The sequence below is a fragment of the Hoplias malabaricus genome, chromosome 4 (assembly GCF_029633855.1).
Source record: "Hoplias malabaricus isolate fHopMal1 chromosome 4, fHopMal1.hap1, whole genome shotgun sequence".
Lineage (NCBI taxonomy): Eukaryota > Metazoa > Chordata > Actinopteri > Characiformes > Erythrinidae > Hoplias > Hoplias malabaricus.
In genome coordinates, this window is record NC_089803.1 from 35,485,359 (window position 1) to 35,547,567 (window position 62,209).

A 62,209-nucleotide genomic window follows, 5' to 3' on the forward strand; every position below is an offset into this window, starting at 1 on the left:
TTACTCAAAAATTAACGTCAGGATGACGTCAAACTCCAACGTTGTGTAAATGTTGATTTTTAGTTGGAAATGAAAAGCGGGTTGACGTCTACACCCAACATTGATGTGACGTCAAGACTCAACGTTGGTTAGACGTTGAAATATGGTTAGTAATCAAAGTCAGATATTACTCAAAAATTAACGTCAGGATGACGTCAAACTCCAACGTTGTGTAGATGTTGATTTCTAGTTGGAAATGAAAATCGGGTTGACGTCTAAACCCAACATTGATGTGACGTCAAGACTCAACGTTGGTTAGACCTTGAAATATGGTTAGTAATCAAAGTCAGATATTACTCAAAAATTAACGTCAGGATGACGTCAAACTCCAACGTTGTGTAGATGTTGATTTTTAGTTGGAAATGAAAATCGGGTTGACGTCTAAACCCAACATTGATGTGACGTCAAGACTCAACGTTGGTTAGACGTTGAAATATGGTTAGTAATCAAAGTCAGATATTACTCAAAAATTAACGTCAGGATGACGTCAAACTCCAACGTTGTGTAGATGTTGATTTTTAGTTGGAAATGAAAATCGGGTTGACGTCTAAACCCAACATTGATGTGACGTCAAGACTCAACGTTGGTTAGACCTTGAAATATGGTTAGTAATCAAAGTCAGATATTACTCAAAAATTAACGTCAGGATGACGTCAAACTCCAACGTTGTGTAGATGTTGATTTCTAGTTGGAAATGAAAATCGGGTTGACGTCTAAACCCAACATTGATGTGACGTCAAGACTCAACGTTGGTTAGACCTTGAAATATGGTTAGTAATCAAAGTCAGATATTACTCAAAAATTAACGTCAGGATGACGTCAAACTCCAACGTTGTGTAGATGTTGATTTCTAGTTGGAAATGAAAATCGGGTTGACGTCTAAACCCAACATTGATGTGACGTCAAGACTCAACGTTGGTTAGACGTTGAAATATGGTTAGTAATCAAAGTCAGATATTACTCAAAAATTAACGTCAGGATGACGTCAAACTCCAACGTTGTGTAGATGTTGATTTTTAGTTGGAAATGAAAATCGGGTTGTCGTCTAAACCCAACATTGATGTGACGTCAAGACTCAACGTTGGTTAGACGTTGAAATATGGTTAGTAATCAAAGTCAGATATTACTCAAAAATTAACGTCAGGATGACGTCAAACTCCAACGTTGTGTAGATGTTGATTTCTAGTTGGAAATGAAAATCGGGTTGACGTCTAAACCCAACATTGATGTGACGTCAAGACTCAACGTTGGTTAGACGTTGAAATATGGTTAGTAATCAAAGTCAGATATTACTCAAAAATTAACGTCAGGATGACGTCAAACTCCAACGTTGTGTAGATGTTGATTTCTAGTTGGAAATGAAAATCGGGTTGACGTCTAAACCCAACATTGATGTGACGTCAAGACTCAACGTTGGTTAGACGTTGAAATATGGTTAGTAATCAAAGTCAGATATTACTCAAAAATTAACGTCAGGATGACGTCAAACTCCAACGTTGTGTAGATGTTGATTTTTAGTTGGAAATGAAAATCGGGTTGACGTCTAAACCCAACATTGATGTGACGTCAAGACTCAACGTTGGTTAGACGTTGAAATATGGTTAGTAATCAAAGTCAGATATTACTCAAAAATTAACGTCAGGATGACGTCAAACTCCAACGTTGTGTAGATGTTGATTTTTAGTTGGAAATGAAAATCGGGTTGACGTCTAAACCCAACATTGATGTGACGTCAAGACTCAACGTTGGTTAGACGTTGAAATATGGTTAGTAATCAAAGTCAGATATTACCCAAAAATTAACATCAGGATGACGTCAAACTCCAACGTTGTGTAGATGTTGATTTTTAGTTGGAAATGAAAATCGGGTTGACGTCTAAACCCAACATTGATGTGACGTCAAGACTCAACGTTGGTTAGACGTTGAAATATGGTTAGTAATCAAAGTCAGATATTACTCAAAAATTAACGTCAGGATGACGTCAAACTCCAACGTTGTGTAGATGTTGATTTTTAGTTGGAAATGAAAATCGGGTTGACGTCTAAACCCAACATTGATGTGACGTCAAGACTCAACGTTGGTTAGACGTTGAAATATGGTTAGTAATCAAAGTCAGATATTACTCAAAAATTAACGTCAGGATGACGTCAAACTCCAACGTTGTGTAGATGTTGATTTTTAGTTGGAAATGAAAATCGGGTTGACGTCTAAACCCAACATTGATGTGACGTCAAGACTCAACGTTGGTTAGACGTTGAAATATGGTTAGTAATCAAAGTCAGATATTACTCAAAAATTAACGTCAGGATGACGTCAAACTCCAACGTTGTGTAGATGTTGATTTTTAGTTGGAAATGAAAATCGGGTTGACGTCTAAACCCAACATTGATGTGACGTCAAGACTCAACGTTGGTTAGACGTTGAAATATGGTTAGTAATCAAAGTCAGATATTACTCAAAAATTAACGTCAGGATGACGTCAAACTCCAACGTTGTGTAGATGTTGATTTTTAGTTGGAAATGAAAATCGGGTTGACGTCTAAACCCAACATTGATGTGACATCAAGACTCAACGTTGGTTAGACGTTGAAATATGGTTAGTAATCAAAGTCAGATATTACTCAAAAATTAACGTCAGGATGACGTCAAACTCCAACGTTGTGTAGATGTTAATTTTTAGTTGGAAATGAAACTCGGGTTGACATCTAAACCCAACATTGATGTGACATCAAGAACCAACATTGGTTAGACGTTGAAGTATGGTTAGTAATCAAAGTCAGATATTACTCAAAATTTAATGTCAGGATGATGTCATGCTCCAATGTTGTATAGATGTTGATTTTTAGTTGGAAATGAAAATTTGGGTTGACGTCAAATCCCAATATTGGTGTGACATCAAGACTCAATGTAGTTTAGACATTGAATTATGGTTAGTAATCAAAGTAAGATATTACTCAAAAATTAACATTTGGGTGACGTCAAGCTCCAATGTTGTTTTAGTTGTAATGAAAATCGGGTCGACGTCTAAACCCAACACTGGTGTGACATAGAGCCTCAACACTACCGTATTTCACATTTACAGCATACTACTGTAATTAAATAATACAATACTTTACTGTAAAAACTGATTTACAGTAAATAACTGTCAGCTGAGCTCCCAGACAATTACTGTATATTTACAGGAACATTAATGTATTTCAACTTTACAAAATACTACTGTAAATGAATAAAACTTAACTGTAAATATTGGGATTTACAGTAAATACCTGGCAACAGAGTTTCCAGCCAATTACTGCATTTGTACAGGAACAAGATTGTATTTAAAATTTACAGAATACTACTGTAATTGCATAATACAATGTTTTACTCTAAATATTTAAATGTACAGTAATATTTTCAGCAGAATTGCCAGCCATTTACTGCCTTTTTCAGAAACAATACCTTTTTACAGAGGAACACTAATTACAAACAGTATCTAAATTACATTCAATTCTTTATATATACCGAACAATACCAGCACGTAATATTTTTGTATTAAGATTAGTGTTACTATTAAATAAAAAAAAATCAAGTCTGCCAAGCATGAATACTTTAAAATACTATAACCATAACAAACACAAAAGAAGTCCAAATCTACATTCAGAATTAAAATCAGTAACACGCTTTATTAAAACTGAATATATGCAAAATGTGGACAAATTTCAAGTACTACATAACATGTTCAAATCATTTATGTTTTTACTTGAACTTAATATTTTTGCCCCTTATGATATTTGCTTTTTTTCCTAACCAAAAATACTTCACAATATCCAATTACATTATTGCCTTGATGAATTACAAGAAAGGTGCCCAAATCTTTATAGTAAAACATTAAATTATATCACATGACTTTTGATCTTACCAGACAACACAAATAGTGATCGTAAAACATCATGAAAAATGTAATAAAAAATATGTAATCTGGATTGCTAAAACTTTGTATTTCAAACATCATCAGTGAACCCAACATGTTACTGACTTAGAGTCAGTTTTGTGTTGAACATGACCCTTTAAATACAAACTGGATTCCAAAAAAGTTGGGACACTAAACAAATTGTGAATAAAAATTGAATGCAATGATTTGGAGGTGTCAACATCTAATATTTTATTCAGAATATAACACAAATCACAGATCAAAAGTTTAAACTGAGATAATGTATCATTTGTAAGGGAAAAATGTGTTGTTTCAAAATTTCATGGCATCAACAAATCCCAAAAAAGTTGGGACAAGGCCATTTTTTACCACTGTGTGGCATCCCCCCTTCTTCTTACAACACTTAAAAGATGTCTGGGGACAGAGGAGACCAGTTTCTCAAGTTTAGAAATAGGAATGCTCTCCCATTCATGTCTAATACAGGCCTCTTGGGCCTTCTTTGTCACACCTTCCTCTTTATGATGCGCCAAATGCTCTCTATAGGTGAAAGATCTGGACTGCAGGCTGGCCATTTCAGTATCCGGATCCTTCTCCTACATAGCCATGATGATGTGATTGCTGCAGAATGTGGTCTGGCATTATCTTGTTGAAAAATGCAGGGTCTTCCCTGAAAGAGATGATGTCTAGATGGGAGCATATGTTTTGAGCATATGTTTTGAACATATGTTTTGAACCTGAACATAGTTCTCTGCATTAATGGTGCCTTTTCAGACACGCAAGCTGCCCATGCCACAAGCACTCATGCAACCCCATACCATCAGTGATGCAGGCTTCTGAACGGAGCGTTGATAACAACTTGGGTTATCCTGTCCTCTCTGGTCCGGACGACATGGCGTCCCAGTGTTCCATAAAGAACTTCAAATCGTGACTCATCTGACCACAGAACAGTCTTCCATTTTGCCACACTCCATTTTAAAAGACCCCTGGCCCAGTGCAAATGTCTGAGCTTGTGGAGCTTGCTTAGAAATGGCTTCCTCTTTGCACTGTAGAGTTTCAGCTGGCAACGGCGGATGGCACGGTGGATTGTGTTCACTGACAATGCTCTCTGGAAGTATTTCTGAGCCCATTCTTTTATTTCCTTGACAGTGGCATTTCCTGTTCAAGGTGCAGTGATGTTTAAGGGCCCGGAGATCACAAGCATCCAGTAGAGTTTTACGGCCTTGACCCTTATGCACAGCAATTGTTCCAGATTCTCTGAATCTTTTGATGATGTTATGCACGGTTGATGATAACTTAAAAATCTTTGCTTTTTTACACTGGGTAACACCATTCTGGTATCGCTGCACAGCAAACATCTTTCTGCGCAACAATGGTGGAATTGGTGATCCTCTTACCATCTTGGCTTCAGAGAGACACTGACACCATGAGAAGCTCTTTTTATACCCAATCAGGTTGTCAATTGACCTAATTATTGTTAATTGGTCTTCCAGCTGTTCGTTATATGCTCAATTTCCTCCTTTTTGCCACTTATTGCTACTTGTCCCAACTTTGTTGGGATTTGTTGACACTGTGAAATTTTGAATGAACATATATTTTTTTTAAATGTTACATTTACTCAGATTAAACATTTGATCTGTCATCTATGTTCTATTAAAAATAAAATATTGACATTTGCCATCTCCACATCATTGCATTCAGTTTTTATTCACAATTTGTTTAGTGGCCCAACTTTTTTGGAATCCGGTTTGTAAATAAAATTTAATTCAAAGTCCATCAGTTTCTTTAAAGCAAGGATACACACAGATGCATGGTCCAGGACTTCTTGGTTGCTCTCTACGTTTACCACCCCTGGGAATTTTTACCAATGAGGCGTCTATAAAAATAAAAATTCCACAGTTAGTAACATAGCATGTGGAAATAAAAGTACAAAAAAGTTGCAATAAAAATTTTGTACACAAGAGGATACAGTAAGGGGAAGATCAGATGACATCATGGGCAAGACATTTTTTAAAACTAAACATAGCACAAAAATAAGGATATTTTTGTTTGGTAGATTATATCTTTGTTGTAACAATGTTTCTTGGCAATAAATCTTATACTGTTGGAATCATGATAATTTCCCTTTGAAATTGTGCCACATTTATAAGGAACATGCATTTGTGGGATGAGCAGTAGAAATGAGTATGTGGGTTGTGCCAATGAAACATTAGCCCAATCCTCTCTGCCGATGCCAAAGAGTTTATTCTGCCATTGACTCGTTTGGTGAGTTGTGACTGGCTGACTGAAGTTTGAAGAAACAAGACATATTGGCAATTTAACAATGTATTCTTTTAACAAATAGGAGCTTCAGTAGCGTGTGGAAGAACCATAAACAGCCAAAACAGCCCAGGACTTTCTCTTCATGATGGTCACCATCCTGGTTACACACTGCTGGTCACACATATGGTTGTGTTGGTCACTGTGGCATGAACAGCACGCCCAAGCTGATCCCACAAGTGTTCATTGGGGTTGAGGTCAGGAGCTAGCAGGCCATTCCATCCTCTCCACTACCAAATTCTGGAGGTAGTCTCTGATAAACACCGCTCTGTGGGGGCAAGTGTTGTCATTTTGGAGGTTAGAGTTTGGTCCCAGACTGTGGAGATATGGGATTGCCACTGGTTGTAGAATTTCATCTCAATATCTTTTTCTGCATTGAGATTGCTTGCAATGACGATAAACCTCATTTTTCAAGTGAAGGAGATGCCACATCACACCATTACACAAAATAAGCTGTTTGGCACTGGCAGTGAGTATTTGACAAATTTTTCACTGGCGCAATCCACATACTCAGCTCTACTGCTCATCTCACAAAAGCATGTTTCTTACAAATGTAGCACCATTTAAAAGAGAAATTAACAGTAATGGTATAAGGTTTATTGGCAAGAAGTACTGTTACAACAAAGAAATAATCAACCAGACACAAATTTTCTTACTTTTTGTGCTATGTTTATTTTTATTTTTCTGCAAGTAATCAGAGCAAATGAGTGAGGTAAAGGGTGAATTACATTAATAATTACAGTTAGATAATGCAGCATGTCCTATTTGGTGCTAAAAATAAACACTAATACTTTGACATTGTATTTTGTTATGGCTTTCATAATGTCATATCGTATCATATATCTCCATTTCTTTTAGGCATATCGAGATATGAATTTTTGGTCATATCGCCCAGCCCTAGTTGTCGCTTGCTCACACTTTTTGTAGTGAAGACTGAGGATAGATATTAATACGAACTCAACAAAACCATTTTTTTCCCAAAAGTACTGCAATTTCAATTTGATACCTGATCTAAAAGCCATGTATACTGATATGCTATGCAATATTTCAATGTATCATAGTAATCAGAAAATCCTGTATTTGACCTTTAATTTCACATATCAAAAGCACAAATTTCAACTGCATCAAATGATTCCCACAATGACCCTGATTAGAATTAAATGGTTGCAACAGATGAATGAATGACAGTAAACAGTAACTGCCCTTCATAATAATTTCATAAAGAATTATCCAACAGAAACGGGTCAAAATATTAAAAAGCAAATACCTTCAGATAATTTTAGAATTTTTTAATCCATTTTCATACATGGGGTTTCTGCATCAGTAAAGTTATTATATTTCAAGGTTTTTGTATATAATAATACTTTTAATTACAGGTAAGATAACATGAAATAGAGGCTAGTTTAATTCAGAGAAGGAAGTAAACAAGTAGAGAGAGAGAAAGAAAGAAATTTCCTGTCGATATTGGAAATTGAAATTTTAGTACAAGGTGAATAGGGCTGCCTTTCCAGAAATTAATGGAGGCTTGAGCAAACATAGGTCACTTGTCCTTCCACTGTCAGCAAATATCTTGCATTGGTCAAAAATTCCACTGTAATTAATTCAAATGTTAAACTTTTGTCATTCTGGAGTATCTTGCAATTATATATACATACCCAGAATAAAAATCAGAGGACTCACAAGCAGGTTAAGGGTTTCAAAATCAGCAACTGTGGCACTTGCCTAAATGATGAGAATATAAATTATTTTAAGTCTTCAACATTTACCATTGCAGTTTTCAATGACATGTCAAATTAAAACCTATATGATATAGCCTAGGTCTAGTTTCAGTTTTCCTGTTTTAATGATACCTGTAAATGTGAGCCTTAAATGCAGCCAACTTCCTGAAAGTCATGGCACGACGAGACTCTCCACATTTAAAACATATTGTAGAGAAATAAGATGTCATTTCATATGCATTACAAAAACCAACACACTACATTGGTGATCACAGAACTGGTAGCCAACATTTAGTATTTAGACACTTTAAATGCAATACTCTTAAACTCTGATAAACAATTAAAATGTACACTCTATATAAACTAAATAACAAAAATGGGAGTCTGAAATCAGATTTGGAATGGTATGGAGCCCCTAAAGGGACTGGGGGAAAAATTAAAAAAAGACTATTGATTTTGTGTTCCCTTGCAAACATTATTGCATTCCCTCGCAAATACATTGCGCTCCTTTGCAAATGTTTTATGATACACAATTGTCTTTGTTACGGAGCCCCTAAAGGGACTGGGGAAAAAAAGACTTTGGCGTTCCTTCGCAAACACAATTGCGTTACCTCGCAAATACTTTGTGGGCTCCGTAGTACTGTGCTTGCTGTTGATTATGTGCTTGCTGTGCGTGTCAGGTGAACTATGGAGCAGCTCGTTGAAATTTACTTTGATCTTGGACTGAAATATAAAGACATAGCATTTCTTCTCAACAGAGAACATGGATATGTTATTGGGGAGTGCCAACTGAAACGTTTGATGCTGTGTTGTTAATTGCTTAGCAAAGAGGATGAGAGAATTTAAAGTACAAGCGCATGGACAAAGGTTACGTGAACAGTATAGAGATACAGACAATGAACATAGTTTCCAATCAGTGGGAGAGAAAGGAGAGTGAACACCTAAATAAATGTGTAGCTATTGGTAGTGTATTGGAGTAATGTGTGTATGTGTGTAAAAGTCAGTCAGAAAAGGGTATCCTGTTTTTACTGCAGCTTTATTAAAAAAAAAAAAAAAAAAAAAAAAAAAAAAACATTTTCCAGATAAAACGAAATGCATGGTGTAGCGACCGGTTCTAGCTCCACAGCCGTGTCTGGAGTCAGCGCGCTGAGCCACGTCTCTGTAAAAATTAGTCCGCAGTGTGCCCTGATATCTCTGTGTGTTGCGCCTTACACCCTCCATCTCAAGTCTTTGCTTGTTAAGGTTTTTAGTTAACATTCTTAGCTTGACCCCTACCCCAGTCAATAACAATAAAAAAAACACAGCCTTCCACACTTTCTTTCTTTCATGAAGCAGCCTACGTCTCATACACCTGTTACTATGGAAATATGGCGTTCTGACTAGAACTTTCAGGATGCTACATAACATATATAAACCTGTTGCTGACAACTTCTGATGTTAGGCAGTTCCTTACAGATGTATTCCTTCCAGACGTCGCACTGGCAACGAAACTGTGTGTTAGTAGAGATAAATAAATACAAATATATCTGTTTCAAGTGGCTGGATTTCACTGGAAACTGCAGTGTCCTGATGTGTTGACTGAGCCACAAAGACAATTGTGTATCATAAAACATTTGCAAAGGAGCGCAATGTATTTGCGAGGGAACGCAAAATCAATAGTCTTTTTTTAATTTTTTCCCCCAATCCCTTTAGGGGCTCCGTAGAATGGAGCTCAAAATTCTGCAGCAAAATACAGTAGTCTATAATTCTCAACACAGCACAAAGTAAAATCTATTTCACTCCCCCCATCTTGCACCTCATTCACACCTGACACTCCAAATATATATTAGCTAATAATCTGGAATGGAGTTTGTCTGTAGCTAACATTACATGTTTACAATGTCTACAACATCTACGTTTACAATTCTCTGTTATAATGAACGTAGCTAATTTTACCAAACTGACCAATATCAATGACCAGAATCCCTGTCCATCTCTATGTTTATATTTCCCTCCGTTCTCTTCTTTAAAAAGTATTACTCTGCTAGCTAACTAAAACTCGAATAGTACCCGCAAGAAGCCCAAAACTGGACTTTGAGTTTACAATTGTTTGTACAGTCAAATTATCGTTCTCTACTACGCTAAATATAAATAAATAATGCTACGAGCAGAACCCTCTCTTTCTTTTCTTCCCGCCTCTTCTCTCCTACCTTTCCCTCAGCCTCCTGCTTGTAAGCCGTCACAAAACTGGTGATGTCTCCGGCTTCAATCCCCTCCAACGGACTAATTTGAGGGGGTGAAACGCCAGTTGACGATATCTGCGACGATAAAACATTAACATTTTTTGGGAGCAAACAAGTGTGCAAATTCCACAGGAGTTATCTGGTTAAATGTTCGCGGCTATCATAACTAGCACCATCTATCTTGCTAAAAAGCAGTACCAAGACAATGTGGTTGGAAACGTTTAGAGCTGTATGATTAAAACATACATTTACTCATTACTTTTGTTCCAAAATCCCTAAAGTACGACGACGCTTGCAGCCTCTGAATACGTTTTGTCTCTTTCTCTCCGTCTCTGTTCTCGTCACCCCGCCCCCAGGGAACCGTTAGCCCCGTTCTCGCTAACCGCCCCACCCTCAACAAAATAATTTAAATAAAATAAAACAATATTAACGCAAATCATCATCATTATCATCATCATCTTTTAAGCTTGTCCATTTCAGGGTCGCGGTGTAACTAAATGAAAAAACACAATTCTTTCTCTTTTTTTATTTGGACGAAAAGTATTCACTTGTCCTGTTCTGGTTTTGTTTTGTAGTGAGGCCTACAACTGACGTTACAAAAATAAATTGTACCATTGCCCAAGGGGGGGGGGGTATTTTGGAACTAATGTAATTACGAATGTAATTTTGGAACTAAGCTATATTTACGTTGTCAAAACAATAAAATAAGTGATAAATAAATGGTGTAAATAAGTTACTCACCTTTAGATGCCATTTGCAGTCCTCAGCCTCCCCAGCTCACAATACAGTGAAATACTGTAAAGCTAGCTTCATTGCTGCTTCCAGTCTGTTACCCAAGATACATTACAATACACAGTAAAATACTGTATTCAAAAATACATTACAATACAGTAGCAAACTCGCTACAGCATTTATTTATAGTGTGTTTTGTATTCTTAAGACGGCAAGCATATACCTATCAAATGGCTTGAAAATGTTGGTAACCCACTGATGGTAGGCCACTGCTGGTCCACCATTGGACCGCTCAGATTATTGCCCACTTAAGAACATCTCAGTAGTTTTTGATCTCTTTAAACTAATTTTAAATTATTTTAATGATTTCTTATTCTATAATTTTACATTTTGGTCATGGTATCTCACAACTGAATTTTGTTATGTTATGTCAATATGGCATTAGAATAATGTTTTGAACACACTGCATTTTGGTTTCTTAACATTGCAGCTTGGGGCAGCACGATGGTGCTGCAGGTACTGTCGCTGTCACACAGCTCTAGGGTCCTGGAGCGGCAGGTGACTGAGTAGTCCAAAAACACATGTTGTTAGGTGGATTGGTGACTCAAAAGTGTCCATAGGTGTGAATTTATGAGTGTGTGTCACCCTGCGAAGGACTGGCGACCCCTCCAGGGTGTGTTCCTGCCTTGCTCCCAGTGATTCTGAGTAGGCTCAGGACCCACTGCGACCCTGAACTGGATTAGCGGTTGCAGACAATGAATGAATGAATTAATTAATTTCAGTATGGTAGAGTATCAGAATGATGTTTGGAATTTTTTATAAAATTCAACTTGGGACTGCAACAGGTAGTGTCGCTGTCACACAAATCTAGGGTGCTGCAGCTGTAGGTTCGAACCCTGCTCCGCATGACTGTCTGTGATTAGTTGGGTGTGTTTTCCCTGTGTTCATGTGGGTTTTCTCCGGGTGTTCCAATTTACTCCCATGGTCCAAAAACACATGTTGGTAGCTCAGTTGGCTACTCAAAACTGTCCATAGGTATAAGTGTGTGAATGAGTGTGTGTCGCACTGTGAAGGAAAAGTGCCCCACTGATTCCAGGTAGGCTCCGGACCCACTGCAACCCTAAAGTGGATAAGCAGTTACATTTAATAAATAAATGAATGAATGTTGCATCTTAAACCAACTAAGTATATCCAATATTGTTAGAATGTCACATTGAGTTGACATTTAGATTATGATGTTTATCATACACTGGGTTTTGATTACCAATACCTAACAAATAAATGTAGGTATTTTACATCAAGATGACGTTAAATTTGAAGTACTAAACCCCACGACCTAAAACCAACAAAATATCAACGTCTATTGATATTAGTCTAATGTTTACCAGGCGTTGGGTTTTGGTCACCCTATATTATAACTTAAAGTTGGCATTTTTTTATATCAACTTGACATCAGGATGTGATGTTTGGAAAATGTTGGATTTTGGTTACATAACATCACTACTTAAAACCAACAAATTTTCAACGTCTATTGATGTTAGAATGGCAGGTTGAACTGACGTTAAAATTCAGACGTTTATCAGACGTTGAGATTTGGTCACCATACCTTACAACTTAATGTTGGTAATTTACATCAATTTGACATCAGGATGTGACGTTTGGAAGATGTTGGATTTTGGTTACATAACATCACAAATTAAACCCAACAAATTTTCAACGTCTATTGATGTTAGAATGGCAGGTTGAACTGACATTAAAATTCAGACGTTTATCAAACGTTGGGATTTGGTCTCCATAACTTACAGCTTAATGTTGGTAATTTACGTCAATTTGACATCAGGATGTGATGTTTGGAAGATGTTGGATTTTGGTTACATAACATCACAAATTAAAACCAACAAATTATCAACGTCTATTGATGTTTGAATGGCAGGTTGAACTGACGTTAAAATTCAGACGTTTATCAAACTTTGGGATTTGGTCTCCATAACTTACAGCTTAATGTTGTTAATTTACGTCAATTTGACATCAGGATGTGATGTTTGGAAGATGTTGGATTTTGGTTACATAACATCACAAATTAAAACCAACAAATTATCAACGTCTATTGATGTTAGAATGGCAGGTTGAACTAACGTTAAAATTCAGATGTTTATCAAACGTTGGGATTTGGTCTCCTTAACTTACAGCTTATTGTTGGTAATTTACATCAATTTGATATCAGGATGTGACGTTTGGAAGATGTTGTATTTTGGTTACATAACAGCACAAATTAAAACCCACAAATTATCAATGTCTATTGATGTTAGAATGGCAGGTTGATCTGACATTAGAAGTTTGACGTTTACAAGATGTTGGGTCTTGGTCACCATACCTTACAACTAAATGTTGGTATTTCACATCAATTTGACATCAGGATGTGATGATTGGAAGATGTTGGATTTTGGTTACATAACATCACAAATTAAAACCAACAAATTATCAACGTCTATTGATGTTAGAATGGCAGGTTGAACTAACGTTAAAATTCAGATGTTTATCAAACGTTGGGATTTGGTCTCCTTAACTTACAGCTTATTGTTGGTAATTTACATCAATTTGATATCAGGATGTGACGTTTGGAAGATGTTGTATTTTGGTTACATAACAGCACAAATTAAAACCCACAAATTATCAATGTCTATTGATGTTAGAATGGCAGGTTGATCTGACATTAGAAGTTTGACGTTTACAAGATGTTGGGTCTTGGTCACCATACCTTACAACTAAATGTTGGTATTTCACATCAATTTGACATCAGGATGTGATGATTGGAAGATGTTGGATTTTGGTCACATAATAGGACAACTTTAAAACAACAAATTATCAACGTCTATTGATGTTAGAATGGCACATTGAGCTGACGTTAAATTTCAGGCGTTTATCAGATGTTGGGATTTGGTCACCATACCTTACAACTTAATGTTGGTAATTTACGTCAATTTGACATCAGGATGTGACGTTGGGAAGATGTTGGATTTTGGTTACATAACATCACTACTTAAAACCAACAAATTTTCAACGTCTATTGATGTTAGAATGGCAGGTTGAACTGACGTTAAAATTCAGATTTTTATCAGATGTTGGGATTTGGTCACCGTACCTTACAGCTTAATGTTGGTAATTTAGGTCAATTGGACATCAGGATGTGACGTTTGGAAGATGTTGGATTTTGGTTACATAACATCACTACTTAAAACCAACAAATTATCAACGTCTATTGATGTTAGAATGGCAAGTTGAACTGACGTTAAAATTCAGACGTTTACCAGACGTTGGGATTTGGTCACCGTACCTTACAGCTTAATGTTGGTAATTTACGTCAATTTGACATCAGGATGTGACGTTTGGAAGATGTTGGATTTTGGTTACATAACATCACTACTTAAAACCAACAAATTATCAACGTCTATTGATGTTAAAATGGCAGGTTGAACTGACGTTAAAATTCAGACGTTTATCAGACGTTGGGATTTGGTCACCATACTTTACAGCTTAATGTTGGTAATTTATATAAATTTGACATCAGGATGTGACGTTTGGAAGATGTTGGATTTTGGTTACATAACATCACTACTTAAAACCAACAAATTATCAACGTCTATTGATGTTAGAATGGCAAGTTGAACTGACGTTAAAATTCAGACGTTTATCAGACGTTGGGATTTGGTCAACGTACCTTACAGCTTAATGTTGGTAATTTACGTCAATTTGACATCAGGATGTGATGTTTGGAAGATGTTGGATTTTGGTTACATAACATCACAAATTAAAACCAACAAATTTTCAACGTCTATTGATGTTAGAATGGCAGGTTGAACTAACGTTAAAATTCAGATGTTTATCAAACGTTGGGATTTGGTCTCCATAACTTACAGCTTATTGTTGGTAATTTACATCAATTTGATATCAGGATGTGACGTTTGGAAGATGTTGTATTTTGGTTACATAACAGCACAAATTAAAACCCACAAATTATCAATGTCTATTGATGTTAGAATGGCAGGTTGATCTGACATTAGAAGTTTGACGTTTACAAGATGTTGGGTCTTGGTCACCATACCTTACAACTAAATGTTGGTATTTCACGTCAATTTGACATCAGGATGTGATGATTGGAAGATGTTGGATTTTGGTCACATAATAGGACAACTTTAAAACAACAAATTATCAACGTCTATTGATGTTAGAATGGCACATTGAGCTGACGTTAAATTTCAGGCGTTTATCAGATGTTGGGATTTGGTCACCATACCTTACAACTTAATGTTGGTAATTTACGTCAATTTGACATCAGGATGTGACGTTGGGAAGATGTTGGATTTTGGTTACATAACATCACTACTTAAAACCAACAAATTATCAACGTTTATTGATGTTAGAATGGCAGGTTGAACTGACGTTAAAATTCAGATTTTTATCAGACGTTGGGATTTGGTCACCGTACCTTACAGCTTAATGTTGGTAATTTAGGTCAATTGGCCATCAGGATGTGACGTTTGGAAGATGTTGGATTTTGGTTACATAACATCACTACTTAAAACCAACAAATTATCAACGTCTATTGATGTTAGAATGGCAAGTTGAACTGACGTTAAAATTCAGACGTTTACCGGACGTTGGGATTTGGTCACCGTACCTTACAGCTTAATGTTGGTAATTTACGTCAATTTGACATCAGGATGTGACGTTTGGAAAATGTTGAATTTTGGTTACATAACATCACTACTTAAAACCAACAAATTATCAACGTCTATTGATGTTAAAATGGCAGGTTGAACTGACGTTAAAATTCAGACGTTTATCAGACGTTGGGATTTGGTCACCATAGTTTACAGCTTAATGTTGGTAATTTATATAAATTTGACATCAGGATGTGACGTTTGGAAGATGTTGGATTTTGGTTACATAACATCACTACTTAAAACCAACAAATTATCAACGTCTATTGATGTTAGAATGGCAAGTTGAACTGACGTTAAAATTCAGACGTTTATCAGACGTTGGGATTTGGTCAACGTACCTTACAGCTTAATGTTGGTAATTTACGTCAATTTGACATCAGGATGTGACGTTTGGAAGATGTTGGATTTTGGTTACATAACATCACTACTTAAAACCAACAAATTATCAACGTCTATTGATGTTAGAATGGCAGGTTGAACTGACGTTAAAATCCAGACGTTTATCAGACGTTGGGATTTGGTCACCGTACCTTACAGCTTAATGTTGGTAATTTACGTCAATTTGACATCAGGATGTGACGTTTGGAAGATGTTGGATTTTGGTTACATAACATCACTACTTAAAACCAACAAATTATCAACGTCTATTGATGTTAAAATGGCAAGTTGAACTGACGTTAAAATTCAGACGTTTATCAGATGTTGGGATTTGGTCACCGTACTTTACAGCTTAATGTTGGTAATTTATGTAAATTTGACATCAGGATGTGACGTTTGGAAGATGTTGGATTTTGGTTACATAACATCACTACTTAAAACCAACAAATTATCAACGTCTATTGATGTTAGAATGGCAAGTTGAACTGACGTTAAAATTCAGACGTTTACCAGACGTTGGGATTTGGTCACCGTACCTTACAGCTTAATGTTGGTAATTTACGTCAATTTGACATCAGGATGTGACGTTTGGAAGATGTTGGATTTTGGTTACATAACATCACTACTTAAAACCAACAAATTATCAACGTCTATTGATGTTAAAATGGCAGGTTGAACTGACGTTAAAATTCAGACGTTTATCAGACGTTGGGATTTGGTCACCATACTTTACAGCTTAATGTTGGTAATTTATATAAATTTGACATCAGGATGTGACGTTTGGAAGATGTTGGATTTTGGTTACATAACATCACTACTTAAAACCAACAAATTATCAACGTCTATTGATGTTAGAATGGCAAGTTGAACTGACGTTAAAATTCAGACTTTTATCAGACGTTGGGATTTGGTCACCATACTTTACAGCTTAATGTTGGTAATTTATGTAAATTTGACATCAGGATGTGACGTTTGGAAGATGTTGGATTTTGGTTACATAACATCACTACTTAAAACCAACAAATTATCAACGTCTATTGATGTTAGAATGGCAGGTTGAACTGACGTTAAAATTCAGATGTTTATCAGACGTTGGGATTTGGTCACCATACCTTACAGCTTAATGTTGGTAATTTACGTCAATTTGACATCAGGATGTGATGATTGGAAGATGTTGGATTTTGGTTACATAACATCACTACTTAAAACCAACAAATTATCAACGTCTATTGATGTTAGAATGGCAGGTTGAACTGACGTTAAAATCCAGACGTTTATCAGACGTTGGGATTTGGTCACCGTACCTTACAGCTTAATGTTGGTAATTTACGTCAATTTGACATCAGGATGTGACGTTTGGAAGATGTTGGATTTTGGTTACATAACATCACTACTTAAAACCAACAAATTATCAACGTCTATTGATGTTAAAATGGCAAGTTGAACTGACGTTAAAATTCAGACGTTTATCAGATGTTGGGATTTGGTCACCGTACTTTACAGCTTAATGTTGGTAATTTATGTAAATTTGACATCAGGATGTGACGTTTGGAAGATGTTGGATTTTGATTACATAACATCACTACTTAAAACCAACAAATTATCAACGTCTATTGATGTTAGAATGGCAAGTTGAACTGACGTTAAAATTCAGACGTTTACCAGACGTTGGGATTTGGTCACCGTACCTTACAGCTTAATGTTGGTAATTTACGTCAATTTGACATCAGGATGTGACGTTTGGAAGATGTTGGATTTTGGTTACATAACATCACTACTTAAAACCAACAAATTATCAACGTCTATTGATGTTAAAATGGCAGGTTGAACTGACGTTAAAATTCAGACGTTTATCAGACGTTGGGATTTGGTCACCATACTTTACAGCTTAATGTTGGTAATTTATATAAATTTGACATCAGGATGTGACGTTTGGAAGATGTTGGATTTTGGTTACATAACATCACTACTTAAAACCAACAAATTATCAACGTCTATTGATGTTAGAATGGCAAGTTGAACTGACGTTAAAATTCAGACTTTTATCAGACGTTGGGATTTGGTCACCATACTTTACAGCTTAATGTTGGTAATTTATGTAAATTTGACATCAGGATGTGACGTTTGGAAGATGTTGGATTTTGGTTACATAACATCACTACTTAAAACCAACAAATTATCAACGTCTATTGATGTTAGAATGGCAGGTTGAACTGACGTTAAAATTCAGATGTTTATCAGACGTTGGGATTTGGTCACCATACCTTACAGCTTAATGTTGGTAATTTACGTCAATTTGACATCAGGATGTGATGATTGGAAGATGTTGGATTTTGGTTACATAACATCACTACTTAAAACCAACAAATTATCAACGTCTATTGATGTTAGAATGGCAAGTTGAACTGACGTTAAAATTCAGACGTTTATCAGACGTTGGGATTTGGTCAACGTACCTTACAGCTTAATGTTGGTAATTTACGTCAATTTGACATCAGGATGTGACGTTTGGAAGATGTTGGATTTTGGTTACATAACATCACTACTTAAAACCAACAAATTATCAACGTCTATTGATGTTAGAATGGCAGGTTGAACTGACGTTAAAATCCAGACGTTTATCAGACGTTGGGATTTGGTCACCGTACCTTACAGCTTAATGTTGGTAATTTACGTCAATTTGACATCAGGATGTGACGTTTGGAAGATGTTGGATTTTGGTTACATAACATCACTACTTAAAACCAACAAATTATCAACGTCTATTGATGTTAAAATGGCAAGTTGAACTGACGTTAAAATTCAGACGTTTATCAGATGTTGGGATTTGGTCACCGTACTTTACAGCTTAATGTTGGTAATTTATGTAAATTTGACATCAGGATGTGACGTTTGGAAGATGTTGGATTTTGGTTACATAACATCACTACTTAAAACCAACAAATTATCAACGTCTATTGATGTTAGAATGGCAAGTTGAACTGACGTTAAAATTCAGACGTTTACCAGACGTTGGGATTTGGTCACCGTACCTTACAGCTTAATGTTGGTAATTTACGTCAATTTGACATCAGGATGTGACGTTTGGAAGATGTTGGATTTTGGTTACATAACATCACTACTTAAAACCAACAAATTATCAACGTCTATTGATGTTAAAATGGCAGGTTGAACTGACGTTAAAATTCAGACGTTTATCAGACGTTGGGATTTGGTCACCATACTTTACAGCTTAATGTTGGTAATTTATATAAATTTGACATCAGGATGTGACGTTTGGAAGATGTTGGATTTTGGTTACATAACATCACTACTTAAAACCAACAAATTATCAACGTCTATTGATGTTAGAATGGCAAGTTGAACTGACGTTAAAATTCAGACTTTTATCAGACGTTGGGATTTGGTCACCATACTTTACAGCTTAATGTTGGTAATTTATGTAAATTTGACATCAGGATGTGACGTTTGGAAGATGTTGGATTTTGGTTACATAACATCACTACTTAAAACCAACAAATTATCAACGTCTATTGATGTTAGAATGGCAGGTTGAACTGACGTTAAAATTCAGATGTTTATCAGACGTTGGGATTTGGTCACCATACCTTACAGCTTAATGTTGGTAATTTACGTCAATTTGACATCAGGATGTGATGATTGGAAGATGTTGGATTTTGGTTACATAACATCACTACTTAAAACCAACAAATTATCAACGTCTATTGATGTTAGAATGGCAGGTTGAACTGACGTTAAAATCCAGACGTTTATCAGACGTTGGGATTTGGTCACCGTACCTTACAGCTTAATGTTGGTAATTTACGTCAATTTGACATCAGGATGTGACGTTTGGAAGATGTTGGATTTTGGTTACATAACATCACTACTTAAAACCAACAAATTATCAACGTCTATTGATGTTAAAATGGCAAGTTGAACTGACGTTAAAATTCAGACGTTTATCAGATGTTGGGATTTGGTCACCGTACTTTACAGCTTAATGTTGGTAATTTATGTAAATTTGACATCAGGATGTGACGTTTGGAAGATGTTGGATTTTGATTACATAACATCACTACTTAAAACCAACAAATTATCAACGTCTATTGATGTTAGAATGGCAAGTTGAACTGACGTTAAAATTCAGACGTTTACCAGACGTTGGGATTTGGTCACCGTACCTTACAGCTTAATGTTGGTAATTTACGTCAATTTGACATCAGGATGTGACGTTTGGAAGATGTTGGATTTTGGTTACATAACATCACTACTTAAAACCAACAAATTATCAACGTCTATTGATGTTAAAATGGCAGGTTGAACTGACGTTAAAATTCAGACGTTTATCAGACGTTGGGATTTGGTCACCATACTTTACAGCTTAATGTTGGTAATTTATATAAATTTGACATCAGGATGTGACGTTTGGAAGATGTTGGATTTTGGTTACATAACATCACTACTTAAAACCAACAAATTATCAACGTCTATTGATGTTAGAATGGCAAGTTGAACTGACGTTAAAATTCAGACTTTTATCAGACGTTGGGATTTGGTCACCATACTTTACAGCTTAATGTTGGTAATTTATGTAAATTTGACATCAGGATGTGACGTTTGGAAGATGTTGGATTTTGGTTACATAACATCACTACTTAAAACCAACAAATTATCAACGTCTATTGATGTTAGAATGGCAGGTTGAACTGACGTTAAAATTCAGATGTTTATCAGACGTTGGGATTTGGTCACCATACCTTACAGCTTAATGTTGGTAATTTACGTCAATTTGACATCAGGATGTGATGATTGGAAGATGTTGGATTTTGGTTACATAACATCACTACTTAAAACCAACAAATTATCAACGTCTATTGATGTTAGAATGGCAGGTTGAACTGACGTTAAAATCCAGACGTTTATCAGACGTTGGGATTTGGTCACCTTACCTTACAGCTTAATGTTGGTAATTTACGTCAATTTGACATCAGGATGTGATGTTTGGAAGATGTTGGATTTTGGTTACATAACATCACTACTTAAAACCAACAAATTATCAACGTCTATTGATGTTAGAATGGCAGTTTGAACTGACGTTAAAATTCAGACGTTTATCAGACGTTGGGATTTGGTCACCATGCCTTACAGCTTAATGTTGGTAATTTACAACAATTTGACATCAGGATGTGATGTTTGGAAGATGTTGGATTTTGGTTACATAACATCACTACTTAAAACCAACAAATTTTCAACGTCTATTGATGTTAGAATGGCAAGTTGAACTGACGTTAAAATTCAGACGTTTATCAGACGTTGGGATTTGGTCACCGTACTTTACAGCTTAATGTTGGTAATTTATGTAAATTTGACATCAGGATGTGACGTTTGGAAGATGTTGGATTTTGGTTACATAACATCACTACTTAAAACCAACAAATTATCAACGTCTATTGATGTTAAAATGGCAAGTTGAACTGACGTTAAAATTCAGACGTTTATCAGACGTTGGGATTTGGTCACCATACTTTACAGCTTAATGTTGGTAATTTATGTAAATTTGACATCAGGATGTGACGTTTGGAAGATGTTGGATTTTGGTTACATAACATCACTACTTAAAACCAACAAATTATCAACGTCTATTGATGTTAGAATGGCAGGTTGAACTGACGTTAAAATTCAGATGTTTATCAGACGTTGGGATTTGGTCACCATACCTTACAGTTTAATGTTGGTAATTTACGTCAATTTGACATCAGGATGTGACGTTTGGAAGATGTTGGATTTTGGTTACATAACATCACTACTTAAAACCAACAAATTATCAATGTCTATTGATGTTAGAATGGCAGGTTGAACTGACGTTAAAATCCAGACGTTTATCAGACGTTGGGATTTGGTCACCATACCTTACAGCTTAATGTTGATAATTTACGTCAATTTGACATCAGGATGTGATGTTTGGAAGATGTTGGATTTTGGGTACATAACATCACTACTTAAAATCAACAAATTATCAACGTCTATGGATGTTAGAATGGCAGGTTGAACTGACGTTAAAATTCAGACGTTTATCAGACGTTGGGATTTGGTCACCATACCTTACAGCTTAATGTTGGTAATTTACGTCAATTTGACATCAGGATGTGACGTTTGGAAGATGTTGGATTTTGGTTGCATAACATCACTACTTAAAACCAACAAATTATCAACGTCTATTGATGTTAGAATGGCAGGTTGAACTGACGTTAAAATCCAGACGTTTATCAGATGTTGGGATTTGGTCACCATACCTTACAACTAAATGTTGGTAATTTACGTCTATTTGACATGAGGATATGACGTTTATTAGACGTTGGATTGTGGTTACATAATATCATGACTTAAAACTAACAAAATATCAGTGTCATATGTCGTAAGTTTCTTACGTCAGTTTAACATCGGTATTAGACGTTACCCTGACGTAAAATTTTGGTCATCCGACGTCACGACCAACATTCAACCACATATCAACGTCTTTTGACGTTGGTGGCCAGCTGGGTGAATGCTAAAATGTTTCTGTAGTTATTTTTAAATTAATATTATATAATAATGAAAAAGTCCTCTGTTTCTAGAAAGAAATGTATATGTTACTTGGATCAGGAAGCAGAACAAATGTTTTTTGTTGTTTCTCATTTCAATCCCTGAGTCTGTTATATGGGTCAGATTGTAGCTATGTGTGTCCAATGACAAAACATGAAAGAGCAAGTCTAATAAAGCTTGTGTTTATAAGCTAATAATTGCTTACTCATCCACTTAAGAGGGACAGATATGGTAGTGAAGCACCATTGTTGTGAATAATCCATGTCTAAGTCACTGTGGTTGTCTGCAAATGTTTGTCTGTAGAATATTTCTGCTTTACTAATAGGTACACAGTGATGTCCCAATGGGAGATTTAATCAGTGGCTTAATAAAAAAATCAGCAGCAAATACTCTTACAAATCCTCAGAAAAAAAATGGAGATTCTGCCCAGGCCCATTAGAAAGAAGGAGAGAGACAAGATAAAATCAAGTGAGCTAACTTTCACAATCAGACTTGTAGACCAGACTAATTATTGTTGTATAGACTGCAAAAAAGCCAGAGTGGGCCATGTGGTGTTCATGGGAAACAAGAAAATTAACACATCCCCCTGAATGAACACAGAGGGAATACAGATATAGACAGGACAGATTTGTTGGTACCCTTACAACTCATTGAAACTGTGATTCTCTCCTCCTGAAAAGTGATGAAATTAAAAGCAATTTTCTCATGCATAACTGCATGCCATTGGTGTGTCAGGGTAAATCAAAGCAAGTTTGAAAATAGATAAAAATATAACTTTTATATAGAGATATTCTACAATGGTTTTGAAAATTTGTTGGTTTCCCTAGGGGGGAAAATCATTTTAAGCATTTTAAAAGGTAAACAGCTTGATGTCCCTGTGACTACAGTTACAAATATAATTAGTTGTACAATGTTTCAGTGTAACATATAACTTTAATTCAGAATTCAAACATTCTCCTGTTCTTGTTGTTCCATGGTGATTGTTTTGTAGTAAAAATGACAGATGTAATTTATAAATTACACTGTGAATACACTATATTCACAATTGCTACCATTGAAATCAACAACTTTGAATCGACTAAAGCCATACAAGATTAACCCTCAAGAACAGAAACAATTGATGCACATACATTTGCAGCACTTTCTCCTGAATGGAACTCAAATTTTTTATTTATTTATTTATTTATTTTTGCTTGCCATGCTCCATCTACTTATGATTTAGGTTATTTTTTGTTTAAAAAAAATGACAATTGTCATCTTTAGTACCTTTCAACCATAAAATGACAAAGACCAGAAGAATGTTTAAATTTGCTTTGTTGATTATAAGTTACACACATACACACACAAAAAACCCACTTTCCTAAAATTCCCTTGAAGCCTAAGCTCCATATGACCAACCTCCCACAGCATGGCCACAAAAATTGAACAAAGACTGATCAGAAGGGTTCAGCGAGTGACAAAGAGCCAAAGAGATACATGCTGAACTCTAAGGTCAAGGTACATCATTATCTAATAAAACATCCCATTACTTTGTGAGCAAAAGTGAGCTCCATGGTGGAAAACCCTGGAAGACTCCACCAATGAAGGAAAAACATAAAGCTAGATTGGAATTTTGCTAAAATATACATTGACAAGCCAAAGTGCTTCTGGAAAATAAAATTCTTTGGACAGATGAGATAAAACTGAAACTTTCTGGCAGGTCACATCATTTTTCAAAGTGGAAAAAAATTCTGCTTTGTTGTCTCTGGCATTGGATGCCTTGAATCACAATGAAATCTGAACACTATCAAAGCATTCTGGTGCAAAACATACTGTAAGACAACTCTGTCTCAGGTCATTGGTCCTCCAACAGGATAACGACATGAAACAAACAACTGGAAGCACTCACAAATCTTTAAGACCAAAACACTAGGCTGTTTTGAAATGGTCATCTGTGAACCATGATATAAATTCTATAGGACATCTATGGATAGAGCTGAAGCATACTGTCTGGAGAAGACACCCATCAAACCTGAGACAGTTGGAGCAGTTTCTTTAGGAAAAGTGGGCCAAACCCTCTGTTGACAGGTGCAGAATTCTTATTCAGAGTGGTTGCCTCTAAAGTTCTAATTATTGGCTAAATGTTCCATCAATTTTGTCCATGTCATTTTCATATTTTGAATCAAAAATCTGTTCAATCAAATATCAAAAGCATATTTTAATCAGCTGTGAAATAACATTGGATGCCAATTACTTTGATCAGTTTCTTATTTCTGAGAAAATTGTGTTATTTATTTATTTATTTATTCATTCATTCATTCATTCATTCATTCATTCTTGCAAGAGAATTTGTCCACATCTGTATACTAGCAGCCTCTCTACATTGGTATTTTTCAGTTCCTAGCTGCTGTATCATGGTGGATCTAAAAAGACACCCAGGCAGACCTTCCAATATAGGGAAATGTTCATGGGCACCTGTTTATTCAACCTCTCTTCTGAAATGTGTGAATTTAAATTCGTTCCTACACTGCTAGAAAACTGTGGTCACTGTGGTGGTACCCTCAAGGGTAGGTTTAATCACAAAATTGATCAAGATCAATCTAGATACAAGCAGCCAAAATGAGCTTTCTCCGACAGGTTGCTGGGCATACTCTTTGTGATCGGGTGAGGAGCTCAGTGACTAGGGAGGAGCTCGGAGTAGAGTCACTGCTCCTTCGCGTTGAGAGGAGTCAGTTGAAGTGGTTCAGGCATCTGATGAGGATGCCTCCTGGACGCCTTCCACTGGAGGTACACCAGGCACGTCCAACTGGAAGGAAGCCCCGAGGTAGACCCAGAACACGTTGGAGGGATTATATCTCCCGGCTGGCCTGGGAACACCTGGGGATCCCCCAGGAGGAGCTGGTGGAAGTTGCGCTTGACAGAGACGTCTAGGCTTCTTTGCTAACCCTGTTGCCACCGCGACCCTGAAATGGACAAGCGGAAAAGATAATGATGAATCTAGATAAATATTAATATAGTGTAAGTGCCACGGCTGTTAAAATACATTTTTTAGATATTAAATTCACATGTACTCACTATCTTGAGCCAAAAAAGTGAATGATTTCTGCTTGTAATTTACTCTTTTCAGTTATTAACATGATTGTTTAAAGGCTTGTCACATTTAGTTTGATATATAACATGATCTAACAGAGGCAAACATACATTTCTATTTTGTTTGTGCAACAAAGAAAAAACAAAAACATAAATAAGCTGAAGAAAGTACTCAGTAAGACTTAAGAGAAGTGAATTTTGTGTGCACATTTACTCAGATATTCATAACAGTGCCTCCAATGATAAATGCAGAATCATTTGTCTTTAAATAGTCACAAAAACATGCTCCATCTAACATCCTTAAGGGAATTAACCTGCTTACTGGGGACAACATGTCTACATTTTTACAATATATTGAGTTTACTCGTAAATTAGATAATGTCCAGAGCCTATATCACTGGGACATCCTGAAATAGTAAAAGGCCAGTATGGTAGTAAAAATAACTGAGAAACTGCTTTTATTTTCAAACTCCTGTTTTTCCAATCACCTTCAGAAACGCAAATTGAGATCACCATTGAATTAGATTATCTTAAGATTAGTCTGGACTGTACATGTAAACAGGAGGTTGGGTGAGGGCTAATAATCCTGATTGTTGTCATATTAGTACATTAATCTGTTTTCCATGGGAAATGTGTGAGTTAATGAGAAGCAATGATGAGACAGGAATGAGCACTGACGCCTGATGTCTGAGAGAGGAATTAGCAGAGGTGTGTGTGCGTGGGGGTTGGGATTCACTTGGCAAAGGTGTGACTTAAAACGCCAAGGCCAAGAAGTATTTACTGATGCATTTATTAACTTGTTAAATTTTTTAAAACTTATTTCCCTGTTTCATGTTTCAGTATTTGAACTAATTGGGACCAGAGAGGTTGAATCCACTGTTCTTTTTGGAAAACTACTCATTAAGCACAATTAGCATCAAATTTGTAATTAACATATTGCTGAACAAGTGCTACATTTTCACACACTACAAATCTGCAAATTATTCTCAGTTAAATCCCTTAATTTAACTACCAGCCACTAAATATAACAGTAGATTTTTCAGTATTTAATGTTTACCATTTGTCTCATAACAGCTTCCTTTACCAGGGGTCTTGCTTTAAGATTTTTAAATCCATGTGCAGGGACATTTTCCAGACCTCTAGGCTAGATGTTCCTTTCTGATTGTCAAGTAATCATGATACCAAATGGCATGGTAACACTGCAGGTAATGTCACTGTCAGACAGCTCCATGGTTCTGGGTTTGTGGATTTAAATCCTACTTCGGGACAAGGTCTGTGAGGAAATGTAATGTGTTCTTCCTGTATATGCAGATGTTTCCTCTGGGAGCTCTGGTTTCCACTCACAGTCGGAAAACACATGTTGGTAGGTGGATTGAATGAGTTTATTAAAATAATGCAGAGCCAGTTGGACTGCCTTGGGGCCCTAAACAAGAGTGATGTGTGGATCAATACTGAAATATCGAAACCTCAAATACCAGACCTTTATGATCTAAACTTGATTCTCAAAGCAAAATATAGAAATGTTTGATACTTCAGTCATTTGAGGTGTATCACTAATATGTATCACTAACAGAAACACAGTGGAAAGTAACCAAACAATTGAGATCTTGTCTAAATGATACACGGTTGGTGGGAGCTACTTTTTCTTCTGCTTGAGTAAGTGTATAATGCATAAGCGCAGCAGCACGCTGCTCAGTCAGTCACTCTATAGACAAGCACAATGGCAGTCATGTGCACCAAATTCACAAAGCTGAGCAGTTAACAATGCTGAAAGTATTCAACAACAAGGCTTACTACCAGTCCAGTTATCTAACCACACATTAATCTAACAACTCTTAAACATATAACAGCAAATAGCCTAATCACACAAGACAAGACACTGAATTTTAGTTTTACTTTCAGAATGATTAAAAGCTATAACAGTAAAGATCCCCAAAGGTAGCCTAACATCACAGTTTCAGTTACCCACATTAACAAAATGCTTCATTTATAATTAAACACAGGTTGACTCTATTCAGTTTTCATTTAAAAGGCCAAAATGAAACGACTTCCACACTGAAATTTATACCCCAGTTAGTGCCCACTGACAGGTCTTCTTGGTGGCAGAATCATTGATGAGGTGCTTAAAGTCCTGTTTTCTTGCCAACTGACTTTCAATTGAGAGAAGGGCAAGGCTGTTCAATCCATCATAGCTCATTGTTGATCTCAAGTAGTTTTTAACTAGTTTCATCTTGCTGAAAGCCCACTCAACACCACTAACAGTTACATATAAGGTACAGAAAATCCTCAGTGCAATGCATGTGTGTCCAAAAATGCGCTGAGCTACAGCTTATATATGTGTATTGTGTCTATTATATACTGCGTTTAGGAGCAGTATCTTACTCTTTAATTCAACTGTGAAATCTTTTAGGTATGTTCTTGTCAGAGCTCAGCATGTTGCTTTTGTCTGTTCTTCTCACATATCCCCCAACCTCAGAAAAGGTGCAAAAGATTCACATATGGTGGCTGTAGTCTGGAACCTTGCACTCAGATCACTGATGATTCTATCAATTGCAACAAAAAAAATGTGGTTTCTGAATGCCTTCTCTGCACTACACTCAGTTTCATCCTCTGCACTCCTCCTCTCATCAGGCATTAGCTTCCTTCTCAGTTTCTGCTTCTCCTCCATCTTAAATTGAGCAGGGATCTCTATGGCTTGGGCTAATAAGGAGGCTTCAGTTTAAAGGGAGTCCCATTCATCACAAATAGCCTGTATTTCCTCCTGTAGAGCCTTGATGTTTGCAGTCTGAATATCCAAAGAAATATCCCATGCCTGAAAGATTAGGTTTCGATTTTCAATGCACTGTAGAAATACTCAAATGTCTTGAAACAATTGTTTAGGCCATTTGCCTTAGAGTTGGCTTCACTTGTAAGGTTGCATGTGCACCCCACTGAGTGTCAGACAAACAATGAAAGGAGCATCCAGTTTCTTTCAAGATTGTACATAACTCTGGTCTAACATTGACAACATTGTAGAGGCGATTAACATTACCAAAACACCCACCAAATTTAGGGTATGGGATTTCACTGTCACATTGGGTTTGGTCAAGTGATCAAGGAAAAGGTACAAGTAGTAGGACAGACGTAAGTGCGGAAGACTTATTATAAGAAATCAGAGACGAGGACATAAAACAGGACTAGGAGGCTAAACACTAAACAAGGAACCTTAACACTGAACAGAGAGACTGAACTCTAAACAGAGCGCAAAATTGGACAATAAGACAAGAAGCACAGACCACAAACATGCATGAATCCACACACAATAACCCACAACCAGGAAACACAGAGGACAACTCTAACAAGAAACACCTGGACACTAATTAAGACGCATGAACTAGAAACACAAGGGAAGGGTATCACATGTATGACATGACAGTGACATAACACAAGGAGCACAAACAAGAAACAATACAAAACAGAAAACAAAACTAGGCATGTCACATGCACAGGGGGAGTATATCGCAAACAGATTTGCTTTTAGAATCTGAGCTTGCACAACTTTCAGTTTCCTTGACATGTTGGCTTCATTATTATAATCTTGTCCTCTGCAGTCCTCTAATGGTATGCCACTGTCTTGCAGTACAGCTTGAATCATTTCAGAAATGTCCTTGCCTCTCTTTATATAAAAGTCTTTAAATTGACAGAATCTCTGTTATCTTCCAAACACTATTTTCAACATCTTGATGCACATATATAATAGTTCATTCTGTTCAGTGTGACAGATATCTGGTGTTGAGTCATAGATCACAGAGTAATAGATTGCAGTTTCTCTTTCTGCCAGGATGCTGTTCAGCACTCTTTTGCCACAGGCATCAACAAACTCATTCTCTGTCTCAGGACTCAGATAGTGTGTTAACATTGACCCTTCCTTCTTTTGCCTTAAATTCTCCAAGTGCTCTTCTAAAACTGAATCATAACATGCCACCAACTCTAAAGTGCCTAGAAAGTTTCCATTGTGTACATCATGTTTTGCCTCTGAATGGAAGGTTTTTTGATGCTAAATAAAGGGTCACTTCCAAAAGCCTCTCAAGAATTGTTCTATTCTTTTCTATTTCTGTCTGTATTTGTTTCTGAATGTGACCGTCAACTCCTGTTCCAGTCAATAATGAATGCTGAAGGCTTTTCCATTTCAAATAGCATTCCTTATGAGGCATGTTTGATTCGTGTTCTGGTAATTTTCTGTACATTCTTTGCCATTTAATATATGATAATTTCACACCATCTTTGCTGTTGAGAGCAATTTTAGATGGCTTTTTCAGCTCATGATAAAACAGAAGGCATGGGATGTAATACAGAGCCTCTGCACTTTAGGTCACTAAATATAGATTAGCCAATCTCTTTTGATTTTCTCACTTTTGCAAATTGAAGGTAGTTAGGAATAGTTTCCCTTCCTTGTTTTTTCTTTGCTTGCCAATCTGCATAATATTGTGTATATATTTATTGTTCATTTGTCAACTTCTCTGGCCAGTGCTGGATCCTCTGGCATACATGCCTTGGCTCTGACCTCTCTTCATCCCTTTCACTTTCCTCAGAACCTTCTCTGTTTTCAATTTCTTCACTTGCATCATCCTCTATCACATCTTCCCTATCTACATTGACATACCCTTTTACAAACATGAAGCATATGATAGAAATTAGCAGGCAGTTCTAATGTACTCTAATGGATGTGATTGAACATGCTTAATATTTAACTGACATACATACAGTCATGGCCGAATATGTTGGCACCTCTGGAATGTTCCAGAAAATTCTCCCAAATGTTTTGTTAAACACATGTTTATTTCCTTTATGTGAAATGGAGCAACACAAAAAAACAGAGAAAACAAGAGCGAAAAGAAACTAGGCAATCCTAGTTTGCCAGACCGCCATTAGCCACAAAGATGTTTCTGTAATTTCAAAAACAGGAAATGCCCAAAATACAAACTCTAGCATTGGAAGGTCTGTAGAAGCTTTAGTGCTTCATATTAATGTTTTTGCTTACATGTGTTTTTTATGTGATTGTGTAGTACAGAAAATATGGAGGGCAGGACTAATGCAGAAATGAAAAAAGGAGCACAATGTTTTGTTCATAAAATATAACACTGGAATCAGTGATTTTTTTTTTTTTTCATTTTATTAAAAATAAACAAATACTAGCTGATCTACCAGCAAAAAACAAAGAAGACCAAGAACATTTTGTTGATTTTAAGAATTACAATTTATAAAGAATTTATACAATTTAATACTTATTTATTCAGGTTAAAGTAAAACACATGAAGTTTAAGCTACATGGAGATATACACAACATGGAGATAAACACACTAATGCCACAAAATATCTCCCCACCACTTACCTTTATAATAAAAGTATACATGAATTCAGACAAATTTAGCAGTCCTCCTCTCACTGTGAGATAAAATATGTGTGTAAATGTTGCTGATTTCCGAGTCATCCTGCTGAGCTTGTGAACAGCAAAGGAACATAACCAATGCTGAGCTGAGGCTCTGGCCAGCGTGCATGATGTCGTGTCAAACACAGCCCCAGAAACACACACAAGTGGAGCGTGTTCTTGTTTTATTTCCTATTATTTATTTACATCAAAATTACCTTGTCCAGCTCCATTGGACGATAATGCTATGTTTGAGAATCTGAGCTCTTTTTTGAATTACTGTACCTCGACACTCTCATGGACAAAGCCACAGTTTGCACTGAAGAACCTACTCTTCATTGGTTCTAATTTTTCTAATTTTTTTTTTTTTCTGGTTCACGAATCAGTTTGTGTTGGTGGAAATACGCCAAACAGTTCCAAATTTAGTTTACAAACTGGATTCGTTCCTCATTGGTGGAAAACCACAATGTGAAATGTGGCTGAACTAACAACAGAATGTGAAATAACATTCCTACTCGTACATGCGTGTTTCAACATTAGGAATCAATCGGTCAGTCAGTCAGTAAGAGAAAATGTCTCTTCTGGGCCACCCCTGTAGGCAGGGGTAGCCAGACTGCCTAAAAAGCTAAAAAAATTTATATAATTTCATTAAAACTCCAAAAATGGGCCAGACAAAATTATTGGCACCTTTTCAAAATTATGAGTAAATAAATTGTGGGCTTTGTTTCAAACATGATGCTCGTTTAAACTCACCTGTGGCAAGTAACAGGTGTGGGCAATATAAAAATCACACCTGAAACCAGATAAAAAAGAAGAGAATTTGACTCAATCTTTGCATTGTGTGTTTGTGTGTACTACAATAAGAGAACTGTCTGAGGACTTATATCAACAATCTCAAGGTTACAAGTTAATCTCCAGAGATTTTGATGTTCCTTTGTCCATGGTGTCCAACACAAAAAAGAAGTTCACATTGACATTTGAATTAAATGAAACACTATGGCAGGAGACCCAGGAGGACACAGAAACATAAAAAAACGCAGTTTGCCAAAATGTACATGGGCAAGGCAAAATCTTACTGAAAAAACGACTTGTGGACAGATAAGACCAAGATAGAGCTTTTTGGTAAAGCAAATCATTCTACTGTTTACTAAAAACAAAATGAGGCCTAGAAAGAAAAAAACACAGTACACAGAGTCTGGATCTAAAATTGAGAGCTCTTAAAATTGCTGTTGGGAGAATCCACCCTTCAAATATGAGAGACCTGGAGTAGTTTGCAAAAGAAAAGTGGTCCAGAATTCCATTTGAGAGGTGTAAGAAGCTTGTTGATGGTTATAGTTTGATTTGTTATTTTTTCCATATTTTTTTCTCTCTCTCTTTTTTTGTGTTGTTCCAATACACACAAAGGAAATAAATGTGTGTAACACAACATGTGGAATTGCAACAATTTCCTGGGAGAAATACTTAATTTTCTGAAAACGTTTCAGGGGTGCCAACACTTTCGGCCATGGCTGTATAACAGGTTAAGAGACCGTCTAACCATTGCCTTGGTTTAAAAGCCTTAATTAGTGGGGCCCTAATGCAATGTGCATACTGAGCTCTGATTTAATGCATTTGACCTTACTTCACATCTTGGACATGCATTTTTTTGTGTGCATGTGTTTTTTGGTGTTGTTTTTTGTTTTTGACTCTATATTTTGAGTTCCATTTCTCACTAGTTCTTTGTTGTCAGACACTTTCAGACCCTTGAGTTGTCTTTTCACAGTGGAGGGTTGGTCAGAAAAACTAGTCTTCATTTTTTTTGCAGATCTGAAACAAAACATATTTCCTCTCTCTCAAAGATGAAAGCTTAAGTATCTCCGATGGTCATAATTGTGGTCTGTCATGACTTGTATGGTTGTCAGGAGTCCTAGTTTCTGTAAACTCTTTTTGAAGTTTTGGAAAATGTTTTTCACCAATTTACTGTGGATATTTATTATTTATTTCAGATAAATTTAGAATTAGGACATATAATTAGAATGGGCATTTGAGGGGACCACATGACCGATTTCCCGGAATGGTAGTACGCAGCTAGAGCTCTCACACATTTACCCCTTTTCTGTTTCTTTTTTTTTATCATTTTTAATACGTTTTCCCAGATTATATAGTGGTGATAGGAAGGCTGAGATATCTAATACAAAATCGAAACCAGTTCCCTCCCCAGAGGCTTCTCCAATCAAGAAAAAACAAGCAAAACGACTCACCAGAGCTTGTGAAAATGGCGGAACTGTTGGCCGAGTTGATGAAGAAGCAAGCCAACTTCTTCCAAATGTAGTATGAAACACTATCTCAAAACTTTAACTTTCAAGTATCCATGATCTGAGATGACTTTGCAGCTCAGATAAAACGGGTACTGGCTCTTGTATCGAGGGTGGACTCTATAAGTGAGCAACGTGGACAGTAAAGGTTGTATTTTCCCTAGACTCCTCTCCCCAGAAGGGTTTGTTTAAAAAGATTCTAATAAGGGGTTTATGGCACCCAGGGTTACCTAATGTTGTTCAGTCTGTTATAATCTAATCTGGTCATTTCATACATGACTATATTGTCTTGGAATGTCCGGGTTCTAAATTCACACTCAAAGAGGGTTAGCTACTTAGACATTTTGTGTAGGAAAAGAATAGATATTGATTTATTACAAGAGTCCCACCTCTTATCCACAGATGCAGCCAAAATGTCAAAGAAATTCTTTAATGTGGCAGCATACTCTTCCACCAAGAAAAAAATAATGGCACTTTCATTATTTTACGTAGAAAATTGAATATATCAATTCTTCACACAGGTGGTGATATGTCTGGTTGAATTTGTCATAACAAATTCAACTGTGAAATCCAACTTTAATCATATATTGAAACAGATTAGTAACGATCTGAAAAAAATGGAACCAAACGACGGATAAAATGCAAACACGTATTTCTGTACTTAAAATGAATATTCTTCCCAGACTTAACTTCACTGACTCTATGATTCCTCTATCCCCTTCAACGTATTTTTGGAAGAAAATTAATTCTGTTATTTCGATCTATTTATGAAAAGGTAAAAGACCCAGATATAAATATGTAAACATCCAGTGCTGTAAAATTGATGGTGGACTTTCAGCTCCAAACTTAAATTATACTATTACTCTTTTGTTCTCTGTGCTCTCACTGTCTGGCTTAATCCTGAAACAAAAACCTCATGGCACCCTATAGAAGAAGGCATAATCGCTCGCCATAGACTTACTTACTTTCTGGTGAACAAATTAATTGGCAAACAATTTGGAATAATACTGTTTGCAAACCATCAGTTTGGAATTCATTACCACTTTGCCTTTAGGGGAATGCCCCAAAGTCTATAATTCTTGTTCTAAAGTCACTTCTACTTTGTCAGAAATATTTGAGATCTCAATTCAAATGTTACCTCAACTCTTTCTTTTGAATTATGACTCTTGCTGTAATTTGTGCAGAGAGAAGTATCTGGATGGCTGGAACTACTGCAGCTAAAAAACTACTAGCCTTGCATTGGCAACCTCCACATTCTCTGAGATGGAGAAAATTGATTCTTTTTTTGTATGGACATTATTAATCTGGAACTGTCAACTGCTTGTTTTCATGGTACCAAGGAAAAAACATTATTGACTTTGGAGAATGCTGCAGTGAAATTTAAAGCAATGCTTTGATATAGAACACTACATTTACTTTCACATACTGTTTTTAATATTTTTTTTGTTTTTGATAAGTGGGCCATGGGCAAGGGGTGCAAGGATGGGAAGGGGTGCAGGGAAGGGGTGCAGGGAAGGGGTGCAAGGATGGGGTGGGGGGTGGGAGTTGTGGGTGGTGGAATATAATTAATCTCATTAATCTCATTCTTGTTACTTTTCTAAAATGTATATCTGTGTTATTTGTTAATGACAAAAGTAAATAAATTGATCAAAAAAAAAAAGGAATGGGCATTTCAAATATTATATGAAACACAGTTGTGCATGTTAAGGGGGAAAATTTTTATAAATACGTTTTAAATAATTTAAAGATATTTCAAGTAGTTTAATCACCCTAGAAATGCACTGACATATAGGAACCATAGAGGATCTGTAGCAGTTTCACACAAGCCAGATATAACTATGAACAATGACAAGTGATGGTTGGAGTGTGCAGCTCCGCACCACTGGACGGTGGAACTGTAAACATCTTTGGGGTGAATTTGGCACACAGGGCTAATTGCTCAGCTGATGTCACTGATGCTTTTGTAGCTGAAGAGAATACAAATTTCCTGCTGTGCTTTCCAGCAGAGTAGAGTGTGTTACTGCACAAAAAGAGGGACCAGTATTTCTGTCCTTATTTAAATATTTTAAGAATCAAATCTCTGTAGTTTTTCCACAAACACTGGGTGAAAAGCAGAGAAACCTTACATGAATCTTCTGCTGCTCAAATATCTATTGAGATAAACATCTCTTCAGTTGTAGTGGAAGTCTCAGTAATGTCTCACACTCTGCTCAGATTTGCTCAGTATAAAGGACACTTTTCTATAACAACTGATCTAACGAAAGGAACCCTAACATTTCTCATCCAAGATCATTGTCCTTCTTAGTTTTAATGTTGTAAATATTATCATTATTATCAGGCCCATATGTATCTCATGTCTCCTTTCAGTCTAATGCTTCTTCCTTATAGTCTAATGCCTTTCTTTTCTTATTTTCCATCCACATTAAAGGGGACATATACCTCTTTTTAAACAAGTTAGAATCAGTCTATGGGCTAAAACATGTTCATGACATTCTTTGTGCAAAATCACTGTCCCATAAAGAGATATCACCAGCTCTATTCTTGACAGTTTCAGTCCCTTTCAGAATGAGTCATTTAAAGACCCTGTCATTTTACACCAATAAGCTGTTGCTGGTCACTCCCCACCCATCCCATGTTTAAGCTGAGAGTTTACCACACGTGAAAATGACAGAAAACAGGCGCTATTCTATGTTCGACCCTTGAGTTGGACCCAGAGCAAAAAGAAGAGTAGCCACCTGCACACACAGCTGGCCCAGACTTTCCTGGGGCACTAAGCTAAATTTTGAACTCTGAGCCAAAATGTGAATAGAGAGTTGCACCTGACTCTCTACAAGTAATCTCCCTCCTTTTTTAGCTTAAGAATGAACAGCCAGCCATATACAGAACAAAATGAGTTGTAAACAAACTATATATTTTTTTAAAAAACATTGTATAAATAAACAGTTTTAACATAATTAACTTTGTGATCAGCCCTCCACAATCCAAGTCAGCATTTGTCTGATTCTGTAACAGGTGCAGTCCTTAAGGTGGAACAAAAGAAAAAAGAAGCAAACGTAGAAGCATTCTCTCACTTACAGCATTGTGTCACCTTAAATGATGCAGTAGTTTTGTTCAGGCGCCTGTAACTGCATCACTGTTTAAGGTCTTTAACGAAAACGTCAGACATGCCAGTGTTAGTGTGATTGTGTGAATATAGCGACAGCATTTAATGTGGAACTGAAACTTCGACAAACTCAACTTAGCACTTGGAAATAACAAATTTTTTTATGTGGAATGAAATAGAAGGCAACATTTACACTGTAAGAGTGTGTTTGGGGAAGTTTAAATGAGTACTAGACAGTATAAAAACATAGTAAATGCTCACTTTTCAGCTTCAAAGTTTGGTTCATGACACTGTGGCACTGCAAGAAATTTTAAGGTCGTGGAGAGCAGCTGCACAGTGCACACCACCTCTAAATATATTCCCGCGGCTAGGTTCGTAGACTCTTATTTATTAACAAACCGTGGGTCCAATGGCTTTACCTCACTGGTGTTCCTACAGCTTGTGGAGTGTTTTTTTTACCCCTTTTTGATTTCCTGAAAGTTAATTTCTCGTCATCTTCTGATTATACACAAACTCTCCCTAACTTAAGATGAGGGTGCCTTCATTAATTTGAGGGGCCATACGCAACATGCGTAAACAGCTCATAAAAGCATATGATTCCTGACACAAAAATCTTTCAACTGACTCGCAGAAAACAGCTGGGTGTTTTTTTTCGCTGTTGGAGTGTTTATAGGAGCAGTAGAGACCCAAGTGGAAATACAAAAAGCATGCAAAAAGTGAGTTTTGCATATGTCCTAAGCCATCAATGGGAAGCCTCTGAGAAGGACCATTTCCCTCTGGGTTTTTAACTTATTTACCTGTTATATGTTATAAATTTAATCAGATCTGTGTAAATTCCCCTCCAACTAGAAGTGGAAAGCCTTCCCAGATGAACATTGCAGCAAAGCAGGACCAGTATAATACTATGATGATAAATGTTACTTAGCATTTTAATCAGGTCAAAAACTACCTTACTGTGAACATTTCTGGAAGCCGTAAAGGCACTCATGCCAATAGAGCGTAAAAAGAGATTAAAAAGCCACAAGAGACAGAAAGAGACAGTTCTATTAAGGTAGACCCATCAAGTAAGTGAAGCTCAGCCAAAATTGACATAAGACAGCCTGTCCCTTCAAGCGGAGTAATATCCATGGTATTGGCCTCTCAAAAATCTGAAGGTGCGCTCACCAAAATCTGTCCATTTATAGTATCATATACTGACTTTAGAAAGTTGCTAAACATTTCAAAAATTAATTTCTTTTCTTACAGCATGCAAAGCCTCACCTTACCCCCCCCCCCCCCTTTTATCTTCACTGTCAACTAAAAGCTCATAAATTATTTTTATTTCAAAAACACCAGTTACTAATTATATTCTTTGAATATTCATGGCAAATGATCAACTACATTATAGACTTACCACAGATGAGCCTATGGTCATCAATTGTTTAGCATTGCCAGATTCCCTAGAAAGTGTATGTTTTGCCACCTAAGATGAGGACCACCTACTTGTGCAGGAAAAAGAAATTTGACATACAGACATGGTCAAGATATGTTTATAGAAGGTGCTAGTCTCTAAAACACATTTTGGATGTATTTTTTATCGTTACACTTATATAGAGCCTTTCTAGATACCCAAGGACGCTTTACAATGAACACTGCTCAGAATGGCATTCCATTCAACACACACTGGCGAGAAGTGACAGTTAAATGCACACAGTGCACTCTTGACCAAGAATGACCGTCCACCTGGAAGACTGTTTCGGGCACGAGAGTTTCACCCAGGACAGAGCACCAATCCATATCTGGGCACACACACATTCACTCACACATACAGACATTCAGTCACATACATCAGGACAGATATTAGAGAAGCCAATTCACCTAACCTCCATGTTTTTGAACTGTGGGAGGAAAATTTGTGAAAAAAGCAAAGAAATGCCTTCTAAATGTACTTTTTTGGAAGGGAAATTTGGTATGTGTCTTAAAGGAATGCAAATGTAAGAATTGGCTTTTTTATCTTCGGAGCTCCCCTTACCTGCTGATGGGTGTAATTCACTTTTACAATGCTGTCGTGAAATCAATTCCTACACACTTCTCTCTCTCCCTGGCTCACTCACATAAACAGGACCGGCTCTCGGGACACCTCTCACAGAGTGATGTTTACAGAGGATGCAGATGGCTCTCTGGGCTTCAGCTGATGTTGAGCCAGCGGAATGTGTGTAATTGAATAAAATAATGTTGACTACATGATAAAACCCATATATCACTCATAATATACACTGGACCATGTTATTACAACTTTGGTGGTACTCTAGCCATTATAACCAACGCAATTGACAGAAAATGCACTTATTACTAGAATATATGTACAACACTAAAAAGTGAGCTAAATTAGTTAAAGTTAGCAGGCACTACCACTCGCCTTCGTTCATCAGTAACCCCCAAATACCTGATTCTAATACTTTGTCGTCAACAATGCTTGGGTTCCATCAACACAAAATGTAACTTTAGCCATTTTATCTACACAACAACTAAGAGTAAAGCACTTAGAACCACATTCAATGTCTAACGCTAAAAAGTGAGCTAATCTGGTTAGAGTTAACAGCTGCAAACCCTGGCTCACTGCTCTCAAAATTTTAACACTTTTGTCAATAACACATCACTAACTTACACCACAACACATGAAAATAGGCAACAAATACTTACTACTCTAACTTGTGTCCTCATGTCTGTTTCAGTTCACTCTCTCTCTCTCTCTCCCTCTCTCCCCCTCTCTCTTTCTCTCTTTCTCTTCCTTGCACTCTCTGCCATATAATGTCTCTACCGGGAATATAGACCTAGATTCTTCTTGTAGCTAAGAGATTTGTGCCATTAAGTGTTAGGCATTTCTCGCAGTCCTCTGTCACGTGATTCAGCAATTGCTTAGTGCAGTAAACCAACAGAGGACCTGGCATATCAGACAGAGAGGTTGTACAGGGTGGACCATTTATATGGATACACCTTAATAAAATGGGAATGGTTGGTGATATTAACTTCCTGTTTGTGGCACATTAGTATATGGGAGGGGGGAAACTTTTCAAGATGGGTGGTGACCATGGTGGCCATTTTGAAGTCGGCCATTTTGGATACAACTTTTGTTTTTTCAATGGGAAGAGGGTTATGTGACACATCAAACTTATTGGGAATTTCACAAGAAAAACAACGTGGTTTTAACGTAACTTTATTCTTTCATGAGTTATTTACAAGTTTCTTAGACCACTTATAAAATGTGTTCAAAGTGCTGCCCATTGTGTTGGATTGTCAATGCAACCCTCTTCTCCCACTCTTTACACACTGATAGCAACACCGCAGGAGAAATGCTAGCACAGGCTTCCAGTATTTGTAGTTTAAACAGGAAGTTAAACAGGAAGTTAATATCACCAACCATTCCCATTTTATTAAGGTGTATCCATATAAATGGCCCACCCTGTATTCTCCCTATTACAGCTCTGTGGATATTACAATCATTTAGAAGCTGTAATTTTAATAAACATTAGTGTTCCTTTAATGTGGATATAGACAGTAAAGGCTTTTAAATGCAGGGAAAATGGCAGCTGTCTTTCAATTTTTGCCGTCAGTTAGATGTTTTAGTGAAATGACAAACACTGCTATATAAATATGTTTATTATGGTGCAGCTATTACAGTCCAAAGCTCTTAAACTTTGCTTGTTCGTGTATGTTCAGTTTTCATCCAACTGGCGACCTGTCAAGCTTTGTCTGGGAAGGAGAAGGAGGAGGCAGATAATTCTCTCCACTGTTTTAAGTTCCCATTTGAAATGCTTAGCAACAGTATTACAGATTGATCCTTTAAGCTCTTCTGCAGCTGCTCCTTGACATGTAATTTCATGTGTTTCTGTAGAGATTATACAAGCTGTATGAAGACAACTGTATGATTATCTGCAAATTGGATTATCCTTAAAATAGCCAAATTCACTCTTTATAAAGTCTACAAACCTATAAACATGTAGTGGATCTTCCTCTGTAAGGATTGCTGAATATAGACATTCTCTTTCATATTTGCAATCCATCTTTTTAAATTACTGTGAAACCAAACTTATTTATGTGGAACCTCTAAAAAAATCCTTGAGGACAAATGACTAGTTTTAGTGAACATGAAACCATAGCTGCATTTCTTATGGAGAATGGGCCATAATTAAATGAGATCTGTTTATTTTAATTACATTAATTAATTCATTCATTCATTCTTTTATCTTCTGAGCTTACCCGGAATCACTGGATGTAAAGCAGGAATTGTTTACTCTAATTTGTTATAACCAAATACATTTGAGATATACTATACATTTTAAGGAATTAGTCTAGTCACACTCCAGATTTACTTCAGATTCATTTCATTTGAGTCCAAACACCAGTCTAGAAAACAACAAGAGTCAAACATAGAGCCAGCTGTACAGTATTATTATTATTATATAATCAGCTGAACACAGTGTAATATATGTATATGTGAATTGGTGTAGTCAGTTGTTGATGCGGAATTATTGAAGGCTGATTTAGATGTCTGCATAAGTGTATGTGTGGACATGTACAGATTATGTTCACACTTTGTCATAAGCAGATGTTCACAGAGGTGTCATCCAGCATGCTTTAATGTAACATGAACATGTGTACCATGTGGCAGCATCCAAATCAGAATCTGTAAAAGAACAAAGAAATTCACTCTGTTGTAGAGAATGAATTAAAAAAACCAACAAACAAAAACAATATTGACATTTAGAGGATGCATCATATATATACTACCCGTTCTCATCCTCAACTTCTCCATTTTATATTTGTACTATTTCTTTTAATGTATTTTTGGGTATCCTGATGACCGTGGATACTGGATAGGCAATCTGTGTATACCTTAACATGCAGATCTGCACAATCAGACAGAAAGTCATACAAATTCATGAACACACACACACACACAAATGGCTTTCAATCTAGTGAGTTTTAGCATTTCGGTCCCTGCTAGTACTCCACAGTCTGTTTGGCATGTTAGTTTTGGGCTCCTTAAAATGCTAATCACCATGCCGCAAGAAATGCAGGAAAAATATCCTCTCTGTTCATATTCTATGTGCTGATTATTGTGTTGGAATAAGTCGTGCGCTTTTCTCACACTGGAATCCTCAGGTGTCGGCAGTGTTCCAGACACACATTATGTAGAATAGTTACTGTTTGTGCTGGAAAATATTGGATGCATGAGGTTTGCTTCTTTTGTATCTGTGGATCCGGTTGTGTTCATGGACATTAAAATGTGAGTTCTACCACCAGCTTTCCAAAGCTGAAAAACAAACAGGATGTGTGGTTTTAATGGTTTTTTTTGTATGGCTACAGATCATGTTTGTTACCAACAACAGCTGTTACCCTTAGACTGACATTAATAACTTTCACGTCTGATACAGGATATTTTTTACACTGTGTAGAATGCAGACCATGACCTTGGAGTAATTTCCTTTGCACCAGAATGAAGCTGTTTGTGACAGCTGAGCGTAGATGTGCTCTCTGTCATCCTAAAGGAGGAAATGCTCTGTTGGAAAGCTTGATTATAGTTTGCTCCACATGTTGTTTCTTACCACACACTAATATAGAACTGCTTAGACAGGAACTCTACCACTTTTTCACAAAGCCTGCATAAATAATTTTAGTACAACGCCAATTCCAATGAAGTTGGGACGTTGTGTAAAACATAAAAACAGAATACGAATATCCATCTACATTTCAAGGAAAATCTAGAGGACTAGCTATTTTGATAAAAAAAAAAACCTAACTTTTAATTGTGTCTGTCACATTATAGTTGACTTTTTGACATATGTAGGCTTACATATCCCACACACAAAGACTATTCCTTCTACACTTCAGGGCATAAATCTTTTTCCCAAATTGACTATTTTCTATAGATTCTAAAATTGTGTCCTTAGCAACTGCAGTAGCATATCATCCTATCTTAATTTCAGACCATGCACTTGTATCACTTACTTTAAATATTTCAGTTAATAGAGGTAATCGCAGATGGACCCTAAATAATGCACTACTAAAAAACAAGAATTTCTGTGAATATCTGGACCAGAACATTTCATTTGCAATATATTCAAATGATACAGGTGAGGTAAATGACTCAACCCTATGTGAAGCCATTAAAACTGTCATTGGTGGACACATCAGATCATATGAAATCGCTGCCAGAAGAGGAGATGCAGTACAATTAAAATAAACAGAAAAGGCAATAATATATTTAGAGGAAGAGTATAAAAAAGCCCCTAAAAATAAAATACTTTCACTTAAACATGAGTAGGCTACAACACCATTAGCGCAAAACAGATATAAAACCATATGTTTAAAATGAAACAGAAATATTTTGAATTAAGCTCTGAATGTTTTATTGTACACCTAGGAGACCCAATAGTACTGTCATTAGATGCTGAGAAATCTTTCAAACAAGTACATGATGCAAGCATTACACAAATTTGGTTTTGGCCCTATATTTATGAAATGGATAAATAGCCCTTTATATCTACAGCATCAGTAATAACCAATAATGATATCTCCCCTCCTTTTCCCCTTTACAGAGGAACTAGGTAAGGATGTGGTCTTTCCCCATTTCTGTTCTCTGTTTGTATTGAACCTCTAGCTACAGTCATCAGAAATTGTTCAGACATTGCACCTATAAAAACTTACAACACTTCACATAAAATTTCTCTGTACACAGATGATGTGCTATTATTCATATCAAATCGGAAGACCTCGATGGATCCCTTGCTTGATCTATTTAATACAGTGGCTCATTCTCAGGCTACAAAACAAACTGGGACAAAAGGGAAATTATACCTCTTGGTAAGACTTATAAGAAATTATTTTATAATATTCCATTCAAACATGCACAAGAAAGTTTCATATATTTGGGTATTGAGGTAACAAAAAATCCTGAAAATGTGAATAAGGTGAATTGGGAGAAATAAATTGGACAGCTGAAGAAGAACATAGAGGTCTGGAAAACTCTCCCTTTATCAATGGTGGTCAGAATCAATGCCATTAAGATGGTTACTTTCCCTCTATTTCTCTATTTGTTTCAAACTGTAGGTGCTTTCATTCATTAAAGTTATTTCAAACAACTGAATAGTGTCATTACTTCATTTGTATGGAATTATAAAACTACCAGAATCACACAGAAGCACTTACATAATCTAAAATCAGCAGGTGCTTTTGGTCTGCCCGACTTTAGATTTTATTACTGGGCAGTCAATTTAAATATCCTCTCTTTTTAGCGAAACCACCCAGATCAAGAAAGTGAAATTCCCTCATGGCTGTCTATTGAATGTTCTGTGTGTCAAAGTACCTCTCTAATATGTTTACTTAATAGTCCATTCCAACCACAGAAATCGCTATACAGCAACAACTTCATGATCCACAACAACCTGAAAATTTGGAGACAAATTAAAGCATATTTAAAAGTTCCCGATATGTACATAGCCAACTCAATATGTAGAAACCATGGCTTTCCAGCAGCACTAAAGTGTGCTGTCTTCCTGCAATGGAAAGACAGAGGTCTAAAAACTATTGGAGATTGCAAAATAAATATAACTTTCCCTTTTCACATTTTTTCACATATGTGCAAATATGGCATTTCATCAGAACTCATTTGGTTGAGTTCAAAACTTAACCGCATCATTCACCTGCGGTGAAGACTCTTTCTGTCTGTCCATATACAAAAGGAACCGTTTCCACTTTTTATAACATCTTATACAATCTCTCCAACATGCAGCAAAAGTAAAATTGAAGAAGGAACATTGATTCATCATTTATGTACATGCTCTAAACTTCACAAGTTTTGGAAGTCTGTTTTTGAATTCTTCACTACAGTATTTGATAGAACCTGTTTACCAGATCCATTAGTTGCAATTATTGGAATAAGAGACTCTACCTATGTGAATACATTTCAGAAACAAGTGATATCTCTTGGTGTCCTTTTGGCAAATAGAGTAATATTACAACAGTGGAAATCAGAAGCTGCACCATTGTTTGAAGCATGGATCAGAGGTCTTGATTATATGCTTCACTTGATACAGTTTAACCAATAAACCAGAGGATTTTACTGAAATTTGGCAACCAATACTGGACCATATAGAGAAAATATAATTGAGGAATGCTCAAAAAACACCTGTTTGGAACATTCCACAGTGTCATGATTAGATATAAAGGGCGCATCCCCGGAGAGCTCAGTCATTCACAAACAAGAATGGGGTGAGGTTCACCACATTGTGAACAACTGCATGAGCAAATCGTCCAACAACTTAAAAGCAACATTTCTCAATGTACAATTGCAAGGAATGTAGAGATTTCATCATCCACAGTCCATAATATCATCAAAAGATTCAGAGAATCTGGAAAACTCTCTGCAAGTAAGCGGCAAAGCTGTGACCTTTGATCCCTCCGACGGCACTGCATAAAACCTGACATCATTCTGTAATGGATATTACCAGATGGGCTCAGGAACACTTCAGAAAGCCATTGTCATTGAACGGTTCATCGCTCCATCTACAAGTGAAAGTTAAAACTCTACCATGCAAAGCAAAAGCCATATATCAACAACAACCAGAAACGCTGCTGGCGTATTAGACTGCCTGCAATCCGGACCTGTCTCCCATTGAAAATGTGTGGCACATTATGAAGCGCACAATACGACAGAATACGACAATACGGAGACCCCGGACGGTTGAGCAACTGAAGTTGTACATCAAGCAAGAATGGGAAAGAATTCCACCTACAAAGCTTCAACAATTAGTGTCCTCAATTCCAAAACTCTAATTGAGTGTTGTTAAAAGGAAAGGTGATGTAACACAGTGGTAAACAAGCCCCTCTCCCAACTTTTTTTGGAATGTGATGCAGGCCTCAAATTCAAAATGAGTGAATATTAGCAAAAAAAAAAAAACAATAAAGTTTATCCATTTAAACATTAAATATCTTGACTTTGTAGTGTATTCAACTGAATGTAGGCTGAAAAGGATTCTGTTTTTATTTATGAATGTTTAGATACATGTGCCCTCTTTGAATTCGATGATAGCAAACATTTCGGAAAAGCTGTACATATGAAACTCATATGAATGCATGCATATGGGGACTGGTGGTTTTGAATAGACTATTAAAATGTTTCAAATTGAGTCCAACACATTAACAAGCTCTGTTCAGTATCAGCACCATATTTTATCTGCCATTTTCAAGCCTTATATTTAAAATCAATTAGGTATTTTATAAAATTTTTAGAAATTCCTTCTGAAGACCACAATAATATATTTTCCTTCTTTAGTGAAAACATTAAAGAGTAGAATTTTGGTTCTATGTTCCTTTTAGAGGACTCTGTAATTGAGATCTAAATGGATGCCTATATGTAAGGTTCTCACATGTTGTTTGCTGCTTATGTTTGACTATATTATGCAAGGCTTAAAATACAGGCATTAGCATTTCAGCATGTTTCATAATAATCCAGAATGCAGACAGAACATTACCTTATGTATTTTCTGTTGCAGTTCTGCTGACACCCTGTTTGAGTTTAGTTTCTCATTGCTAACTGACTGTACTGTGTATACAGCAGATTCTTATGAATTAGAGTGGGGTTTATGATGATGAAAGAACGTATGAGAATGTCTGCTTTAGTGTGCATGTTTTCTATAAGCTCTGTATGACTGCATTCTGTTACATTGTTTGTGTGTGTGCATATGCGGCTGTTTTTTGTGAGGACCTGAGGTCTTCAAGGGTAGGGGTATCTCACATTGTGTGGTCTATTTACTTATATGTTTATTTATTTATTATAAACCTGGTATGTTAATATGAAAAAAACTAATAGTGAAATTATTTCCTTTTGGTTACTGGGCTTAAGTTTAGGATTTCATGTAGTTGTGTTAATTAGTTACAGAATTCATTATTTTAATAGCAGTACTCACAAGTACAACTAAATCAATGTGTGTGTGTGTGTGTGTGTGTATGTTTCATAAAAAAAGGAATTTAAACCATATCAAACCATAATAGCAAATGCTTCTTACAACATCCCTCACTGAAAGAAATAATGTTACTATGTCCTCCACTATTTCAGATTAACTCTGCTTGATTAAACAAACAGATTAGCAAGTTGTTCAACTACTTACCATGTTGGACATGAGCGGCACGAAAGGGTTCTCTGGTTGTGAGTTCAAACACCACCTCTGGTCATTGTCTGTGAGAAATGTGGTGTGTTTTCGTTGTGTGCGTGGGTTTCTTTAGGGTGGTTAGGTTTCCTCCCACTGTCCAAAAATACATGTTATTAGGTAGACTGGCTTTTGAGAAGTTTCTATAAGTGTTAGTGTGTGAGTTACTGTATGAGTGTGTGGTGCCCTGTGATGGAATGACGCCCTGTCCATGGTGTGTTCCTGCCTCACACTCAATGATCCTGTGTGCGCTCCTGTTTCAGTGTTCCTCAAAGATGAAAATTTCAATGATTATTATTTTAAAAAATTAAGTAAAAAACATTGAGAATGTTACCTCACAAAACAAAACAAAAAAACAACATAAATATTACAGGAACATTACCTTGAAATGTTCTAAGAACATTGTTCTAAATATCTAAAAAGTTTGGTTTGACAACACCAGCATTTTAAACTTAAATTTAAATGAATAAAACACTGCAGGAATTTTTAAACCCCTCACTGCTGGAATGAGAATAGTCCACCAACCAAAAGTATCCTGCTGATAGCATCCTGTGTCCACTGATGAAGAACTAGAGGACGACCAATACAAAGTGTGCAGCAACAGATGAGCTACTGACTCTGAATACATCTACAGGATGGACCAAAAATGAGGTGATATAGTGTTTAAAAACACTGCTGTGTGTGTTGAGTGGGAATCATTACATTTTATGGTGAAGACTTGAACATCTTGAAAAGACATGAGGCTATTGCTTTATGTCTGCTTTAAAAGTAATATTAACTTATTCCTGCTGTTTCAGATGACTTAATGTGGAATTGGCTTAAATCTGAGAGACCGCTATCTGCATAAAATTAAACACAGACCTAAAATGTTACAAAAACAGTGTTAATTCAAACAGTAAATTAAAGCTTACAGACAAGTTAAACTTCAGCCATGACCAAATAGCTTATTTTTCTTTAAACAAACCATTCCACCTTAAAAGATGTGAAATTTCTGAGTATAAACACATCAGCAAGAACAACTCTTCCCCAGATTTATCCAGGTTGTCTATATTTATGCCCTTTTTCATGAAAAACAAAGGTTATTTGTGCATTTATTTATTTATACACTGTTAGGTGGTACATATTCAATACCTTTTTGGGGAATATAATTGTATTATTTTACACAGTTCAGTAATTAAAAATATTCATCTCTCCTTCTGGAGAAGAGAATGTAATGTACCTATAGGGAACACAGCTGGACTTTAAAACCACTTTATACTGCACCTTTAGTGACTAATATGGTACCTCTAACATGCCTTTTTTCTTAGTACACCTATGTCATGTTATATAATAATTTATTAATTCATTTAAAAAAAAAAAAAATATATATATATATATATATATATATATATATATATATATATATATATATATATTATATTTCTTTTATTTATTGATTTTTTATATTTTGGCAGGAGTGGTGGTTGTGTTGAGCTAGATAAATCTGATTCAGTGATGGAAATAACTGAAAGAACAGAGTTATGCCAGTGTTAGTATGCCCCAAAGTATCCACACATGCTCTGAGGGAGCTGCAAAATAAATCCTTGCCCAATGCAAACAGTGAGCTTGTGGTCTAGGTGTATATATACCATGTATATAGTGCCATGGACAAATTACACTGCATCTTCAAATGTAACAGCCCATTCCAATCCTCTGAGGTGAGGTAAAGTTTGTAAAGTTTGCATTTTAAAACAATTTGTCTCTTGTAGATGAATGCCATTAGATCATCACAGAAATGTTCATGTATATTGTAAAGACTTCCCTGAAGCATAAGCTGATAATAATCTTGATTTGATATCATTAGATCAGTTTAATCAGTGTCATTTAGCTCTGCATTAGTGAAATATTTAATTGATATTTAATTTTTTTTGCCTCAATGAATTGTTCACCCATGGTGGATTTAAATGCCTGAATGAGTTATGTAGTTTCACTTCACCTATGCTTTACTGTCCCTCTTGTAGTATAGGCCTGAGCAGTTCCCTCTATCACTGCTGAGATGTACCCTATGATGTTTTAGAAAGTGTGATTTTTGTCTCATCCACTTTCATGCCCCATTAAACAGACCATTTCTACATTAGCAGAGGAAAGGACATGAAATGTGATGTGAGATGCTATGACTGTGAATGATCTTAGAAGTAATGTTTCTGTTGTTGTGACCCTGGAAATTAGAAGAAAACATGTCCCTATTATAGATAACAATAGGTTAGCAAACTATCTAATTTATGTTTCTGCTTACACCACATGTAGTCAGTCAGCCAAGATGTAACAATGGCTTAGAACCCGGAGGGCAAATCTGCAATAAAAAACGCATAAACACTGATCTGGACTACAGCTTTTAAACTGATCTGCCCTGCAGGTCCAGCCATCACAGAAAGTGTTGTGTTATTTGATGTTGTTTATGTAGTTTAATTTAATGAAATGAATTCGTTTGGGTTGTGGAAGACATCAAGGTACTTCTAAACCAATCAATATTAACTGGTAGATATCTTTAAATGTGTTTTTGTTTGTTTATTTATCAAGAAAACATTTACCCAAAGAAGAACTGTACCACACAATATGTACAACAGCCCAGTGGTCAGGTGCCCCACTTTTGTAGATTGATGAGTATATTATCATACCATCTGCCACTGACAAACACACTTACAGGTCTTTTGCTTCCAGACTCTGGAATACTGGAATTTATTTTAAACATTGTTATTTCTACAAAACTTCTTAAGCAAATACAACATAATGTGGCAAATCACCTTTACTGTGGAATTATTACACATGCCATGCATTATGTATCTTGTTCATTTGCCTGGGTGCACTTCCCCATTTTCGGAACCACTGCAGTTGGCAGTTATGCCTGCTTCTGTGTAATGCTCATCCCTCCTTTCTGACAAGAACAGCACAGAAGTCTTGAGGTGTTGCAGAAATGAATGATTAAACAGTTGTTCTTCAACTTACTGTCAGCTAGGGTCAAAGTACATGCTCTATGAGTTAAGACAGGCAGGATTCAGAGCACAAAATGTTGTGTAGCTCATAAATACTGCAATAAATGGAAACTGTTTTCAAGCATCCATCTTCAACCTCACTCGTTCCATTTTGGTTTGATTGCACATTTCGTGTGTGAAGCTTAGAGCAAACTGCGAGACTTTCTGACCAATCACTCTCACCCAAAGAACCAAAGACAAACCACAGTCCCTCCTACAGCGGTTTGTTTTGCAGCAACGCTGAGAGCAGCAGGTCAGAGCTGAAACACTAGGAACTACACCTCTGCTTTTAGACAGAAATAATGTTAGCACTGTGTCCTGGGCAAACTATATTTCATCCGCCCTCAACAAATAACCGATGGATTTTTGAATCAAAGTCATTCTTTATACATAAAAATCACATTAGATAATTGGATATAGATGAACATTGACAAACTATTTTTGCAGTTTAAGACAAATATGAGTCAGAACATAAGCAGTTTGTTTTATTTTGACTGGACATATGTCATTTAGACTCTTAGACTTCAGATCTTACTGTAAATAATGACCAATGTAAAATCATAGTTATTTTTAATCTGCTAATACAGTATTAGCAAAATACATGGATAGATTCTGCTTTGCCGTTGTTCAAAAGGCTACTGACAGGCACTAACCGCCCTGATGGCATTTGGCTTAATAAATGTCTGACAACAAATATGCTTTATCTGATTGACTACAGTCGGAAAGGATTTACAAGTACATACTGGTCCCCCAGCCTCTGTGTTCTTTATTTTGATTTAAAATACTTAGCAACCCTACGTACACAGTGCATGTGGGGAGAAGGTGTAGTGAGTTCCTGACAGTGAGAGTCATTTCAAGACAAACATAAAGAAAAAAGGTTAATTGAATGCCTGTTACAATATTTAATTAACCAAATTAAAAAGCCACTGATGCACTAGTTGAAATAGCATTATGCAGCAGAGGAAACCTGATTATTGATGAAAGTAAAGTAATCCTGCTGAATAATTTAACATAATTTAAACACTGCAGTATTTAGGGCAGACTGAATAGATTTTTATGTTCTTTCCTGACGTTATGACTATTTTACAGATACCTGAATATAATCAGTTAATAGTTTTCCACAACTCAGTTTTGTAGATGGATATTCAAATTTGTATTTATTTATTTTATTATTTATTTATTTATATTGTAAAGGCAGCAACTCCTTGTGGCTTTACTTAATCTGTACCTCGTCAAAGACAGTTGCTGCTATAAGGTAATTACCCCAGACCCACCTGGTTAAAGCTTAGCCTCCCTAATCATTTATCTCTACTGACGGCCCTGCCCTGTATTAACCACGTCACACCATCATCATTTCCAGAAAGTGTTTAGGCCAATCACAGATAAGCAAAAATTAACAGGCCAATAATGCCCAAAATCTTTCAACCAGTCGTTGAGGGGTTCCTGACCGTCACTGTGATCCCTCGCGAAGCACCTGTCTCTAGCATATCTTCACGAGCCCTTTCTCTTCTGAGCGCACGCGCCTGCTCTCTTCGATAAACACGAGACTTCTCGACCAACCACTGGAAACCAAAGAACTATCGACCAATCCATTTGAGCCAAAGAGTTATTGCCCAATCACTGCCTTCTAGGGGGCGTACCATCGACGTGACACGTGCACTAAAGCGCTTCTGGAGCCAAGAGAGCGCTTTCTTCTTTTCAGTTACCAGAAACATGTCTCCACGCGCGTGTCTCCGCATCCGCGCAGGTGGGCGAACCCCGTGTCCGTGCTCCACCAAATCCGACGCGCCAATGCCGTTCTGAGCGTTGCTTTTTCTGAGTGGCCGTGGTGCTGTTGCGCAGCCTTAGTATCTCGTGCTCTTGGAGGGGCTCGCGCTCCAGACGCTGTTTGACGGGATGGCGGACTCGGTGGGCAACCAGAGCACGCTGAACCTGTCGCACTTTAGCCACGTGGAAGACATCGAGGTGATCGCGGATGGCGCTCCTGCGATCCGCTTGCTCATCTCCATCGTGTACTCGTTCGTGTGCGCCACAGGGCTCCTTGGCAACATCCTGGTATTTTACCTGATGCGCTCGCGCCACGGCAAGAAGCGCTCATCCGTCAACTTTTTCATCCTCAACCTGGCCGTCACCGACTTCCAATTTGTGCTGGCGCTGCCCTTCTGGGCCGTGGAAGCGGCGCGCGACTTCAGCTGGCCCTTCGGCCACATCATGTGCAAAGTGGTGCTCACGGTGACGGTGATGAACTGTTACGCGAGCGTCTTTTTCCTCACCGCCATGAGCGTCACGCGCTACTGGGCCGTGGCCTCGGCGCTGCGGGAGCGCACCAGGCGCTTGCGATGCTCCGCCAAGCACGTGAGCGCTTTCCTCTGGCTACTGGCCACTGTGGCCACGGCGCCCACCGTGGGGTTCGCCGCGCAGAAGACCGTTTTCAACGAGACCCTGTGCCTCATCAGTCTGCCCAACCGCATGTGGCTGAGCATGTACCACCTACAGAGGATCGTGGTGGGCTTCTTGGTGCCGCTGCTGATCGTGTGCGTGTGCTACCTGCTGCTCCTGCGCCTCGTGCGCCTCCGCAGCATGAACAACAATCTGCCCAAGCGGCGCTCCAAGGTCACGAAGTCGGTGACCATCGTGGTGCTCTCCTTCTTCCTCTGCTGGATGCCCAACCACGCCATCACCTTCTGGAGTGTTTTGGTCAAGCTGGACCTAGCCAACTTCGGACAGGCGTTCTACGTGTGCCAGACCTACGTGTTCCCCGTCACCATATGCCTGGCGAACGCCAACAGCTGCCTCAACCCGGTGCTGTACTGCCTCACGCGCAGGGACTTCCGCAAAATGCTAAAGGACTTGTTCTGGAGGATCTCGTCGCCAGCCGCTGTCAACGGTTGCCGCGTGCGCCCGCTGTCCAGCACCAAAGGCGAGCCCGACGACAGCCAGGCGGCCATCCCGCTCCATGTGATCGACACAGAGCACTGCAGGCTGTCTGGCCTCAACGGACAGTGCGGCTCGTCGAGGTTAATCACGCGCAGCGGTGCGTAAAAACGGCAATGCGCGCGCGGCTCATGCGAACTTGCTATCGTCCTTTTGATTTCTCTGCGTTTCTGGGGGCTGAATGGTACTCGAGTCATATACATTGTCCCAGAAGGATGTCAACCGAGGCGAAATCCGTCCCCCGCCCACACGCCGAGAACTGATGGGGACTCGAGCCGGATTGAAAGGCGCTCTCCACAGAGGAAAAGCAAACGAAGCTTTGATTTTCCACACTGAAATAAAGCGCGAAATCTCCAGTGAACTGATTTTACTGAAAGATAGTACGTTAAGATTTACAATTAAAACACAAAATGCTGAACTTGCTTCAAAATCCATCCAGCATGACCTGCTATCAAGGCTCATTTGTGTACTGCTGGCCATCCTCTTAAACTTATACACATGGCCCACACTATCAGACAAAAAGGTACTGCATAGATATAATTAACTAAAGGTAAAGACAGTGGAAATGTACCATGAAACATACAGTAATTGTCTTAAAATACAATTATGTACCTATAGTGCAAAAGCCTACTCTGTTGGAGGAGGAAAATAAACTAAAACAATGCAGTGCAACTTAAAATGAACTAAACCCAGTGCAGATTAAACATTCTGCAGCTAAAATACAATATATATGGTAAATATATACTTAGATATAATTGTGTTCTATAACCAAAAGTAGTTATAGAATAGTTTTGTTATCAAAGAACAGCAGCAGTGAGACTGGGGTATTTTCTTTACTTTTTACCGCGGACTATGGGAAAGTGCCCGTTGAAGAGTAGCTAATGGTCCGCTCATCTTTTCTGTCGGAACCGTACTTCAGTTTGGCGCGAAAATCCTGCCTATATTCACAGCGACCTGCAGAAATGAACGCTACGCCTGTCTCTGTTCACATAAGCTACTTGTAAATATGTTTTAAAACTTAAACGTTCAGCTCGTGTTGTCTTGTGGCGACTGTTAGTTGTATCGGAGTAGTGTGCGGAAGCCTGGGCGTCAGGGTCACGTTCACGCTTCACGAACACAGACGCAGGGGGTGTGTTACGTCTTTATTACTGGGTGAAATTTGTACCCACCAAACTCATCTCCCACCAGAATATGCTCGAAAATTACAACCTGTTGCAGTGAGTGTAATAAAAGTGTAATAAACGTTCTCAATAATTCGCTGCGATTGCCCCGGAGGAAATGAATGTACAAACACACCGCGCCTGCGCTTCTGACTGTAAAAGAGAGTAATAAGGTCTTATCTTATCGAGGTCACTGTTTGTTTTCCATGAACGCGATTAAAGAAGGCCTTACTGAAAGCTTTCAGCCAAACTGTTATTCCATCTAATTAACACTGTTCACGGTGTTGTACTTTCTAATGGACTGTTAATGCGAAGTTGCACGACTTTTGTTTGAACAGAATTACACTTCAAACACATCCCGGGAGAGTGCACGTTGGTAAGTGCGACAGAGTTGACGACAAGAAAGACAGACTTCACACAGAAGTGTATTCACCATATGGCTAAAGGTTTGCGAACACTTGCTCATCCAACGCTTTGTCTGAAATAGATGTTAAAAATTGGTTTGTCTTCCTTTGCTTCAGTAATATTCTTCACCCTTCTGGAAAGGCTTTACACTAGATATATAAAACATTTCTGTGAAAATCCGATGGAAGCCACATGTACACATTGGTGAGTCCAGGTACAGATTTTGGACGATTCTGGATTGTTCTGCATCATACACATTCCGAGAACTGTCCCACTACTTTACAGTGGAGATTATACAAACAGTGTGTCCACAAGTGAATGTCGGTTTCCACAACGGGGGGCACCTTAAAAGCGGCCGTGTTCATTATTTATAAGGAGTGTCTACAAAATTTTGGACATACAGTATGTGTAACAACAACAGATTATCTCATTCATTTTACTCCTTTTTGGCATGAACTGTGCTAATGTATTGTATTCTGTGGAATGTGGAACGTATTCAGTGGGATTGTATCATTATTATTTATTTTAATAATAACGTGACACCATACAAAATATATGTGACATTAACACCCACGACCTGTTGTGTTTTAGAAAAGAGCAAATGTGTCGGATTTAGAGCCTATTCTTGATAAATGCATTAAAACACTATTTCGCTATAGTATCTTCACATATTGATTCAAAACCTCTAGATCAATGTAAGACAGTCGGAGATAAACACCAGGGGGCGCTGTAACACCTTTTGTCAATATGTTAAAACATTCCAAAACATCAAGTTTAATGGCTATTTTAATTCACAAACATGTAACTCCATAGTCTTAATGCTTTCCTCTTCTACATATATTTGTCCGAACACACAACACACACACACACACACACACACACAGGCCACATTCCCCAAGTCATTTGCCCACTTGGCTTTCAGTCAAGTGCTTATCAGTAACAATGAGGTTAGGGTGTGTTTATGTGTGTGAGGATATAGATGTTCTGCTCTAGTACAACTACTATGTTAGTAATCTAAAAATGCCTCTTAAAATGATTTAGTGCTTTATCAGTAATCTGTGATCACTATTAGATCCTGTTCTCCTGTTGAGGTTTGCTTGTGTAAACAGTAATAAATTAACACTCCAGTGTGCTATTAAACTATTATGGGGATGTTTTCCTCTTCAGCATCGTGTTGATTGCAGGGTCACCATCTTTGCAAACTCCTCATAGTGAACACGTCCATCACACCCCACTCCAGCCTCTTTAAAGAGTTCATCCACTGCAACAGAGTGTTAGCATTTGTAAGATATAACCTCTCAAGTAGTATGTCTATATTTGTGCTTTTGCAAGGACACATGTTCCCAGAATCCATGGGAAAAAGCATAAATAAGCTTGTGTGCATACTGACAACTTACATCTGCCACTAAGCATATCAGTGACCTTTGGTTGTGTTTGCACTTATCATTATCAGCCTTTTCCCTTAACATTTTAGAACACTGTAGATAAACTGTCGGGCAATGTAAGTTTGCATGCCATAAATGTCCCTTAAATTCAGACTTCTGCAAATTCCACATGCTTTTCTAAACATGAATATGGCTGACCAATTCTCTGAGCATCTATGTCTTCAATTAATAGCTGAAACAAAAGATGAAGTGGCATCAACTTTTTCTGATATGTGGTCTTGAGAAAATCACCAGCTGATCTTTTTGTGGCAATATGTGCTTTAAGATATGCAAAAATGAACCATTATGCTATCAGTGGGCTGAAATGTAAACTCAGAGCTCTGAGTCTATATTTTCCAGGTACGCTAGAAGAATAAATGTACCCCATGGCAAATCTGCTGAGAGGGAATCCCCATAATATTACAGGCATGTTTGTACATTCATAAACATATTTAGAAGTAGAATTCGTTATTCTATTAAACCTCAACAAGTTACTTGATATTTGGAAATATCAGTTTTCTTCATTTTCTATAATGTTACGCCAATAATCTGAATTGATAATTGTAACACCGATTTTAAGTTGTTTCATTCACTCAAAGTAAACTTTAATTAGAGGGAGGAAAAACATTTCAAATGGACAATGAGATACATTTCTTCAATCCAATCATACAATTAAATCCATCATTTTCCATTCCGTATGTTTTCTTTAGCTGTCCAGTGAAATTCTTTGCCCGGTTCTAGCTCAGCTTACCTTCCTGTTCTGTGAGCTTCTCTCCTATTTTAGTCAATTTGTCTCTGAGGTCAGAGGCCAAAATGAAGCCATTCTCCTGTTTGTCCATCATACGCAAGGCTTTCAGGATCTCAGCTTCAGGGTCCTCCTGCTGGAGCTGTTCATGTATCATGGTCAGAAACGTAGAGAAGTCCACCTCCCCACACCTGTCTGAATAGAACAATGAGAAAGGCAAATGGAAACTGAAATATAACATACACATCTTGACATAATCTTTGCATAGGCCTAATTTAATATTTTCCCAAAAAAAACATTAAGTATGCATGAATAAGTGCACAGTTGTTATAATATGTTAATTAATTTAAAATGTAAAAATAATTAAATCCATTAAAACATTCAAATAATAATAATGCAGTTTAAACAGTTTAAATGGTGTAAATGCCAATACAATGTAAATAAACAGAGTTATTTATATAATGTTAACTGAGAGGGTCAGTTCAATTATTCAAAAATAATTATATAAATGGGTAGAAGGAAATCCTGCTATTTTATCCACTTATGCAATCAAAATGTAATTAAAGGGATTTCCGATCATTAATACAGGCTATTGTACAGACTGTTTACAACCAAATGCAAACTACAGCTAACCTATGTTATTCTTCTTTAAGTGTTTGTCCACCTCAGTCACGGTCGGACTGCAACCAAGGCATCTCAGCACCACCATCAGGTCTTGGGCTTTGATTTTACCTTTGTGCTTCTTGTCATACAGTGTAAAGCATTCCTTAAACTCTGGATGAAAAATGTAAGTCAGAAAACAACAATAATAATGATAATGACACACACCTCACAAATATTTAATCAGGCAATGGTTATTATCACTTATGAATATTATTACTATAACTGTCTACAGCTAGTTATGTGGGTAGAGGCGATAACAGATTTCAAATTTCTTCAGTTAAGCAAAACAAAATCCTGTTCAAAATCTGTTTAAGCTGATAAATACTATACAGAGCCGGTCCAGACTTTCCTGAGGCCCTAAGCTAAATTTTGATAAGGGGAAACTTTGCACTTAACTTTGAAATAACTATGTCATTTTTTTAATGTGGAATGAAAAAATAAGCAACTGTACTGTGTATTTGGGGAAGTTTAAATGAGTACTAGACAGTATAAAAACATCAGTATATGTTCACATTTCACTTTGCTGCTTCAAAGTTCATGACACTGTGGCACTTTGAGACTTTTAAAGATGTAGAGAGCAGCTGCGCAGTGCACGCCACCTCTAAACATATTCCTGCGACTAGGTTCGTAGGCTATTATTTATTAACAATCCAACTTCGAGAAGAACAGTCACAGGTTTACCTCACTGCTGTTCTCGCAGCTCCCGCAGGAGTCTTTTTTTTCTCTTTTCATTTCCTTAAGAATAGTTTCTCTTCATCTTCTGATGATACCAGTTGTGGACAGTAATGAAATATATATAATTTGTTGCTGTATTTAAGTACTTTTTTGTATATCTGTACTTTACTGAAGTATTTTGTTTTCGGGTGACTTTTTACTTTAACCCCACTACATTTCAAAATTAAATATCTTACTTTTTACTCTATGACATTATGGTGAAAATCTGCTGTTCCTAGTTTAGTTTAGTGCGTGAAAAAAAAAAAAACGTATCTGAATAAATCTCCCTGCTTCACACAGCTCTCTGTGCAACACACAGAGGCACCGTTGCTAGGAGACGAATGAACACAGTTACCGTGCAAAAACAAGTGAAAATGTTTCTCTGCCTAAAACCAATAATACCAAAGGCAGATTTTTTATCAGTTTTGTGTTAATTTGAGACTGGAAAAAATCACTTTAACTCTCAGAACCGTAATTGACTAACAAAATGATTTGTACCATTTAGTATTTGGCAGTATTGCTACTCTCGGCTCAGCACTGCAGAAACTGCACTATGTAACTTTTGGAGGATAGTAGGAAATCACCCCTTCCTTTTCCCCTCCCTACCGATTTCAGTACAGTGCTGTAAAGGTTAATTGCACTAGAGGGAGCCCCCAGAGCAGACCAAAAACCCTAATCTTGCCTATTGTTCCTTAATGAGAAAAAACGATGTTTTACATATATCCTATGCAACTGTGTAAATTTATACATGTGCATTGGTGTCTGCATCTTCTTCAACTCCATGTAGTACACAACGTATTGGTGTAGTGATATTAGTTTTACTAGTGCACTATTTAGGGAGTATAGTGTACAAGAGTTAATATTTCTGGACTTCTTGACCTGAGCAGCTTGAACCATCTTTTTCCGACTGCAGACCAGTCACAGTCGTTTGTGGTCTGTGTAGACGTAGTTACATTTCTGGAGAGCTGCGCATCAAGTCACTCTGCCTACCGCATAGGTTCAACACAGTAGCATAAATTGGGATTAATACTCAGGAGACAGCGATCTCTGTTGTTTTGGCGGGCAGCACCTTGGATGTATGTAATAGTTGATATAACATCATTCTAAACATCATGTATTTAATCTTGGGCCGTTTCTGCTGTGTTCAGTGTCAGAATAATTAATGACGCTCTATTAAAAGACTGGGTAACCAAGAGTGACTCTTTTCACCTACAATGTGTTAAGAATGAGTCTTGTTACAAAAATTATTATAGGACATTAGCCATAATAAATCATGGTCCTTTTACTTTCAATACTTAAGTATATTTAAAGGTAAATACTTTTGTACTTTTACTGAAGTGGAGATCTACAACGAGGCCTTCTACTTTTACTGGAGTAATGTTTTACCTTTAGTACTTTTTTAGTACTTTTCAAGTACATGGTTTGTGTACTTTGTCCACCAATGGATGATACACAAACTCTCCCTAACTTGAGACAAGGGGGCTTTTTTTCATTTGTGGGACCCTATGTAATGTGCGTAGTGAGTATGTAGGGCGTTCCAGCTCTGATACTATATATCAAATTTTCTTCCTCCCTTTGCTCATCTGCAAATGCTTTTCAAGCTGTGTCAACTGTTGTACGATGTGTACGATGTATATGTGTCCATCGTAAAACAGCACCTAGAGGTTTCTACAAATTTATGAAAAAAATATGTCATTCTACATGGGGTGATGGGTGGGGAGTTAAGGTTCAGCGTTTGTGCTGGATGAATAAAACCTGTGTGTGTTATTATTGCATTACTGCTAATAATAATGAAAGTAAAAACACCTGTTAAGATAACTTATGGGAATAGCCAAGTCTTTAATGCATTTTGTTCACTTTGTTGTTCAACAGTGAAGAGTGTATTAAATGGTAATAACACAAATAATAAACCTTTCTTAAGTGCAGGTTAATGATGGTTAATTGGAAAGCTGTCAAGACTTAATTCTCACTAACCTTCAGTGGTGGATTAAAGAGCCCTTAAGGACTGCTGGCTGCCACTCAACCAAACCACTTTATCCTTCGGGGTAATTTAAGATAAGCTACAGATAGGCAACACTGAGTTTTCAGCTAGAGCGCTGGAACACTGCACTGAACAGCGTGCAGCGTGTTAACGGTGAACTCAGATTTCAGCAGCCTACTAGGGATGTGGTTGTTTTGAAATTCCGTCCCAATTGAGCACGGAGTCGGTTGCGCGATACTACCACTTTTTATTTGGTATATTCGCGGGATATTCCACTCATTATCTTCGTTTTCTGAAGCTATACATGTTAGCTTTCACACTCAGCAAAACTGAACTCAGTCATTCTGAAAAATGTTTGGCCGCTGTCCTCTACGGAGGACTCTCAGGAATGAGGACTGTATGCTAGGGCTATTTCATGAGAAACTGAAGAGAAAATGTAAATATCCAGTGATGTCATAAATCCAGCGTCTCCAGGTCTGGGTCTGTGAGGACAGTCAGTGCTGTGTGAAGGAAGCCACCACAAAATTTGTTTCTTTTTGAGTGACGAATCTACGCACACTGCTACTCAGATCAACAACAAACTACAGCTACAACTACCGACACTACGGTGGACTCGTATTTAAAGAGCCCTACGGCTGTTATCAATCACAACTAATCGGTTTACAAGTCTACACACCCCTTACCATTTATTTGATCGTGGGAGAGAAACCTTGCCTGAAAAGAAAAAGACGTTCATAATCAGTGATTAAATGTGACCACGTCTTACAGCGACACGATAAATACAGCAAACCCATCAACACTTGCCATGTTCTCAGCCGTTTATCTGCCTTCTCTCAGAGCGCGCGCGCACGCACGCACACACACACACACACACACACACACACACACACACGCACACACACACAGCCCCGCCTCTTCCGCTCCTTGTCAGTTCTCAACTCTGTCTGATTTCATATACATCCAAGATTAGTAATTAATCTCAATAAATATACTCAAAATAATATATTTTTACAGCATTACGGTTTTAACATTTAGAACATGCACCGATTCCAACATTAAACTGTTAGGGTCTTTGCGTTACCTACCCAGTGGGCAGACGTCAGTTGAAAAGACGTTGCGAAGACGTCTTTTCCTGACGTCAGCTGACAGTCGAAACGTCTTTTTCATGACGTCCATGTGACGTCTGCACAGTAGATGTTTACCAAAATTATTTGAGGTAATTAATTTAATTAATGTCATTTTAATAAAGTTTTGTTTAAAAATATTTTTAGTCATAATTTGTGCTGTGTATTTAATGTTTCACACCAGAATTCTGAATTCACAAGATCACATATAAACATAAAGAATGTCAAATATATAAGATCTAAAAAAAAAGTTTTAAAAATGTATATGTTAATCATAACAAATATGTGAATGTACAGCACAAATACACAAATATACACAGTGTGAGATTAAAGCAGAATATTGCTGTATTTATTACATTTACATTTACAAACTTATTTCAAATAATTTTTAGTTAAGTTAAAAAAAACATTTACATTTAAAACAGATTTAAAATCAAATCAAATCAAATTTATTTGTATAGCGCCTTTTACAACTGATGTTGTCACAAAGCAGCTTCACAATTTCAGAACAGAACATTTAAATCAAAGCCCAATGCGAGCAAGCGGAAGGCGACAGTGGCAAGGAAAAACTCCCTCGAGGCTGGAGGAAGAAACCTTGGGAGGAACCAAGACTCACAAAGGGGACCCATCCTCCTCTGATCAAACTATAGATTGAATTTTAAATTGTCACCAATGAAGTGTCATTATGCTAAATAATAATAATAGTGCATCAGATTGGAAGAATCAGTCAGTGTTGCTAATCTGAGTCCATTTCTACTTCAGTGTAGTTGATCATGGTGAGGGGTCAGAGGCTGGCAGCAGTAGATGGAGGTGAGCAGCTGGTCTGGTCGGGTCTGGTCTGGGCCGCAGGAGAATCCAGCAAACAATCTTCCATCAGTGGGCCACCATTTTCTCAGAAAACAGTAAAGGGAAGCAGTTAGTTTAGTTGAGTGCAGCAGAGAAAAAGAGCATGTGAATATTTTCATTAGTGTAGTAAAATGAAATTAAGTTAATAAAACAAATATTTTAGATAATATTATTTACATTTAAATCAAGTTAAAAAATACATCAATCCGCATAACATTAAAACCAGTTTGCAAATGGGGTGGGGAACAGTCCTGGAGGGCCATACTCAAGCACACAGTAGCTGTGTTCCAAAGCCTAGGCTGTGGCCAAGGTAGGACGTGTCCTCGGTTGGACTGAGCTATGAAACGCCATTTTAGTAACTGGATCACACAAATGGAATATGGCATGCATTTGGGGCCAAAATCGTCTCAAGTAAAAATATTATGTGTCCAGACATAAAATATGTGCGTGTTGATGTACTGAGACGTACTTGTTTTACGTGTACAGACGGCATGTTTTTGCGTCTGCAAAGG

At 37.2% G+C, this 62,209-nt stretch overlaps 2 protein-coding genes and 1 long non-coding RNA gene across 5 annotated transcripts; 1 reads left to right on the forward strand and 2 right to left on the reverse strand.

The window, feature by feature from the left end:
• Positions 1-3,804: 3,804 nt before the first annotated feature.
• LOC136695493 (uncharacterized) lies at positions 3,805-8,980 on the reverse strand. Its single transcript, XR_010802295.1, has 3 exons — positions 8,119-8,980; positions 7,924-7,990; positions 3,805-5,825 (listed from the first exon to the last, which is right to left on the reverse strand). It is a non-coding gene; the product is annotated as an uncharacterized lncRNA (long non-coding RNA).
• Positions 8,981-25,225: 16,245 nt separating this feature from the next.
• Positions 25,226-52,971, forward strand: rxfp3.3b (relaxin family peptide receptor 3.3b). The gene is made up of 2 exons (XM_066668830.1): positions 25,226-25,513; positions 51,550-52,971. The coding sequence occupies exons 1-2, from the start codon at positions 25,226-25,228 to the stop codon at positions 52,741-52,743; spliced, it is 1,482 nt and encodes a 493-aa protein (XP_066524927.1). The 3' UTR covers positions 52,744-52,971.
• Positions 52,972-53,448: 477 nt separating this feature from the next.
• Positions 53,449-60,436, reverse strand: calml4b (calmodulin-like 4b). 3 transcript variants are annotated; one of them, XM_066669513.1, is made up of 4 exons: positions 60,411-60,436; positions 57,003-57,143; positions 56,376-56,564; positions 53,449-55,461 (listed from the first exon to the last, which is right to left on the reverse strand). In XM_066669513.1, exons 2-4 carry the CDS (start codon positions 57,076-57,078, stop codon positions 55,364-55,366), a joined length of 363 nt encoding a protein of 120 aa, XP_066525610.1. In that variant the 5' UTR covers positions 57,079-57,143; positions 60,411-60,436; the 3' UTR covers positions 53,449-55,363. The 3 variants fall into 3 exon arrangements, with proteins under 3 accessions (XP_066525610.1, XP_066525611.1, XP_066525609.1); XM_066669514.1 differs by lacking the exon at positions 60,411-60,436 and adding an exon at positions 59,721-59,875; XM_066669512.1 differs by lacking the exon at positions 60,411-60,436 and adding an exon at positions 58,626-58,703.
• Between the last annotated feature and the right edge of the window lie 1,773 nt (positions 60,437-62,209).

Bases quoted from the DNA above. Each gene is read 5' to 3' on its own strand.
- rxfp3.3b (XM_066668830.1), top strand. From the start codon at position 25,226: ATGAGCTTTCTCCGACAGGTTGCTGGGCATACTCTTTGTGATCGGGTG. The intron at 25,514-51,549 runs GTTGCGCTTGAC...GCGCAGCCTTAG, and splicing joins CCCAGGAGGAGCTGGTGGAA to TATCTCGTGCTCTTGGAGGG.
- calml4b (XM_066669513.1), bottom strand. From the start codon at position 57,078: ATGGTGGTGCTGAGATGCCTTGGTTGCAGTCCGACCGTGACTGAGGTG. The intron at 56,565-57,002 runs GTTAGCTGTAGT...TGTTCTATTCAG, and splicing joins CTTAAAGAAGAATAACATAG to ACAGGTGTGGGGAGGTGGAC. The intron at 55,462-56,375 runs GTAAGCTGAGCT...ACTCTGTTGCAG, and splicing joins GAAGCTCACAGAACAGGAAG to TGGATGAACTCTTTAAAGAG.